The 57,641-nt window shown below is 36.6% G+C and overlaps 2 protein-coding genes and 1 pseudogene across 2 annotated transcripts; 2 read left to right on the forward strand and 1 right to left on the reverse strand.

Moving 5' to 3' along the window:
- Positions 1-6,173: 6,173 nt before the first annotated feature.
- LOC147285919 (protein BREAST CANCER SUSCEPTIBILITY 2 homolog B-like) lies at positions 6,174-14,149 on the forward strand. The gene is made up of 14 exons (XM_086241151.1): positions 6,174-6,564; positions 6,713-7,675; positions 7,749-7,876; positions 7,971-8,119; positions 8,509-8,631; positions 8,724-8,909; positions 8,978-9,059; positions 9,158-9,208; positions 9,308-9,383; positions 9,477-9,588; positions 9,679-9,750; positions 13,329-13,524; positions 13,598-13,780; positions 14,003-14,149. Exons 1-14 carry the CDS (start codon positions 6,372-6,374, stop codon positions 14,147-14,149), a joined length of 2,661 nt encoding a protein of 886 aa, XP_086097277.1. The 5' UTR covers positions 6,174-6,371.
- Positions 14,150-19,974: 5,825 nt separating this feature from the next.
- LOC147285920 (uncharacterized) lies at positions 19,975-21,863 on the reverse strand (annotated as a pseudogene).
- Positions 21,864-48,013: 26,150 nt separating this feature from the next.
- On the forward strand, positions 48,014-54,643 carry MAP3KA (mitogen-activated protein kinase kinase kinase 3). Its single transcript, XM_086240654.1, has 11 exons — positions 48,014-48,663; positions 48,940-49,257; positions 49,521-49,608; positions 49,784-49,846; positions 50,069-50,229; positions 50,525-50,600; positions 51,448-51,507; positions 51,685-51,792; positions 51,900-52,136; positions 53,809-53,912; positions 54,004-54,643. Exons 1-11 carry the CDS (start codon positions 48,221-48,223, stop codon positions 54,260-54,262), a joined length of 1,917 nt encoding a protein of 638 aa, XP_086096780.1. The 5' UTR covers positions 48,014-48,220; the 3' UTR covers positions 54,263-54,643.
- The last annotated feature ends 2,998 nt before the right edge of the window (positions 54,644-57,641 follow it).

The following is a 57,641-nucleotide window of genomic DNA, read 5'->3' on the forward strand; positions in this document are numbered from 1 at the left end:
CATATAAATACAATTGAACAGTATAATTCTATTAACTTTTTCATTGAAACCTTGACATTTCAATAATTGTGAAAACTATAACATGATTTCAACGATCAGACCCGTTCATTTTCTATTTCCCCACTCAAAGATCATCCCTGCAAAAAATCGGCCAAATCGAAATTCATCTACCAATTCGATTATTATTAGAAAAATTACGATCGTTCATTTTAGCGACAAATCATTTAGTTGTCGCGCAAGAATCTTATAGATCACAAACTGACTTGTCACAAGAGAAATCACTTTGTCACCAAAGATTAGTGTATGTCTCGAAAAACCACTAAATTGTCGCAAGAGAATGTGGAGATAAATATTTAGGTTGTCGCGCAAGAAGTCCATACATCACAAACTGACTTGTCACAAGAGAAATCACTTTGTCATCTAAGATTAGCGTATGTCTCGACAAACCAATAAATTGTCCCAAGAGAATGTGACGACAAATATTTTGATTGTCGTGTAAGAAGCCCATGGATCACAAACTAACTTGTCACAAGAAAAATCGCTTTGTCACCTCAGATTACCCGCCAATATGCGCGGTACGCGGGTGCTGGTGTGTTACATTACGCGACAAAAGTTTAAGTTTGTTGCGCGAGACCTTTTCTAGGGACAAAAGTTTTGTCGAGAAAAATGTTTGTCGCAAAATCTAGTTTTTCTTGTAGTGATAACCCGGCCTCAAAATTAGGCCGAAATTATTTCTCTTGCTTAGAATACATGGCCTCACAAATTGCATTTAATCGGGCCAATACACTCTATTTTAATAACAATTCCGATCGAAAAGTCAATTGAAATTTATTTGAACTAAAATTAATCGGAACGAATTGTACCCAATCCGATCGACATTGCAAATCAATTGGAACAAGCTCCATGATACCGGCCAATAATTCTATAAATTGATTGGACTAAAACAAAGTCGATCAATCTTTCATTGGGCCGCTTGTCTCTTTTTAACCATCGATCGAAATAAATCCTATTGAACTAAAATTGGCAAGGTCGATTGAAATGATTTCTTATTGGGCCACTTGTGTTACTTGACATTCTATTTTTATCTCACATTTTGTTCGAGACCCATATATTAGAAAGGCCTCAATTCAGGCCGACGACAAGAGTTGGAAATCACCCGGCCTATAATTGCTTCCACATGTCGAATTAAAATTAATGAATAGGCCTAGTTCAATATATATATATCTATTGCAGCCCCCATCTAGCTTCCATCAATATTAAGTTGCTAGCTAGCTTTAGGAGTTTGTAAGCCACTGTACGTCCATATATACCATAGCTCCTCCATATACACACACATATATATATATATATATACAGGCTTCTTCTGTTGAGGTATACCTCAACTTATTTATGTTGAGGTATGACTTTGTTGGGGCCTACACGAGTCGTTTTGTGTCGATCCGAACCATTCGCAAGGATCATCTTTTTTGATAGATCATCCTTGCAAAAAATTAGTCAAATCGGAAATCATTTGCCTATCTAACTTTGATAAAACAAATGGACGGTTTCATCGAAAATATTTGGTTCGTCCATTTATTTGATGAAAGTTAGATAGGCAAATGATTTCCGATTTGGCTAATTTTTTGCAAGGATGATCTATCTACGGAGATGTAAAAATTGAACGGTTCGGATCGACACAAAACGACTCGTGTGGGCCCCAACAGGGTATACCTCAACATAAATAAGTTGAGGTATACCTCAACAGAAGGAGCCTGTATATATATATATATATATATATATATATATATATATATATATATGCAGCTGCCCAACATCTTTGAAGAAGAAACCAAAGCTGCCCGACAACAAATCTTCAAGCCTCAAAACCACTGTACTTCAACATATCTACTTATATATATATATATATATATATGTCCAAAGTATGCAAATACCTAGCTGCCCGACAACATGCATTTCACTTCTTCATTTCCCTTATATAGTTATATATATCAAGCAGCTGCCCGATGACTAAGAAAGAAGAAAAAGGCCGCCCAACTACTTTCAAAGCAAAACAAATACTGCCCATCCCCACTTTGACAAACAAAGCTAGGTTGTCCAACAATATTGAAGGAGAAGGCTTTATTCAAAAACAAATTGCAAGGTTGCCCGCTTCTCTTCAACATATATATAGGGCATATACATGTGTGCAGCTGTCCGATCACTTTCAAAGAAAAACAAAGGCTGCCCATAACCTCCAAACACCTTATTCTCCATTTCCTCTTCCGCTTCAACTCCCTCTTTGTTTCCAGATCTGCCCGACACCTACCCACTGCACTTCTTTGATTTTTATATCACAAGCCCAGCCATATATATGCTCAAGTGCCTAGCTGCCCTACAACACAAAGAAAGAAAAGCTACTTGCTGCCAGCCTGTCACAAGCCTCTCCCTTTCTGAAAGTTGCACCTTACCCCTTTGCCATTTGGTTTCTGTATGCACAACTTGGGGTGTCTTTGATCACTTGGCATTCAGCCATCCTCATCCAAGCCGCACGAACACCATGTGCTTGATGAAAAGTTCCAGCGCGCCAAGCAAAATGTCTCAAGTCCTGCCCAAATTCTAAGCAGCTCGATCAACCTTGATGTCATTATTTTGGTAGAGATCGAAAAACCACTCCGGTTGGTGACAATTTTAAGCCCAAACACTCTCGTTACAGTTTAGTTTTTATTGATAGTCGGTTACGGGTAGTTGGTCCATTTAGATAGATCATCAAGAACATTTCTAAACCTCGAATTAGAGAACGGTTTTGTGAAAGTCGTGTCAGCATGCAACTGGCTTCTAGTAAATAGATATTGATTCTCTGGTTTGCTTGTGCATATTTTTAACGTTTTACAATGGCTCTATATGTAGTAAATATTTTCGCTACTACTTTAAACCTACTCAAGGTCGCCTAAGGGGAAGCTATAAATGTATTTGATGCTTACCCACTATTATGTGTTTTGAGTGTAAATCACGCTTTGTTTGACGACTTGGATTGAGATATGGAGGTCACGTTGCGCAACCTTGCTTCTTGTCAATTTCCAAGACTCTTATGTGGTTCAGATAATTTTTGTCGAGCATGTCTACATCATTGTTGACTTTTTTTTGCTACATAATGTTATCTTTTGTCATACTCTTAGGATATGAATTGTATATATTTCAGATCTTTGTCATATTTCTTTGGGTTGGTTATGTTTATTTGAACATCTTTTTATGAATGTTCCTTAAGGTTATATCAACCGAACTTATGACTTGAGTGGGTTAGTTCAATTATTTATAAAAAAAGTTATTTTTGCAAAATGTTTTATTTAAACATTTATTTTCTGCTAGCACTAAAACTCTAATCCAACCCGTTTTACTAAAATAAATAAGGCTTAACCTATCTTGGGCATTCTCAAAGTGGGTGTCGTTGTGGTGTACTCAAGTTTTGAGAAGTCACAGATGTCACCCACCTAGTCGCGGGCATGCCGTGACTAAATCTAGATGAGGAGATTGAGGCATGACCATATGAGGAGAAGGAGCGCAATGACGTTACATTGCAAGTGATGCAAGACAACTCATAGGGTCAAAATAGTATTCTATGGCCTTATTAATTTTTATAATAAATTACTTCGAAGTCCAAGTTTTCTAATTACTTTAACTACAAATTCAGTCAATTTAAAACTAAACGAGAAGGACATTCTTTTATACTAATGTGATTCTCTGTCTCTCGCACTCTTTCTCTCTCTCATCTATATCTCATTGTTCTCTCTCTGTCTCTCGCCTCTTTCTTTCATCCTTTGCTCCTTCTTCTCTCCATGTTTCTCTGTTTCTCGCTCTCTCCTTCTTCTCTTTCTCTATTTTTATTTTTATTTTTTTACAATTATAATAATTATAATAATGAGAGTTATATGGATTCTTGTGTGCAAATCTTGCAGATGCAGATACAAAACCAAAGCTTCCTTTGCCAATGCAAATACATGTGCTTTTCAACTTCCTCTTCAGCCCTTTTCTTTGCATTTGTTATTGGGTGATTCTCTAGTTGTAAATTGTAGTTGGCTAAAAATTGTTGCCCAATTTTGAGTGCCCGTGAATTCTTAGATTCTTTGGATGCAAAATTATACGTCGTCAATTGTAAAGAAACCAAGAGCAATGATATTATATAGTGAAATCTGAATGTGGTCATTGATTCTTGATTGCATATGTAGATGCATATGAAAAAAAAAATTATTTTAAAAAAATACATGGTGAACAGTGACATATGAACAATGCTGGTGAACAATAGCGGTCTTTTTTAAATTTGGCCTGGAGCTTAAGTCTTGGGCCAGCTGGGTGTAGGCTTAATAATCTTTCTTATTTTGAGCTCCAATTTAAAGCACCCAAATTTTTAGGATAGTTACATTTTAGTTTTCTTTTTGAGTATTTTTCTTTTCCAATTAGGATTAGATTTGGTTTCCTTTGTTAATTAAGATTTCCATTTTTATGTTTCAATTTTTAAATATCTTATATATGAATTGACGAAAATATCCTTACACTTAACAGAAAATTAGATGAAATGTGATGATATGTGCGACATAATCACTTTTGTGTAAGTCTGGATGGTAATTGGACACAATTTTTTTTAGGATGGTGCTATTAATTCAAAGGGAAAACTTCATTTTAGTACCTCAACTATACCCGGTTTTTCAAGTTAGTACCTCGATTTCAAAAAGTGGGATTTCGATATCTCAATTTCATTTTTGTTGCAATTTCATACCTTCGTTAGTCCTTCCATTAGAAAGACATTTAACAGATGACGTGGATACTGACATGACATCAATTTCTAGGGTTTTCAGATCTATCAATTTCTCCCTCAGATTTTTGACCTTCAATGACTACTGCGATGGAGGTGGTCGAGGAGTTGTTGCAACAATCAAAATCGATGTTGTAATGTCGTCGTAGTTGCTCGCAGATGACCTTTTGGATTCGATTCATTGGGAGTTTGATCTCCTAGATTAGGCTGGGTTAGGAGGGAGTTGGGGGTTGGGTGGGGAGGGAGAAGGGGTTGCTGGGTTTGGAGGGCTTCTTGGTGGTGGGTGGGGAGAGATGCTAATTTGGTAGGTCGGTGGTTTCAGATTTGGAATTAGCAGATCGAAGAGAAAGTGGGAGCGAGAGGAATAGAGAGAAACATAAGGAAAGAGTTATGATGGGTGGTCGGCTGATGTTGCACGGTGTCTGGATATGCTGGCGTCTAGATGGGCTAGTAGTGAGAGATGAAGGGGGAGGGGGGGAGGGAGGGAGGAGGGATTGCTCTGGTTTTGGGGGGTCCTAGGTTTTCTTTTCTTTTTTTTTAATTATTTTTTTTAGGTTCTTTTATTTTTGGATTGTTTCTTTCTTTATTATTTTTTTTATACACATGGCATTATAAATCTACGTGTCTATTTTTAAGAAGTTAAATAGATGCCAATAGTATAATGCTGAGGCCACATCAACATCCACGTCACCAGTTAACAGTCTTTCTAACGGAAGAACTAATAGAGGTATGAACTGGATTGTAAAAAAAATGAAATTGAGGTATCGAAATCCCACTTTTTGAAATTGGGATATTAACTTGAAAAATCGGGTATAATTAAGATACTAAAATGAAGTTTGCTCTAATTCAAAAAACCCTTTTATAAAAATTTGGATAACAAATAGAGTGAGGCTATGCAGACCACTCTCAGCTGCTAAGTTGACTACCCTAACATATTTTGTCCATTTTTTTTTCCTATTTTACCCTTTATTGCAAAAACAAGATGAAATTACCCAGATCCATTCGGTGGTTATCTACCGAAACATCTACCAATGTTCGGCAGATAAGTGCCGAATAAACACAAACATTTTGGCTGATAACTATTGAATACCTTTTTCATTTGCATTTGGTGGTTATCCACTGAATAATCCACCAATGTTCAGCAGATAACTGTTGAATAATTATAAATATTTCGGTAGATAACTGTCGAATAACCCGATGAACAAAATTAAAATTTTTTGTTTTAAGAGTAAAATTAAAATTTTGAAATAGGGTGGTCAACTCAGCAGTTTAGGGTGGTCGGAATAGCACTGACCTAACAAATATTGTAAAATGATGGGTTTTGGACTTTTAGGGCTATCCACCACAATCCCGGTAAACACGTTTCGTGAGACCGAGGAAAGTAAAGCTGATTTGATTTTTATTTGTTTGGCGCCTTTTTGTTTGTAATTTGTCCGCCATTTGCTAATAGCGGCAATCGTATTTCTCTCGAACCAATCTTGGATTAGAAATCTAGAATGATTGATATTGAAATTGAAACAGCGAGCGAGAAGAGTGTGAGTGAGTGAGGGAGACGGAGAAGAGAGTGAGTCTGGTCTGAGACATAATGGAAATGTCGACGTGGCATATGATGTCCGACGAGAGGGGCATGGATTTGCGGTGGCGAATGTCGGGTGGCGAAGGGCAAGGAGGACGAAACCCCAACGCCAACGCCATGGACGACGTTGCTGAGTCTCGGCGGCTGCCTTCCATGGCCGATCTCTTGATACAATATCAAACCCAAAACCGAACCCAAATAGGTACGCCCCATTTATCATTCATCAATACTTACATGCGAGCAAAACCAAAACCAAAATGAATAGATATATATTTGGAAATAAAATTTTACAATTTGGGACAACAAACTAGTGTGATATGAATATGAATGTGGCGTGGTGTGGTGTGCAGGCCAAGTGCAAGCAGCTGCAAATCAGTGTGCTACAAATCAGAGAACTACGAATCAGTGTACTAGTACTAGTAGAGCTACTGCTGCTGCTTTCTCTAATTCCCTTTTCCAGACTGCCTCTGGCAAAATGGTCAATATATCTTCCCACGGTCTTCTCAGGGCCAAGACATTGCTCGGCTTCCAAGACCATGATAATGCTGACTGCAATCTTCCGCCTTTCAAATCAGTTTCACCTTCTCCTCCGCTTACTCACAAGACCCCTCCATTGCAAACTAGATTTAACAGTAATTTACCTCCCAAACCTCCATCAATCAAGTTCCACACAGCCGGAGGAAGATCTATATCTGTTTCCACTGATGCGCTACAACGTGCAAGGACTCTTCTTGGTGACCCTGACTTAGGATCTTTCTTCAATGACGCCAATGCACCTGACTCCGTTTTCTCATTTTCAAAAGCTACAGGACAGCATCAGACCCCCATGCCTAAGAACAAATTTTTAACTAAGAGTTTTGTATCTCCACTGCAATCGACGTCGTCTAATCAATCTCCACTGCAATCGTCGACTAATCAAGTGCACTTGTCTGCAGTCAAGTCAGATAGTATAATCTCGGGCACTAACCTCATCAACAAATTTGATGGTGTTAGCAATGAAAACAGCTGTAGGTCCAACAGAAACACTGAGTTAGCTTGTCAGAGGAAGCCCTTTAGCAGCAAACCCTGTGCCCTCAATACAGTAGAAGACAATTATTTGGCAAATGGTGTTGGTTTAAGGGTTAATCCTGTTCAAAGGTCACTAGCCAAGCCATTGGTTGATATTTCAAATACCGTTGGCACCAATGCTATAAATAATACACAAATGATTGGCGTAAAGAGGAGGCTTGGAAGAAGTTCTATTTCTCCATTCAAGAGACCCCGCAGTTCCAACTCCACCCCATTGCATAAGAATGTTCCATTTGTTCCTAATGGTAAAAATTAGAAATCTCTTTTTATATTCGTTATTAAGCAATATGCTTTTCATTTAATCTGTCTATCCTTTAGGTTTGTCTACCTTGTCCTCCGACCATTCATGCTGCAAAAGAAGGGTTTCTACAAAATTTCCTTTCCGGATTACTAGAATGTATGTGAACAAATATTTTGGCATGCCACCACCATCAGACCAAAACATGGTATGCTGACTAGTAATCGTGTTATTTTCCTTAACAGATTATCTTTGCCTTGGCACAGATACAATTTTATGCATCAAAATAAATTAAGTTGCAGTGCTTGTCAGGCCGGGTGAGAAAAATTACAGCAAATAATGCAGAGAAGTACATGTTTCCTGACGAATCTGGCTTAAACTGCGTAGGAGCAGAAGCTTTTGTCCACATGTTGGCTTGCTCTGGAGCCTCAACACAATATATTTCCAGAGAGTAAATATTTCCGCCCTTAAATATTTTTCTTCAACAATAACTAGACCCCCCTCCCCCCTCCAAAAAAAAGAGGAAAAAATTGGAGTTCATTTCTCTTTAGTTTTTGCATGTGTACAAAATTTGGTGACAGTAATCATCTGTAAAAATAAAAAAATTACTGCAATTGAATGCCGACGTAGAATTCACTTACATTTGAAAATTGTATATACAATTGGCATGTAATATGGATTGCTTGGGTTATAGAGCACCTTGGATGTGTTAAATTTGCATTGTATGGAACTTGTGTGCAGTTCATCAGTAGCATGTATGCCAATGTTCTGTACCATGTGGAGTACTATACCATGTTTTTGACCTTTTGTTGAGCATTCTTATTTTATTCCTCTATCTAGGTGGGCCACAAATCATTACAAGTGGGTTATCTGGAAACTCGCTTGTTATGAGAGATGTTATCCAGCTAAATCTTATGGGAAATTTTTGACCGTGTCCAATGTGCTCGAGGAATTGAAGTATAGGTTTGAATACTTATAACATAGCTATATGTTTACTCTTGTGGCTTGTGGCTTGTGGCACATCAATAATACCAACATGTAATGCATTTGCACAGATATGAACGAGAAGTTAATCATGGTCATCGCTCTGCAATTAAGAAAATTCTGGACGGAGATGCATCACCTTCTTCAATGTTGGTTCTATGCATTTCAGCTATTCGCTCAAATTGTGATCCACATATGGAGACTAGCTCCAGAGCTGAAAATAGCAGCGCCGCAAAAGTTGAGCTTACTGATGGGTGGTAAGAAATTACCTCTGTACGCTTAAACTATATTTGGAGATGGTATGTAAGATTATCTTGTCTCACAGGTATTCAGTGGATGCTGTTCTGGATGCACTCTTGTCAAAGCAGCTTGCCAATGGAAAGTTATTTGTTGGACAGAAACTTAAGGTAATTAATAATGTTGATATATTGTTTTATTGTCTTTTTTCATTGAAGCGTTCTGTTCAGAATTGCTGCTTTCTTACAGTTTATTATGTCTTATGAAGATCTGGGGAGCAGGATTATGTGGCTGGGTTGGGCCTGTTTCACCCCTCGAGGTTCTCACTTTTTTATTTTATTTTCCCCGTAGTTTAAACTTTTTAAAACTTTACCTTCTGCTATTAGAGGGATTTCTCAGGTTTCTGTTTCAACCTCAGGTGTCAAGAACAGTTAGTTTACTGCTGCACATAAATGGCACATATAGAGCTCATTGGGCTGATCGATTGGGATTTTGTAAGAAACATTTGGATCTCATAAAATTTTCTTATATTCTAGTCTTGCACAGATTTAGCTTATTTACAGTTTTATCTTATTGCTGTCTTACAGGTAACGGTGTTGGTGCTCCCTTAGCATTTAAGTGCATCAAGAGCAATGGGGGTCTAGTTCCTTGGACTCTTGTAGGAGTCACACGGATATACCCTGTTCTCTACAAAGAGAGGTAATTTGAAATACTTTATATTCATACTTGATTATGAACTTGTTCACTGTTTCCTTGAATATGAAATTGTTCACTGTTCTTTCCTTCTAGGTTAAGTAATGGAAGATCTATTGTGAGATCAGAGAGGTTGGAGACTAAAATCATGCAATCACACAACCAGAGGTGCCTATTCTGCCAAGAAAGCCAACTATAAGTTACTTTTCTTTTTTAAAGTATTCACAATTCATGTTTCCATTATTCATTCAATATCTATAAAATTTCAGCTTAGCCACCTTAAGTATTCTTCTGTCTAGTGGCTCTTTGAACTTTTTGGTCTCAAGTATGTTTAGGGTGGGAAGGGGGGGGGGGGGGGTGGAGAATAAGATTTTGGAAGGATTTCTGGATATCGGAAGTGCCTTTATGTTCCTTGTTTGTTCGCTTGAGTAGGCTGGCTTTGAATCTAAACTGTATGGTGGCTAATTTGGTGGTTTTTAATTCCTAGGGAGTATGTTGGAATCTTGGATTTAGAAGAAATCTTCGTGAAAGAGAGGTTGAGGATTTTGCTGCTCTTTTGGTAGTTTTGGAGAATGCCCAAGTGGTTGATGGATGTCTAGATAAAACAAGATGGAAATTGGAGGCTTCTGGGTCCTTCTCTTGCAAATCTTTTTTTAAGCATCTATGTGAAAAGGGATTTTCAGCTGTTTTCGAGCCTGCAAAATTCATTTGGAAGTCACAGGCACCTCCTAAAGTCCATGTTCTGGCATGGGTTATTGCTCAGGGGAAGTTAAATACGTGTGATATGCTTCAAAAGAGAAGACCCCGTACCAGTTTGTCTCCTCATTGGTGTGCCCTTTGTAGAAAGGAAGCTGAATCTGGGAACCCTCTGTTTCTGTTTTGTCCTTTTGCTTTGGGCTTATGGGGTTATTTGTTTGAAGCTGCTGGTATCAGCTGGGATAATCCTCAGTCAGTATCCGTGTTGTTGTGTGAAAAAGATGTTGTGTTTGGGAGGAGGGGTAGGAAGGCAAAGGTCCTGTCGTCTTGTGGTGTGATGGCAGTGGTGTGGGTAATTTGGTGGGAGAGAAATAGAAGAATCTTTGAAGATTCTAAGGGGGATAATGTGGAGTGTTCCTGGGACAAAGTGAGATTTTGGGCGTCGTTATGGTCCTCAGTTTCTCCAGCTTTCAGATATCTTTCAGTTTCTTTAATTTTGTTGGATTGGAAAGCTGCAGTTGGATAGGGTGGTTTTGGGGTTGTGTGGGTTTGTTTATGTTGGTGGTAGTGTGCTTTGTGTGTTTTATCTCGTCCTTTCTTTATTTTTAGTAGCTGCTAGTAGGCTAGTGGACATCTTGTTCACTGCTTGGTTTGTTTGTTCTGTTTGTTTTTGTTTAATGAAAGTTTGTTTCTTATCAAAAAAAAAAAAAGTATGCTCAATAATTTTCCTTGCCACAGTTATTTTGATCGTATAAGGTCTATTGTATATGTATTCATGGCATGGTCTTTGTTTTCTTGTAATTACCAAAAAACAACTGAAAATTTCTGTAAAAGAAGAACAATCCTTTAAAGTTCAAATCAGCTTCAGAATATTTGATGGAAGCTACAAGTTGGTCCTCGACAATTTGGGCCTTTTATTAGTTTAGGTGCAATCATTAATTGCTCAGGTACACGATTATTTTGTATGTTATGCTGTTCTAGATGGTGCAGGAATACATGAATGAAAAGCAGGCCCTTACCATGAGCATAGGTGGGAGAACAAGTATGCTGAAATGGATGACTGGCATGCTTAAGAAGCATGGAGTAAACAAGATATGTTTAGAATGAAAAATTAAAAATAACTTTGGGAGCAGGAAATATTATGCATATAAGAATAGTTATAATTTATATTAAACTCATCAAGGGCCTAATTATGCGGAGGGTGATTTCGCTATCAACAAGGACCTTAAATCATTTGTGGCTAAATTATCGAGTGAAAATAAGATTTTGGAAGGATTTCTGGATATCGGAAGTGCCTTTATGTTCCTTGTTTGTTCGCTTGAGTAGGCTGGCTTTGAATCTAAACTGTATGGTGGCTAATTTGGTGGTTTTTAATTCCTAGGGAGTATGTTGGAATCTTGGATTTAGAAGAAATCTTCGTGAAAGAGAGGTTGAGGATTTTGCTGCTCTTTTGGTAGTTTTGGAGAATGCCCAAGTGGTTGATGGATGTCTAGATAAAACAAGATGGAAATTGGAGGCTTCTGGGTCCTTCTCTTGCAAATCTTTTTTTAAGCATCTATGTGAAAAGGGATTTTCAGCTGTTTTCGAGCCTGCAAAATTCATTTGGAAGTCACAGGCACCTCCTAAAGTCCATGTTCTGGCATGGATTATTGCTCAGGGGAAGTTAAATACGTGTGATATGCTTCAAAAGAGAAGACCCCGTACCAGTTTGTCTCCTCATTGGTGTGCCCTTTGTAGAAAGGAAGCTGAATCTGGGAACCATCTGTTTCTGTTTTGTCCTTTTGCTTTGGGCTTATGGGGTTATTTGTTTGAAGCTGCTGGTATCAGCTGGGATAATCCTCAGTCAGTATCCGTGTTGTTGTGTGAAAAAGATGTTGTGTTTGGGAGGAGGGGTAGGAAGGCAAAGGTCCTGTCGTCTTGTGGTGTGATGGCAGTGGTGTGGGTAATTTGGTGGGAGAGAAATAGAAGAATCTTTGAAGATTTTAAGGGGGATAATGTGGAGTGTTCCTGGGACAAAGTGAGATTTTGGGCGTCGTTATGGTCCTCAGTTTCTCCAGCTTTCAGATATCTTTCAGTTTCTTTAATTTTGTTGGATTGGAAAGCTGCAGTTGGATAGGGTGGTTTTGGGGTTGTGTGGGTTTGTTTATGTTGGTGGTAGTGTGCTTTGTGTGTTTTATCTCGTCCTTTCTTTATTTTTAGTAGCTGCTAGTAGGCTAGTGGACATCTTGTTCACTGCTTGGTTTGTTTGTTCTGTTTGTTTTTGTTTAATGAAAGTTTGTTTCTTATCAAAAAAAAAAAAAGTATGCTCAATAATTTTCCTTGCCACAGTTATTTTGATCGTATAAGGTCTATTGTATATGTATTCATGGCATGGTCTTTGTTTTCTTGTAATTACCAAAAAACAACTGAAAATTTCTGTAAAAGAAGAACAATCCTTTAAAGTTCAAATCAGCTTCAGAATATTTGATGGAAGCTACAAGTTGGTCCTCGACAATTTGGGCCTTTTATTAGTTTAGGTGCAATCATTAATTGCTCAGGTACACGATTATTTTGTATGTTATGCTGTTCTAGATGGTGCAGGAATACATGAATGAAAAGCAGGTCCTTACCATGAGCATAGGTGGGAGAACAAGTATGCTGAAATGGATGACTGGCATGCTTAAGAAGCATGGAGTAAACAAGATATGTTTAGAATGAAAAATTAAAAATAACTTTGGGAGCAGGAAATATTATGCATATAAGAATAGTTATAATTTATATTAAACTCATCAAGGGCCTAATTATGCGGAGGGTGATTTCGCTATCAACAAGGACCTTAAATCATTTGTGGCTAAATTATCGAGTGAAAATAAAATGTGATTAGATGTAATATAAGGGCCTGTGATGAGAATGTTAGATGTAATGATTTTCACCTCAAGTTTTCATGTAACATAGAGGCCCTAAGGTGAATCTACTTTTGTCTTTCGTTATTCTCTCTCTTTGTGTGTGTGAGCGTTTTAACTTGCAAAACTATTCCTATATGCTGTGGTTGATATTTCTCTTGGTGGCAGGCGCTCTAATGTTATAGAGGGCGTTATTTCTGAGTTCCAAAGAGGAATAGAACATTCACATATATGTAATGATAGTGATAGTGAAGGAGCAAAACTCTTAAGGATACTAGAGACAGCTGCTGAACCTGAAGTTTTAATGGCAGAGTTGAGTTCAGAACAATTGAATTCTTTTACCAGATATCGAGCAAAACTAGAGGTAGGTTTTGAATGTTTTCCTTTAATGAAAATCTTGTGTAGAAAGATTTTAATCGTGTCAGGTCTGACCGTAGGCAATAAAGCAGTCAGACATGGAGAAATCAATTCTGAAAGCTTTGGAAAATGCCGGATTAGGTGAGAGGGAAGTCACGCCATTTATAAGGGTGAGGGTGGTTGGACTAACGAGTAAAACATATCAACAAAAAGACAGTCCCAGAGAAGGTTTGATAACAATCTGGAACCCATCAGAGAAGCAGGTGAACCCAAGTGTGTTGTTTTGTATGGATACCCTTTTAACATCTGTTTTTCTGATCTCTCTTTCTCTCTCTCTCTCTCTATTACCGCATGTGTGTTCTTGAAACATGAATGACAAGTCTGCTTCCTTGAACATTTATTCTCTGAATGTAACAATGTTACTTGAGAACATTTTTGAGTTTCCTCACAAGTGGTTTTAGTAAAATTACTGTCTAATGCCGCAGATGTCTGAGCTAGTTGAGGGACAAGCATATACCGTTTCCAGGCTTGTATCAACAAGTTCTGATGCCGATATTCTATATTTACAAGCAAGAGGATCCACAACAAAATGGCAGCCTTTATCTCAGCAGGCAATAGAACACTTTAAGTAAGTATTATTATTATTATTTTCTGGTTTTATTTTTTATAAATTGTTTCTCAAAAGGTTAAATCCATCTCAGGCCTTTTTTCAGTCCTCGCAAATCAGTTTTATTGTCAGGTTTTGGTGAAGTCCCTCTTTCCAGGTGAATCCTAGACTAAGCCTACCCTTTCCATATTGATGCTTCTGCTTGTTCCCATAGAAAAGTAATTTTAATTTATTGACTTTTTTTTTTTGGGTTTGGCGGTGTGGGGCTGTTATGCAGTGAATTTGATATTGCTGCATTCGTTGTGTTTGTGGGGGAGGTTTATATAGCTTCCCATCAGAAGAAACAGTGGGTGTTTGTGACAGATAGCTCCATATCTGAATTAAAGTCAGAAGAATTATATGATTCTCTACTTGCCATCTGCTTCAGTTCACCGTACATTGACAATGATTCAGATGCTCCTATCAACTATAACCTTGCAGGTTCAGTGGTATGTAACGTTCCTTCTCAACAGTCAACTTTAGAATGTCGATTATTGAAAGCTGTTTAGTTTGGTATAAACTATTGAGAAATTTTTTCATGTGAGACATCCCCTAGTATCTTGAAATAGAACACTAACGTCGCTTTTATTTTTTTTAAACCTTAAATCTGAAGAGATGAATTTATCTGAAATCCAAATAGACCTTAATGTTTGTGTATGTTTTTTTGCACTTTTTTTTTCTTTTTTATTTGTCTAATCTAAATATAAGTCAGATTTTGGCATCGTTATGGTTTAGTGACTCCAATTTTTAGATCTATCATTTCCTGTTATTTTACGAGATTGGGGAGCTGCAGTAGGTAGTTGTACGATGAATTTTGGCTTTTTTGTTTCAGGGTGTTGGTGGTCTCTTGTCCATATACCCTTTGTATTTTGCACCATTTTTTTTTTGTTTAATAAATTTGTTTCTCATCAGAAAAATCTTCTTTCGGTCAACACACCAGAAACATCTTAAAACCAACTGTTTGACACATTTAACCTTATGAGTCATTTTATATGTTTATATTTTATAAAATAGAAACATAATCTTATCAAAATTGAAAAAGGTATAAACATACATTACAAAGGGCATGGTGTTCACTGAAAGCCAAACATAAAATCTAACCATACAAAAAACAACTCTTCAGACTAAGACTGCCTTTTACATAACAGCAACCCTCCAATCAGCAAAAATAGCAAAAAACAAGATTTCCTTGAACTCTAAAGAGTCCGAAGCCCAAAAAGAAGACCAAAATCGAAATTTGTTCCACAAGAATTCAGAATGGATCAAATCTCCCAAAGTAGGATTCAAACCTATGTCTAAGTCAATTTATTGAATTCATGACTATATTTAAAGCATGTAATGAATAACAAAATTAATTAGATGGTTGAGATAGTTCATTTGCAAGTTGATATCAAAGCTAACGCATGAACACTTGGATGCTTCAAAAGAGTTGCACTTGCCTATAGTTGATGTTTGATTTTGACTTGCAGTGGAGAAAATTATATATTAGCAACTGACATCTTTTGAAGAATCACTGAATTGTAAAATGCTATACATGTGACCATAAAACAAAGGATCATTTAATTTCAGTTCATGGAAGGCTAAGATGCATCTATGATAAATTTTATTGCTAATCACCGTATTGTTTTATGTACTTATTTTCATTTTACGAAAATTTGATTTTCATAAAAAAATTTATATTATTGCTAATGAACCATTGCACATGATAATAAATTTTAAAAGAAAACAATTAGAATTAATGAAACTACATTAGATGAAGATAAGTTTTTTTTTTTTTTTTCCTTAGAAGAAAAACAAATTTCATTAAGGAGAAAACATTACAAACTGTTGACCAGACGATAAGTTGTTCATTACCATAACAGTGAAAAAAATAGAAATAACACTAAGTTGTTCATTACCATAAAATTGTAAATGTAGGGTCACCATTCGAAGACACAAACCACCATACCTATCATATTCACCAGAACTTGTACTAAACCTACCACTACCTATCTGATCAACTTAATAAAAAACCCAAATAACAATACCTCCTGGAATAAACATTCACATTTCACATAATGTTTGTATCACCATCTGTCTGCTGCCACCACAGATGGCGATAAACATAACACAGATCAATCTACACAGAAACCCAAACAGTGCAAGTTGATTAACACAAAGATTCACAAGCCTGACTAAATTATCAAATCAACAGAGTATGTAAAACAATAGTTGTGAATGTAACTAACACTAGACCTTGAAGTCTTGTGAAATTCACAAACAAACCTCTAGAATGTTATCTTCCTGAGCCGCTCATTACTCTTTGTGATACTTGAGGATTTTAGCTATAATTCAAATTGAAAGATACAAAACTATAAGAAATAAATCACAATAGAAAGAAGAAACAAACAGAAATAAATGCAGATTAGACCACAAACGGCACAAAAGATTAATTTTAAAATATGTTATATAAGAATCTCTCTAAATTGTCAGAAGCCCATAACTATATGCACATAGAAACTTCCATTGAATTCTCTTACATTTGTAACATACAATTGGAGTATGTTACAAATTAACATTCGCAGGGGGTCAAAAGGCTTTGAATTGCTAATGTCAATTTCTTATCTCATAACGTATTCCAAAAATTTAAAAACCTACAATTGGGCCTCAGATTGCTTTGTTCACATCAGGTTGGAGTTTACTTTTAGATTTTTTGTATGCTTGAGTTTCTGCTTTCTTATTGATTTCTGAAATTGCTAAGGTGGTTAAGTTAAGTTTTCTGCAGTACCCCAATTCTTCACTGAATCGAATGCACTTCAGAATATTCTTAGAAATTTATTTTGGACTATCAACCCGTTAATATCTTTAACCTTTCCCCTATGAGCAAACAGAACCGAAATACACTATGTACATTGTGAAAACCCTTTGCATTTCCTAAGTCCATAAGAATGCACAAGAGCACCATATCACCCAAAAAAGTCCAACCCATATAAAACTTCAATAGATTGTACCCTACTGCAATAAATTAAACCCTACAAATTGGGGTTTCAAACTCAGAAATTGAGGAAAGAAGGATTCATTTTTACACTGGAAATCATTTAATTGAAGTTACAAATTTCACATACTTTTTTTTTTGTTATGCAAAGGAAACAGAGTTTTATTAAATAGAAAAAAAAAAAAAAAATCAACACAGGTCTACTTTTGGCAGAAAAAATGTGAGAAAAGATAGATATATTGAGTGGGAGAGGCAGATTCAGAGAATTTCCAAAACAAAGGGAAAAGAGATTGAGAATACAGTGGGAGAGGAGTCAGGAGTGAGGGGATATTGTGAGGTTGTGTGGTTGTAAGTTTATTAAATCTTGGATGGAAATTTTAGAATAAGATGTTACAAACATGGTCATACATTTTCATTAAGGTAAGAGCTAATAAAATTAACTTGTTAAATTAAGATAAAAATAACTTAAAATAGTAAATAAGTTAAGGAAAAACACCAATTCAATGTATCTGAAATTATGAATAACTTAAAATAACCCAAAAAGAAAATAAAAAATAAGCTATTTTAAGACCTATCCCAAATAAAGAAAGCCTTTAATTGTATTTGTCTCTATTATTTAAAGTGTTCTGTCACCACTTTGAGGCATCACAGAGAGACAACGTTGATGGTGCGCTTTTGTTTAAATTGAGGGAATCATTTGCAAACATCGCTAGGAAGTTGTATAACTCATTACTTATGGTTGCAGAACTTTAAGACAAGCACAAGTGCTAAGTGAATGCTATGCCTCCTAATTCCATACTTGGACAGTAACTAGGCAGAAAGCATTTGATTCCACAGCTATACTTGAGTATATGGTCAACAACTAATCAAAAAACAAGCCCTCCTTAGAAGAAATCCCTTACCCAGGACATGGAGGTTTATGAAGTATGTAAAACTTGTTGCTTTTTGTTGACTAACTTGCTTTACAAAAGTTGGATTAATTTCCTACTCAAATTGCTATTACCACCTTAATTTGTTTCTCACTCCCTACCATTTTTCCCAAATGATACCATCCTACCTCATAAAGCAGATAAGTACTCTTCTTTTTATTTTTATGTTTCTTCTTTGCAGGTTGGGTTTTGTAATCTCATCAAGAGAGCAAAGGACCAAATGAATCATCTTTGGGTAGCTGAAGCTACAGAAAATTCAGCTTACTTTTTAAGTTTTGACACCCCACATTGTTCTCATCTCAAAGATTCTGCTGCCTCTGCTGAAAGATGGGGAAGGATCTCTAGCTTGGTCTGGATTTTGAAACTTCAACTGCAGTTAATTGTGTTATCTCTGTTGTTCTCTGTTGATGCTTTTCTTTTGTTCTGTATGCAGAGTATGAAAAGGCTTAGGGAGAGAGTCGTATTTATTATTGGTGATTCTAAAGAATAGATGGTGAAAGGACCAGATTTCAATTATATGTAAGTCTCTTCATATACCTTTCTGTTCTTTGACATCAATAAGAGGCTATTGATCGCTTGTATATTGTCACATAGATGGTCTTTTGTTTACTGTATGCACGCTGGTCTTGATTCTTAATGCTTTATTGATGCCTCATTTCCTTTTCCACAGATTTTCGTCACCAACACCCAATTGGTAGAAGTTTTGTCTAGGAAGTAAGCATGCATGCTGGCAAGAAAGTAGCAAAAGCTTTCTTAGTTTACACCCCCGGTTGCCATTTTGTACTGGTATTCATATGGTGACCAGTTATAGTTATCAAGGCATTACAAATTAATTATTTATCTAGCAACTCACTACTAAGTAATTTTTGTGCATTCGCTGATAGCCATTTGGTATAGTGGCACTTCTGGCCCCTTCCCTGTTTGATAAGTCTAGATTACAAGATACATTACTTATCAGATAATGTTAGAAATCAAATGTTTAGAGTTTAGAGTTTCAGAAATGTTCATCTTCCTAAATCCTCATATGTAAATCAAACGGCTCTTGTATAAATAGACCACACGAGATCAATGAAAGGATCAAATTAGTTTATTATTCTTTACGTGATATTAGAGTAGCAATCCATGTGTAAGGCCTAATGGTCATACTCGCTCCACTTCAGCTAATGTAAGTTGTGAACAGGTGTTTGACTCAAATCACACTACACAAAAAGGGACATGTTGAAAGTATCTATTGCATTGGAAAAGTTAAGTCTTGTATTATAATATAAAAAAAATGTCATGAGTCTCCACTCAGCATTTGATTTTGATTTGGATGTTGATTGTCACAATCCAACCTCATCTTTTTTTCTTTTTATTTTTTTTTAATTTAGAGGAATCGAACCCTTGATCAATCATATTCCTAATCCTTTACTCACTCACCTTCACCGCTTGGGCTAATCCCAAAGCCAACCTCACCTTCTTTCTCTCAAATACGATTCACCAAACAGCTTTCTAGTGCCACCAGAACTATTTTCCTTATGGCTTTGACAAATCTGATTCCTCTATTGCTTTTCATGCCTTTCCCTCTTCTGGAGCTTCTCTATGTGCTCCAAACATTAGCCACCTTGTAGTGTCAAGTTTCCAATTATAAACTCTTGTGTCAACAGATATGCCCTTCCTTGGTTAGATTTTCTGCAATTTTCTCGATGGCTCTTTTCGATCTCCACTAACATTTCTTCCTTCTCAACCCCATGTCGTTAACCCAATCATTATTGCTTGGTATCACACAAACCAAACTATGCACCTAGTCAGAGGGGACATACTAAGCGTTACCCCTCAAAATGCATATCTATACAAAAACATAGACGAGAAAAAAAAAAAACCACAATAAGAAAACAATGAAACCTGCAATGCAAATACAAAATAAGTCTATGAAAATTGAATCCTGCGCTTCTTCACAACATATAAATCTTTAATTACTGAATCTATATCTATACTATCAGAAAGTTCTCTTTCAATGTTAAGAATCATACAATCATCAAGAAACCCCTTCTCTATCTTGTTTTAAAGCAAAGTTTTAATAATCTTCAAAGATAAAAATGATCGTTCCGTTGTTGCAGTAGAAACATGAAGAGTCAACGCTAGACAAATCAATCTATAAACCATGGGGACGTATGCAAACTTTTTTGTTACAACTAATTGCTGACATAAATCAGAAACAAAAGATGTATTATGGAATTTGGGATCAGAACATATGTCTATCTCATAAAATGCACATTTCATTCTTAAACCAAGTAACTCAACTGGAGTGAAATCTTGAGGGTAGAACTTCGTAGCAAGATCACATATATGATCATTATTAAATGATCTAAAATTATCACGAGGATCCAATGATGAGCTAAGAGTAAGAAGTTCCACTGTAAGAGGTGTAAATCTAGTATCTAACTCCACCAACTGAAAATCTATAACAGCATAAAATACATTTACACGATAATAGTGCTCAACTATTATAGAATTCATTTGTTGGTAAGAACGACCTATACCCACCCTATAAGAAGCACCCAAATTAGGCATAACAATGTCATGTAGTTCACAAAATGATTCCACACTTTTTTAAAAAGTATCTCATCCATTTTCTCTCAACTATTGGAGAAATACTTTTGTTGTTGAAACAAAATTCAAAGCATTTATGATGTTTTGAGATTTGTTCTAGAATGCTTAAGAAAGAAAGTTAGTGATTTTCATAACCTTATTCAAGAAAAGCAAGTTAAACACAAAACCAAAAGAGGTCATCCTATTAAGAAGACTATTGGCTTCCCCACACATATCTTCGTTGATTCCACTTATAAGCATTCTTTGAAGCATTGTACTATTGGAAGAAAATAACTCAATCAACCTTCTACTAGAATGAAAATGAGACCCCCGAGTAGCCCCGGCTCTTGACAAAGCACACATTTGATTTTTCACTGTACTTATCTCAATCAACCAACATCTAACAAATCTTGAATTTCATTTTGCCGAATAGCTTGTAATTCACAATGACGCTTGGCAGAAAAATCAACGAAATTTACAATGAAAGTTAGCATAGAATAAAAATATCAAACATCACGCACACCTTTAGCTGCAGCATTTAAAATTAGTTGAAGACGATGAGCAAAACAATGTAAATAATAAGCATATGGACAATTTTGAAAAATAATGCTTGTAACCCGTTCCATGCCCCATGCATATTGTTAGCACCATCATATCCTTGGCCACACATATTTTGCACTTGAAGATTGTAACTAGCAAGAACCTTGAATATCTCTTTTTTAAGAATTATGGATGTAGTGTTGGGAACACTCACAATGACAAAAAATCGTTATTGAATAAGGCCATCACCATCAACAAACTTTAAAATAATAGTCATTTGTTTCTTACTAGATACATCAACCGATTCATCAACAAGAATACAATATGGTTTATCCCCAATTTCATCACGAATTTTCTTCCTCACATTGTTAGCCATAATTTGTAAGATTTCCTTTTGAATTCCAGATGCAATATATATACATAGCATTTTGGGGAGCATTCTCTAAGACAACATTTGCAATATTAGTATTCAATTTTGCAAAAATTTTAACAAGTTCAATGAAGTTGCCTCAAATGGATGAGCTACTAGCTTCATTATCACCTTTAAAAGAACATCATTGATTTGCTAGATGCCTACAAGCCTCTATTGTGGTCCTAAGTCGCAACCGGTTTCGCTCCACTTGTTGCAATGATTCTTTATTCATTTTTACATCAATATGTGCAGAGGGGTTTCTCAAGAGATCCATTTCTGCATATTTCTATGATAAGTTGAGTCTACAACCCCTAAATGCTTAAGGACACCACATCTACTCCTGTCGTTAACCCACTTTCAATTTTGAAACCCCTCCATAGTAAATGTTGGATGAGAAGGTGGATTAGCATAAAAAAGGAAGCAAGGAAATCAAAATGCCTTGTCACTATTAATTGAATATTCAAGCCAAGGCCACTGAGAATATCAATAAGCTTGAAATCGACGCATTTGTCGTCCATCAAAAGAGGAAGAGTATTCTTTTAATTTCGGTTGCCATGGTCCTAAGTGCATATAGGCTCTTCGAATATTATCATGTTCATTAATAGAATACTTCCATATTGCTTTATGTAATTCTAGATCACGTTCAAGAGCACTTGTAGTAATCTCAATATTTGGATCCAACTCGATTTTTTGAGTCTCAACTCCTTCACTTTGAGACTCATAATCACAATCAACTCCTTCACTTTGAGACTCATAATCACAAATTGGTGCAGATGAAAAAAAGTCGTTTGTCTTCTTAAAAAGTAGAACATATAACTAGAAGGACTGTTTCAATAGTGGTATCCAAAATGCCAAACCTTCTTGCACCAGCTCTTTAAAGACAAAACATTGTCTTAGTGTATGTCCCACGACTTGTGGAACCACAGTGGGCATGATTTCATTCTTGTAACGGGAGTGAGTGCACCGCAAGACCATACATAATAAGAAAAAATATTTTTGGATGATTTGACATTATAAACTAGAACCTATGGTAATATATTATAAACATGACATATAAGGATATTCTACAAACAAAATCACACAATATCAACCTATTTTTCTAGCAATATGCAACTAGATTTTAATATTGAAATTTAGAGTTTACTTGGTTTCCAAACTTGCACTTTCAATAATTGAGATTGAAATTAAAAGCGATCCTACATCAACAAGTTACACGAGTTTTCCTTGAGTTCCTGAATAACTTGGATAATCAAATATTAATTCTCATTTAATTTTACAAACATTTAAGAGTAAATTAGAAATACCACAACTATTGCATAAAAATTGAATCCCTAAATGGCTAAGAGAATAAAATATATATAAGAGATTAAATAGATATATTAGTATTACCTTAGAGAGAGAGAATGACCACTTACCAGTGATTGATGAAGAGAGGAAGAGCACTGAGTGGCTGCGTGAGACTAGGAGTAGAGAGCACTGCTCTTTTTTTGTTTTGTCAAAGCAAAATAGAGAGGAAACGACAAGGGGAGTTGGGGACAAACTACCAAGTGTTGTAAATACATTATTAAGTGTGGCTATTCCTGTAATTAGTTGTAGAGGCATACTAGTAAATGTACAAAACCCTAGTAAACCCTACCTCTATATAAGAATATTTATAAGATGAATGAAATAGATAGATCATATTCTCTCTGCCACTCTTTTCCACAAACCTTATTTCCACATACTTTTACAACACATTATCAGCACGAAAAGCTCTAAGGATTATGGATTGCCAAACAAAAGAAGATCATCATTCAATCTGTTCTTCAACCAAATAAGTTTTATAAAACAATTTTATATTCATGGTTATTTAACCTCGATTGCTTAAAAATCTCCATGAAGCATGAACCCTAAATCTATATGATTAATTTATTTGAGATTATATATTGAGCAAATTATACGTAGGTACCTCAAGTTTACCCTATATTTCAACTTAGTACCTTAAGTTCAAAAAGTTGCAAATTGGTACCTCAACTTTCATTTCGTTGCAACTGCATACCTCCATTAGGTTTTTCGTCTGAGAGCACGTTAACCACCTATATGGAACTGATACAGGCCACGCGGACTACAAAGCTGGTGCCGATGTGGCATCCCAAGATTGGTTCCCGCCCATTTGTGATGAGTCAACACTTTCCCTCTCAAACCATACTGCCAGGTCACCTGCCATATCATTTAAAATAATATTTAAAAATGTTAAAAGTTAAAAATTGATTTGAAAAAAGCATGTTGTTGCTGGTGGCTTGGAAAAATGTGACATTGAAGACCCTTCAACATCAAAAGAGCAGATCTAGAAGACTTACCCTTCTTCTTCTAGATCTAGGGCTTCATCTCTCTCTAAGTTATTTTTTATTTGGGTTTCATCCCCGATGGATTGTGTGTCTTGCATGTGCGGCAGAAGAGCTTTACTCTTTACTGCCTGGACTGATCTAAATCCAGCGAGGAGATTTCTTCGATGTTCCAGATACGGGGTATGTTGAGTTGGGTATTCAATATAGAAAAAAGGTAATGTTTTTTTGGTGTACAATGAGTCTTTTTCATTTTGATGCTCAATGTGCAGCAAGGAGGTTGTCAATTCTGGAATTGGGAGGATCCCCCGATGTGCGAACGAGCAAGGATTATAATACCTAGATTACTGAGGAAGTCTTCGATTGATAAGCCGAAATTAATCAGCTTCGAAGGAAGAACAAAATAGTTTGGGCGTTGGTGGTGTTTTCATATCTGATGCCGTTGTGGTTGTATGCCAGAACTTAAGAGTTTATGGGGTTTTATGGGTATAGTTAATTTTGGGCAGAGCTTAAGGGGTTGTTTTGTGGTTTGTAAGGGTATGGTATTTTTGGGTGGTATTGGTTGTTTTGGAAGTTTGTAAGGTTATGCAACCCTTGATTGTTTTCACCCCTTACAGTTATTATGCCTTTATGCCTATGTAATAGTGGTTTGGAGAAATGAATTGACAAAGCTGTGCTTTTATTCTGATGCTTGGAAAGTTTACGAGTATGCACCATTTTATTTGATAATAGAATGAAATAATTGTCAAATGATTTGGGTGATTATAACAATTGTAAAATGAAATAATAAAGACAATTGGAATACAATTGAACACCATTGATAATAAACAAAGGGATTTGGTTTCCCAAATATTCATTTTGTTGGCTAATATGAATTACATAAATTGTTCAACCAACTTCACAAAAATGTCACTACCATAACTTCACAAAAGATTTTTGAAATATTTCCTAACTTCACAAATTGCTGTCCAAAATATTTCCAAAATATTTCCCTACTTCACAAATTGTTGTCCTAATTGCAACAACTTCATCCAAAAACCAAAGTATGTCCAAAAATACAAAGTGGTACCAAAATCCAAAGTTTTAAAACCAAAGTACATCCAACATTTCTCAAAATACCAAAATATCTTTTGGCTGGACCCTTAACGATTCACTGACCCTCTTGGGTTGCCGGTGGTGCACTTCCACTAGTGGCTTGAGATGACTGTGGTTCTTGAGCTGCATGTGAAGCTCTAGTTCTATTTGTTGGCCTAGTTGCTTGGGGATTTGTTCTCCCCCTAGATGATCCCCTTGTCCTCAAGACTGGTTGTGCAGATGTGCCTGGCTCACCATCTGCTCTTGCCTGCATTGAAAAAAAAAATGTGTTGGTCTCTGATGGAATAACACAGTAGATCCCTAAACCCAAATAAAATGTATAACCCAACACAAGACACATACCTGAGAGTTTCCTCCCCTCCTGACCCTTGTTGCTGGTCCTGTTCTCTATGGCAAATGTCTGTGGCAAGTCCTGGCATTATGTCCATGCCACTTGCAATTGCTATACTTCAATGATGTCTGCTCTTGTCTACCTAGGTTATTCATGTCAGCCAAGGGTTGTGTAGGCTCATTAGCAGACTTCTTTCTCTTCAATCTTGGCCTTCCTGGTTGCCTATTGTATTGGGGAGGATTTATTTGAACACCTTTAGTTGGGGGCCACATGCTCATACCATTCACTGGATTGATCAAACAAGTGTAAGCCTCCAAGTATTTGTCTTTGGTATAGTATGGGGCCACGTAGTCAAAATGTTTCATCCTCATTTGATTCATAACTGCCACTGCATGCAAGAAAGGGATCTCAGTCAGCTGAAATTTTCCACAAGCACAACTATGATTGTCCAAATCCACAACAAAAATATTCCCTCTGCCAGCATCCACTTGATAACTACTTCCTCCATTCCAAGTGATCACACATCCAGCACATGCTACATTGTTGTCCTCCACTTTCTTTATAACCTTAGGACATATAGGTTTGTTAAAAGTCAACATCTTGTCTCTCCTTACTTGGATCCTTTTCATGAGCATTGTTCTAATCATCTCAAACATAGTAAGGATGGGCTTACTCGTAGCCTTTAAAATAATCGAGTTGAATGATTCACATATATTGTTTAAAAGCATATCACATTTGGGCAAAGTTTTAAAATGTGACTTTCTCCAATGCTCAACAGGTCTCTCTTTCAACCAACTATGGGCAGAGTCAGAGGGCTTCCTAAGTTCCTCCATTGCAACTTTGAAATGTGGTACATTTGTTGCCCTAGCACATTTCCAGAGTGCATCCTTTAGAGCCTGACCCTTGTGCTCTTTGTTAAAGTTTGTGTACAGATGTCTAATACAAAATCTGTGTTCACTATTGGGCAGTACTTCCTGTAATGCTGGCAATAAACCCTTTTATTGGTCGGTTATGAAAGTCCAACCATGGGAATTGACAATGTCCAAATCCTCAGCCAACAACTCAATAAACCATCCCCATGAGTCCTTGTTTTCTATTTCCACCACAGCGTAGTCTATGACCTATGTCTCCTCATTTGCATCAACACCCACAGCTACTAGTAATTGTCCACCAAATGGCCCTTTCAGGTGACAGCCATCAAGACCAATTAATGGTCTGCAACTTCTCTTAAAGCCCTCCTTACATGCATTTAGACACATATAACACCTTAGAAAATTGCCTTCATCCAGCTCAACCTTTGTGGTACTCCCAGGATTTGTCCTTCTAATCTCTGCACAGTAGTCCAACAATCTCCTGTATTGTTCTGCATGACTGCCTTCAATGATTGTTAGTGCCCTCTTCAGTGCCCTATAAGCTCGCATCCTTGATATTGACATATTCCACTCTGCCTGAATAATATGCATGAACGATTCAGTGTCCTATGTTGGGTTATTCTTAATCCTTTCCACATACTTTTCAGTTATCCAATCGCTAAACAGATTCCTATTGTCGTGAACTCTCTGACACTGATGGTACTTGTATATCTTCTTGATCTGCAAGGTATTCCCTCTAAACATATTCCCAACATGAATCTTCCAAGGACAGTCTTTAACACACCTCCATTAAGCTTGTATAACTCATTTCTAGTGAAATGAATACTACCAAGACCATTTCTGATTAAATACTCCCTAATTGCTGCCCTGAACAAGGTGGCATCTCTGAATGTCAAACCACAAATAAAGTTAGGGTTTGCTAGGTCAATGTCAGGGTTGAAACAAGGATATCTTCTGCGAGGTTGACCCTCATCATCTGAACCATTTACCATTTCCAACTCCTCTGTGTTGTACCCCTCCTCAATATCTTCCATGTCCCCCACATCCAAATCCACATATGGAGAATAAATCTGAATTGTCTGTAAATAAAACACAACAAAAAAAAACCCAATCAATTTGTGACATTTACACATTATTTTAAGGCATACGGGAGACAAGTAGGACCCCAATATTTTAAGCAACTGTTATTGCTCACTGCCACCTACCAGTCAACACAACTCATATGGTGTTTGACCATTAACCTATCCAAACAGCCTTTTATGACTCAACACACAAAAAAAAAGCAATTCACAGTAAAATAATACACTACCAGACAAGGCACGCGACCACACCCCCATACCCAGACAATAAAGTGCACAGAGTCCAAACACTACATATCCACAGAAACCCTAAAAGCAAAAAGACAACAGTCCGCACTCTAAAGTCTATATAAAGCCCACAAAAATTGTTCAAATCACAGAAAAATGGCCGCACTCTAAAGTCTATATAAAGCCCACAAAATGTGTTCAAACCACAGAAAAATAGAGATTTACAGAGAGAATCATAGTGCAGCTTACCGTATATGGGCATGTCATAGACGTTTGGCTTGCGAAACTTCCAACCCATCCTGTCGTCCCCAAGTCTTGATCTTTGTCCTCACCTAGTCAAGTTCTTCTCTTCTTCGTCTGCAATTTGGGCCTTTTTGGTTCCGTGATTTCAAAAGGAGACGAGAGGTCAGAGATCGCAGGTGAGGGGAAGAAGTTCAGAGATCGAAGGTGAGGGTGGCGGTTAGGTGCGTCTGTTTGATTTCTTTGTTTAACAATTAAATGGTTTCATTTAATTGTTAAATGTTTTAAATGTTTATTATTAATTAGTTTTAATTGTAATTTTAATGACCTAGCAGTATGGTTTGAGAGAGAAAGTGCTGACTCATCACAAATGGGCGGGAACCAATCTCGGGATGCCACATTGGCGCCAACTTTGTAGTCCGCGTGGCCTGTGTTAGTTCCACGTAGGCGGTTAACGTGCTCTCAGACGGAAAACCTAACGGAGGTATGCAGTTGCAAAGAAATGAAAGTTAAGGTACCAACTTGCAACTTTTTGAACTTGAGGTACTAAGTTGAAATATAGGGTAAACTTGAGGTACCTACGTGTAATTTGCTCTTATATATTTGTGTACATGTGTTTTGGATTGAATGATTAAAAAAAAAGGAAATAATTTTTGGGTGATTGAAAAACCACATGCGCAGCCAGCAGCCGCCGACAGACCACCCCACACAGCCAACAGCCGCCGGCCTCTGCGCGGCCAACAGCCCAGGCTCAAGGCCTAACCTGCCCGGCCAACAGCCAAGGCCCAAGCGCCACTCCCACGCTAATATGTGGCGAGCCTCATAAAATTATGTAAAAAGAGACTTTAATTCTTTGCCATTCTTGGGGTTTGAACTTTGGACCTCTTGTGCATCACCTTGCACCTTGAACCACTGTGCTGCTGATGAGTTCTTGTTAGTATTCATCCAATTTAATATATATACTCTAAATACCAGAAACCTTTATTCAAACAATTTTGTGATATTTTTCTGTTCTATTTGGGTATATGAATATTTTACTTGTTTAAATTTTTGCACTAGAGTTTATGTGTAGAAATTGCAGGTAATTAATGAACCAGTAGTTCATACATAATATTGAACTTGTAGCTTCAATGATGCCATATAAGGAACCTTAAGTTTCCTTCATAAATTCACCATACATGATAAAACCAGTAGATTTTATATGTCTATACCATGTTATAGAATTTGAAGTTTTTATTTTTTGCTTTGGAAGTTTCCGGAAGAAACTATCTAAAGTGGACTCAAGATGTTAAGCTTCATTTGACTGCCAAGAAGATGAGGTCGACAATCAATGCTGACAATGTTGTCGCAGAGTCTCTTAAGGAAAGTGTCATGATCTTCATTAGGAAACATATGGAGAAAGCACTCCAAGTTGAGTACCTCACTGAAGAGGATCCACGAGCTCTTTGGGTCGCTCTGGAAGAGCGGTTTAACCATCAGAAGACCATTTTCTTGCCTGAAGCAATACATGACTGGCAGAACATCGATTTCCAAAATTTAAAATGAGTATAATTAGGAGATCTGCCGGATCCGGTCACTCCTTAAATTTTGTGGGAGGAACTCACCGAAGTTGACCTATTGGAGAAGACTTTCGCCACCTTCCCTATCTCATGTTTGGTCCTGCAGCAACAATACAGGGAGATAAATTTTACCAAGTTCACGGCATTGATCACTACTCTGTTGCTCGCTGAAAAGAACAACAACTTATTAATGAGAAATGATCAATTCCGACCTGTCCGTACTAAAGCAGCACCATTGCCTGAAGCAAACGTTGTTGCTCATCGCGATTCAAACCGCGAAGGAGGATATTGAGGTCATGGAAAAGGCGCAAAGTCCGGCCGCTCGTGATATGGAAGGAAAGGTTCTTAAAGGAATGGCCCGTATGATCGAGGCCAAGGCGGCCAAGGCCCATGCGGTCATGGCCCACAAAACTTGAATTCTCGTGGCCAAGGCCCACGTGGTAGGAACCACGGTCCATCCGCCCCAAGAACTTGAAATGAGAGGAACACTGGTCCGACCCGTCGCCACCAGAATCAGAATCAGAATGATCTCTGTTACCGATGTGGAGGAACTGATCACTGTTCCCGCACCTGCCGTGCATCAGCGCAAGCTGTAGATGAGTATCACGCCAGTTGCGGGACTCGATAGACCAACCTCGTTGAGAGATCATTTTCCATGGATACCACCTTAGTGGTCACTGATTTCCAAGCTGTTACTGAACACTTCGAGGACTAGAAACTTGATGACATGGATATGATCGGCATTTGTGCTGTATTTATTTTTTGAATAATGTTTATTATTCGTATTATTTTGGTGATTTATGACTTGGATTATTTGTTTTGAAAATTTGGTTATACTCAAATATGATTTAATTCAATAATGTTATTCATACATGTGATCCATTAAATTAAATTTTTGAATAGACATGTTTAGTAGGGAAGTTTGTTGTCTGGTTGACAGTGCTACTACGCACACCATACTCCAAGATCGGAAGTATTTTTCAGACTTATTGCCTACTCATACATCTGTGATAACCATATCAGGCCAATCCAACCTGACAGAGGGCCATGACAAAGTTCATTTTATGTTGTCCAAGGGTACTGAATTTATCATTAATGAGGCCTTATATTCTCCATGTTCCAGAAGAACGTTGTTAAGTTTTAAGGATATTCGAGCCAACGATTATCATGTTGAAACCATTAAGGAAAATGAAGTAGAATATCTTTGCATAATCTTCAATTTGTATGGCCAGAAACGTACATTGGAGAAATTGAAATGCCAGCGGTCTGTACATGACCACCATTAGATCGATTGAGGCAAATCACATAGTTAACCAAAAGTTAACCAATTCGAGCAATTTCTTGCTATGGCATGACCGGTTGGGACACCCAGGTCAAAGTATGTTGCGCTATATCCTCAATTCATCACATGGGTATCCCCTTACTAATAAGGATCTTGTGTTTAATGACACACTATGGCAAGTTTGCTCGTTCGGAAAGTTGAATACTAGACCATCACATGCAAAGACTAGTAAAGACTCCACTCTTTTCCTGCAAAGGATACAAGGGGACATTTGTGCACCTATCTAACCACCATGCGGACCATTTAAATATTTCATGGTTTTGGTTGATGCATCGACAAGGTGGTCACATGTTACACTATTGTCCATAAGAAACGCTGCTTTTGCTAAACTCCTCGCACAAATCATTAAATTTAGAGCTCACCACTCGGATTATCCCATAAAGTCCATAAGACTTGATAATGCCGGAGAGTTTGCATCGAAAACTTTCGATGATTATTGCATGTCCCTTGGGATTGATGTTGAACATCCAGTTCCCCAGTGTCACACCCATAATGGTCTCGCAGAAGCGTTCATTAAAAGATTACAAATGATCGCACGAACCTTAATTATGCCCACCAAGCTTCCAATTTTTGCGTACCAAGCTTCCAATTTTTGCGTGGGGCTATGCAATCTCGTATGTAGCCATGTTGGTCCGGTTGAGGCCCACTGCTACCCAACCTTACTCCGAGTTACAGTTGATGACTAGGTACGAACCTGACGTTTCGTACTTATGCATATTTGGGTGTGCAGTTTACTTGCCAGTTGCGCCGCCACATCGTACCAAAATGGGTCCTCAACGAAGAATGGGCATATATGCCAATTATGAATCCCCATCTATTATATGCTTTTTAGAGCCCTTGACAGGTGGTCTCTTTACCGCCAGATTTGCGGATTGTCACTTTGATGAGACAGTTTTCCCGCTGTTAGGGGGAGATAAGAACGTCACCATTTCTGAAGAACGACGCGAATTGACGTGGAATGTCCCCACTATGTCTCATCTCAATCCCCGAACCACACATTGTGATAGCAAGTGCGGAGAATTCTAGATCTACAGAGTGTAGCTCATAATATGTCAGACGCTTTCTCTAATCTAGCTAAAGTGACGAGATCACATATACTTGCTGCAAACGTGCCTGCAAGGATATCCGTTCTCGAAGGATGTGTCGTCCCAGATAGACGAGGTACGACTATAGCGGCTAACCAGTCATATGTCCCTGCCTAGAAGCAAGGTAGACCACTAGGTTCGAAGGACTTTTATCCTAGGAAGAGGATAAATTTGGCACAAACGAGTCCTCTTGACATCACGATCTTAACCGATCCATCTCATGAAATAGTTCCGGATTATGGGTCTGTCCTGGAAGAGACGATGTTAGGGCATAATCCAACATCTGAACCTACTCCCGAGAACAGAGAGATCTCTATAAATTATGGATGCTTAACTGAGCTCTAGATCTAGCGGTACTGTTCATCATCTTCAACCTCCATCCAGTTTTTCCTTATTTTTTTTCCAACTTTGGCTCGTTGTTTACCCTATCAAACCTTCACCAAACTGAGCAAACTTATACTCGTTTTAAAGCTCTGCAACTCCTTTTTACAGTCATATAAAGAACACTCAAAACGGAGCTGTACAACTCAAATTATATGGCCTCAAAGGAGGCTACCCGAAACTACCAAAAATTGCAGACAAATGGCAGATTTTCCAAAATTCAACCAATTTCATTTTTCTTCGATTCTCACCATCCAATTCGGTTCCTAAAGCTAAAATGATAAATTATAACTTATACTTCAACCAAAATCAAAGGAAACACAACCAAATGGATTTAAAATTCAAAAACTCAAAACTGAAAAATTGTTCTCACCCAATCCGAAAACTCCTTTACTTCTCCTTCAAACTCTTGATTGTTTGTGATCCTATTAACTCTTTTTAATCACTAATTAAACCTCACCAAAACAGAAATCAGAACCAAAATCAAAATCCAAGAAAAACAGAGCATCCAAGGAAAAAAAAAATGAAAAATTACCTTATCTTCATTTCCTTGCTTTCTCTTCTTCTCCTCTCCTCTTTCCCTCTCATTTTCTCTTATTCCTTTCTCTCTCTCAGGTTAGCTGGGTTCTACTCTCTCTCTCTCTCTCTTTGTTTTTCCTGCTGGGTTTGGTTAACAAACCTAACTTATAACACACACACACACACACACACCACCACCACACTCACAAGCACACACTTCACATATAACCCAGCCACTCAAAAAACTAACACATACACACCAAAACATACCCACACAATTCACTAGAAGCTGCTGGACGTAAGTCTAGCTAATTTTTTTAATAAATATAAATATAAATATAAAATAAATAATATTAATATATATAAACATAAATGTAAATAAAAGTATAAATATATTTAATAAAAAATAATTAAACATAATTTTTATTTAAAAAAATCAGGTTATTACAATCTAACCCCCTTAAAGAAATTTCGTCCTTGAAATTTAGCACTTACCAAAAAGTTAAGAAAATAACTCGGAGTACTTCTGGCGTATTTCAGCTTTTACTTCCCACGTCATTTCCTCAATATTCTCATTTCTTCACAATACCTTAACTAATGGCATTGTCTTTGTACAGAGAACTTGTTCTTTTAGATCAAAATCTGAACAGGTCTAATCTTGAATGATAATTGTTCATCCAATTCAAGTTCCCTCCAATCAAGCACATGTGTAGGATCTGCCTCATACTTCCGTAACATCGAGACATGGAAAGTATTGTAAATCCTTGAAAGTTGAGGTGGTAATGCTAACCTGTACGCCACTTCTCCGATTCGCTCTAAGATTTTGAAAGGACCAATAAACCTTCGAGCTAACTTTCCTGACTTTCCAAATCTTTTGATTCCTCTTTGTGGAGAAACCTTTAGAAAAACATGATCACCAACATCAAACTTCAACGGTCTTCTTCTGCAGTATGCATAATTCTTTTGTTGACTCTGAGCTGTAAGTAGGCGTTGTTTGATGAGCTTTATCTTTTCCGTTGTTTCTTGTACTAACACAGGTCCAATGAATATCGCATCACCAACTTCGATCCAACATAAAGGTGATCGACATGGTCGTCCATAAAGTGCCTCAAATGGTGCCATTCCGATACTTGACTAAAAACTATTGTTATTCGCGAATTCAGATAAAGGTAGATGATCTTTCCAACTTGCTTGAAAATCTAAAACACAAGCTCTTAACATATCCTCCAAGATCTGAATAGTTCTCTCGGATTGTCCATCGGTTTGAGGAAGAAAGGCACTACTAAGAGTTATTTGTGTTCCCAATGCTCGTTGTAAACTATTCCAAAACTTAGAAGTAAACTTTTGATCCTTATCAGACACAATTGAAATAGGAATTCCATGCAATCTTATAATTTCCTTTACATATAACCTTCCAAGCATTTATGTAGTGTCAGTCGTTTTCACAAGTAGAAAATGTGCAGATTTAGTCAATCTATCAACAATAACCCAAACTGCATCATTACCGTGTGCTGTGCAAGGTAGTCCCGTTACAAAGTCCATTGTGATGTGATCTCACTTCCATTTAGCTACAGGTAATGGTTGAAGTGGTCCTACCGGTTTCTGATGTTCTGCCTTGACCTGTTGACAAGTGAGACACTTTGACACAAAAGTTGCTACATCTTTCTTCATTTCATTCCACCAAAATTGACGACGTAGATCTCGATGCATTTTTGTACCACCCAGATGAATTGTAAACTTTGAATGAAGAGCTTCATGGAGTACTTCGTTTCTTAGTTCCGGAATTTCAGGCACATACAATCTACCTAAAAATCTTAATCCTTTATCGTTACCAATAGTCCATTCCTTTATCATCTCTTCTCTGGTATCTAATTCCTTAATCATCTTTGCTTGTACATCTTCTTGTTGTGCTTCAATGAATTTTCTTATCAACGTTGGATGAGTACCCAAATTACAAAGATAAGGGCGATCTCCATGTGACCCGATGTATAATTGATAATCATAAATAGATTCAATCATCTTCCTCTTTTGAATCTGCAGATTTGCTATAGTTTCTTGTGACTTTCTACTCAGAGCATCAGCTATAGAGGTCGCCTTTCCAGGATGATAGTGTAACTCGAAATCGTAATCTTCTAGATACTTCATCCATCGTCATTGTCTCAAGTTAAATTCCTTTTGAGCAAACAAATACTTTAAACTCTTATGATCCGAATAGAGTTCAAAATGCTCACCATATAAGTAATGTCTCCAAGTCTTTAGAGCATGAACAATTGCAGCTAGTTCCAGATCATGTGTTGGATAATTTCATTCATGTGTCTTAAGTTGGCGAGAAGCATAGGCTACCACTCAATCAGATTGCATCAACACACATCCTAATCCACGTAGTGATGCATCAATGTAAACCACATAACATTTCCTTCTTTCCGGAATAATCAATACTGGAGCAGTTGTCAATTGAATCTTTAATTCCTTGAAAGATTTCTCACATCTGTCATTCCAAATAAACTTCACACCTTTATGTGTTAACTTAATCATCAGTGCCGCTAACCGAGAAAAATTCTTAATAAATCTTCTGTAATAATCGGTCAATCCCAAAAAACTCCTTATCACCGAAACATTCTTGGGTTGACTCCAATTCATCACTGCTTTTACCTTAGATGGATCAACAGTAATACCTTTTTGAGAAATCACATGATCTAAAAATTTCAGTTCAGTGAGCCAGAATTCACACTTACTGAATTTGGCAAATAACTTATGTTCTCGCAATGTCTGCAATACTATCACCAAATGTCGTGCATGTTCATCTTCAGTAGTTGAGTAGATAAGAATATCATCAATAAAGACAATCACAAATTGATCGAGATATGGTCGAAATACTCGATTCATTAGATCCATAAATGCGGCTGATCCATTTGTTAATCCAAAAGGCATAACTAGATACTCGTAATGTCCATAACGAGTTCTAAAAGCTGTCTTAGGAACATCTTCTGATTTAACTCGAAGTTGATGATATCCAAAACGAAGATCAATCTTTGAAAAATACTTGGAACCACTTAGTTGATCAAGCAAATCATCAATCCTAGGGAGTTGATACTTATTCTTCATAGTTACTCAATTCAGTTGACGATAATCAATACACATCCTAAGTGTTCTATCCTTTTTCTTTACAAATAAGGCTGGTGCACCCTAAGATGGCGTATTAGGGCGAATAAACTCCTTCTCTTGTAAATCTTTAAGTTGTTCATTAAGTTCTTTTAACTTTGCAGGTGCCATTCTATGTGGAGGTATAGAAATAGGGGTTGTATCTGAATACACTTTGACCGCAAATTGTACTTCTCGTTCTGGTGGTAATCCAAATAAATCTTCTGGAAATACATCACTAAAATCTTTAACCACAGGAATTTGTTCCATCTGAGAGTTATTCATGTCCTCAGATGTAAAAGCTGCTAGTATTCGTGGAAAATCACAATCTTTCACACTTAAGAAACGTTGGGGTTTGAAAATATCCTTATTTCCACAAAAACTAAAGGTTTCACCTTCCACTGTGGTTATAGTTATTGAATTTCTACCAAAATCAAGAATAGCTTGGTGTCTCTTAAGCCAATCTACCCCCAAAATAACATCATACCCCGAAATATCCATTATCAACAAATCAAATACAAGTTTATGACTTGAAAGTTCTACCATACAAAATTTACACACTCTATCAACCTTTACTTTAACACCCAAAGGAGAGCATATAAATTTTGGTGGGTTCAAAACTTCTTATTCTAATTCAAGGGTAGATGCAAACGATGCAGATAAGAATGAAATTGTTGCACCAATATCAAAAATTACTCTAGCCCAAGAATTGAAGATTGGAAACATACCTTCCACTGCTTGGTAATCTCCTTGATCTCTCTCAGCACCAGATTACTGGCCCTCTCCAGTGTAATTATACTGCTCTTCCATAGCATAAAGATATTGCTCCTCACCCAGAAATTCACTTTGCTGGTCGGGTATAGGATCACTTTGATTTTCAATTACAAGATCAGCATGATATTCCACTATCGGATCAGCTTGACTCTCTGCTTGTTGAAGTGCAAACACCCTTCCTTGAGTAAACTGTTCTAGTCTTGTTGCTCCTCCCGGGTCTAGGTCTGACAGCTCTAGATCGTCCCCCTGGACGCGGTGGTTGTTGATTAGTGGTTGGTCTAGCCCAATTCTGTTGAGGCTAAAAAGGTGCTCGTACTTGAAATGGTTGTGGAGCACGATACTGTGGTGTAGGTGGAGCTCTATACTGAATTTGAGGAGCTTGATACGAAAATTGCGGTCCCTGATACGGTGGTAGTTGGGTGTTTGGCATCTTTTTTGCTAACAATAGGCAATAACTTTGAAAATGTCCTGCTTGTCCATAGTGATGGCAACATCTTCCTTCAAAGTACAACCTTGGTTGTTGATAATGGGAAGGACCTAAATTTGGATGCTTACTACTTTGGCCTCTACTTGTATTTTTAGCATCTCACATCCTTCTAGTATCCAGCATTGCTTGTTCAATGATTAAAGCACGATCAACAATATCGGCATACCTTTCTAACTTCAAGATAGAAACTTTTTCCCTAATCGTTGGCTTAAGACCTTCTTGGAATCTTTTGTCCTTCTTACTTTCACTTGGCACCAACTCCAATGCGAAACGCATTAGTTCTTCAAATTTTGCTTGGTAGTTTGCCACCGATAAATCCCGTTGAGATAGATTGACAAATTCTCTTGCCTTCATATCTTTGACTGTATCAGGGAAATACTTCTCCAGAAAAAGTCTCTCGAATCCTACCCAGTTCATAACCTCCTGCTCTCGAATACTCATAATTGATTCTCACAAATAATATGTTTGTTCTTCCAGGTAAGAACAAGCAACAATCACTTTGAATTCTTCTGGAATCCTTTGTTCTTGTAACTTTCTCTTCATCTGGCGAAGCCACTCTTCAGCTATCATATAATCAGGTTCACCTATAAACACTGGTGGTTTTGACTTTTCAGAATTCCCCTTAAATACCCATCCTTCTGTCGATTCTCTTGAGTTATAGTTTCCCGAATAGCACTTGTCATCTCTCGTATGGCTGCAACCATGTCTTGATTACCGTTCACATTCACGTTCTCTTTCGGAACTCCTTATCTTTCCTCCATCTTTTAAGAGGATTAAATCGATAACTAATCTTAAACTTTAAATAAAGATTTTCTAAACAAATATATCTTTAAATTACTTGAAAATAAAATTCATCAAATAAATAACATAAATAAAATTAATAATAAAGGGATGAGGAAATTATAGATTTGGTCCACTTATTTTATACCTAATTCAATTTTTGTCCACGATCGTTTTTAAGTTCTGTTTTGGTCCACTAATTGTTCCATTTGTTCAATAAAAGTCCATATTTATTTTCTCAAATTTGTCTCACCTTTTACTCTATCAAATCTCAACCAAATTCAGCAAACATATATTTATTTTAAAGCTATGCATCTATTTTTTACAACCATATAAAGATCATTCAAATCAGAGTTCTAAAACTCAAGATAATTGGCCCCAAAGTAGGGTATCCGAAACTATCAATTTTTCCTAGAAAATTTTCAGATTTTTCAAACTTCACCAAACTTTAATTCTTTTTTATTATAATACTTCAAATTGGTTCCTATGACTAAGAAATGATGAAATATAACTTATACTTCAATTATAATTGAAAAAAAAACTAAACCAAAAGGATTTAAAATCATAACTTAAAAAAGATCGTCGACCAAAATTGAACCAAGTATAAAATAAGTAGACCAAAATTGAACTTAAAAAAAAATCGTGGACCAAAATTGAATTAGGTATAAAATAAGTTGACCAAATTTGTAATTTCCTCTAAAGAGATAAACAACAAAACATACATATTATATATCACAAAGCGATTCAAAATAATTTACACAACATAGTAAACTTTTACAAAAATACAAACAACATTCAACTAACTTCACCATCCTAAGATCTGATACTTATTTCCTACTACCAGAGCTTCCAGTTCTTCCACCTAACCTAGTAGAAATCGCATCAGCCTCAGTATCATTCGAAGCTCTAGGTCCTACTTTCGAACCTCGAGATTTAGCTTCTCCTGAGTAACCTACAGAAACAGATTCAAACTCTACTGGTTGTTTTGAATCTTCACTAGGGTCTTCTTCCTCTGTAGATGCTCTCTGGCCTGAAACTAGAGGTAACTGTATTCCAGCAGGTGGCCACTCTAGCCAGTGATCTCCCTCTTGTTCTACTAGATGCTGGACTCGTTCCTCATAAAGATTAGGATTATTATATCGTCTCAATGTCTCCTTAAAAATGTCGTCTTTATTTCGAATAGAGTGGTTTACGATTCACTCGAATAGAATCGTTTACGATTTTCTACATCTCTGATTTCCCTCTTTAGGTTAAGATTTGCTTGTCGACCAATTTCGTAATCACAATTCTGTAGATCCAGAGAATTTATACCTTGTCATCCCAATGGTATCCTCCTCAAGTATCATCAGTATCAAATAAGTTCATATATCATACCTATATTAATTTCAAAAGAACAACATTATAACCAAACTCCAAAAGACAGTAATAACTTAACCAAAATGTCTCCAATCAAAACACTTCAAATTTCAAATCTTAATAATATTCTAACCCCAACAACAAACTAAACTCCAAACTTTTCTCTTAACACACAATATATTCAAGCCTAGGATTCTTTTAAACCTTGTGCTCTAATATCAACTTGTCATGCCCCAATCCGTGATTAAGAACTAATTACGAATTAAAGTGTGAATCACACTCTAATTATAGAATTAATTTCTATAACTAGAATATGACAAAAAATAATAAAATAAAAGAAGAAAACTGCATACTAATAACATTCCAAACTGAATTCAACCTTAGTTTACAACATACAACATGTCTCAGTAACTTAAATTTAACATAACTTTCAAGACAAAACGAAACTAAACTTCAAAGTATGTTCACACTTATTTACACAAACTTCTTCTTGCTACCTCTTCTAAGGGTTCTGATCTTCAGTGTTTGAACCTGCAAAGTCTATAAGGGGGTGAGCTCTAACCAACGGCTCAGTAGGGACATTCAACCTTAACATTGCAAAGTTAATTATATAGAAGTTTTTTGAAACATACAACATGATAGCAGATAATATATATATAATAATATTATAGATGCATGAAGGTTATGCTACACTTCCTTAATAATACCTTGAAAATTAAATTGCAACACTTCTTCACTTTAATCCACAATTAAAGAATAAGACATCCTAACTTCGATACGCAATCGAAGGTCCCAATGCGCCTTAGAAAAATAGATCGTTTTATTCATACGTAACGGAAGGGGCTTCACTCCTTTTAAAGCTTTGCAACCCCTCTTTACAACCATACAAAGAACACTCAAAACGGAGCTCTACAACTCAAGTTATGTGGCCTCAAAGGAGGCTACCGAAACTGTAAAAAATTGCAGAAAAATGGCAGATTTTCCAAAATTCAACTAACTTCATTTTTCTTCGATTCTCACCGTTTAATTCGGTTCTTAAGGCTAAGAAATGATAAATTATAACTTATACTTCAACTAAAATAAAAGAAAACACAACCAAATGGATTAAAAATTCAAAAACTCAAAATTGAAAAATTGAAAAATTGCTCTCCACACCCAATCCGAAAACTCATTTACTTCTCCTTCAAACTCTTGATTGTTTGTGATCCTATAAAAGAAAAGAAAAATTACCTTCTCTTCCTTTCCTTGCTTTCTATTCTTCTCCTCTACTCTTTCCCTCTTAGTTTCTCTTCTCTCTCTCTCTCTCTCTCTCTCTCTCTCTCTCTCTCTCTCTCTCTCGATTTCTCTTTGTTTTTCCTGCTGGGTTTGTTTAACAAACTAACAAACCTAACCTATAACACACCACCGCCACACTCACAAGCACACACCTCACTTATAACCTAGCCACTCACAAAACTAACACACACACACCAAAACACACCCACACAATTCACTAGAAGCTACTAGACGTAAGTCCAGCTAATTTTTTTTAATAAATATAAATAGAGGAAATTACAGATTTGGTCCACTTATTTTATACCCAGTTCAATTTTGGTCCCCAATCTTTTTTAAGTTCTGTTTTGGTCCACTAATTGTTTCATTTGTTCAATAAAGGTCCATATTTGTGACTTTAAATCCTTTGGGTTGTGTTTTCTTCAATTATAATTGAAGTATAAGTTATATTTCATCATTTCTTAGTCATAAAAACAAATTTGGAGTCTTAGAATCTAAGAGAATTGAGATTGGGTGAAGTTTGAAAAATTGGTAGTTTCTGGTACCCTACTTTGGGGTCAATTATCTTGAGTTTTAGAACTTCAATTTGAATGATCTTTATATGGTTGTAAAGAAGAAATGCATAGTTTTAAAACACGTATATCTGTTTGCTGAATTTGAGTGAGATTTGATAGGGTAAAAGGCAGGCCAAATTTGAGAAAACAAATCTGGACCTTTATTGAACAAGTGGAACAATTAGTAGACCAAAACAGAACTTAAAAAAGATTGTGGACCAAAATTAAACTAGGTATAAAATAACTAGACTAAATCTGTAATTTTCTCATATAAATATAAATATAAAATAAATAATATTGAAAAATATATATAAACATAAATGTAAATAAAAGTATAAACATATTTAATAAAAACTAATTAAACATAATTTTTATTTAATAAAAATCAAGTTATAACAATTTTCTAACAGAATCATGGACGGAGCTAACAGAACTTGCCTTATGGGAGCGATTTGTAAAAATTGGGGGGCAATTATTGGAAAGATTCAACTTTAAGGTGCCAAAGTGAGAATGAAAGTTAGTTTCGGGGGGTATTTGTGCGAATTCGCCTTTTTAATATGAAATTAATATTATTTTTATTGAAAGACCATCTTACCCAACCCAAATCTAATAGTCTTAATTTGTTATTTTCTCCATATTCAAAATCTGCAACCCACATTCAAATCACACGAAAAATAATTTACAACACACGTTTTCCAATAGAAATTTTGGATGTTCTCCAACTCCAAGTCTCCAACTTTCGAATTTTCTCACAAAGACTCTAGCATCTGCTTCTTCTCTTCAAGAATATTCCAACGCTTACTTCTTCTCTAAATATTTTTTTCTTTTCTCATTGATTTCGTAGGTATTATTTGAATTAGGAAAGAGTTTATGCATTTTCAGAGGTTCTCATTTCATTTCTTTAATTTGATCTTAATACCACTTTCTTATATCTTGATTTAGCCCATTAGAAACAAAAGAACTTTTTTTTATTTAAATTGGGTTTAGTGTATAATATTCTTGTTATGATTTTCTGACAATTCTTTTGGGTTTTTATTTCGTTTGTGAATAAAAGAGAATTGAATGTATCTGCAGACTCCCTTAGAATTGTTATTTGAGATAAGAACTCTCTAATTTGGGTAGTAATTTTTCTTTGTCAACAAGATAAAGGTCCCTTTACTTTCTCCTTCTCTTTTAATTTCACTCATAAATAAATCTTCCAATTGCCTTTTAAATATTTTTTTCCAACTCAGAAACCACAGTAATTCCTTGTTTTTGGAACTGTTTGTGGTTTTCTACATATGTTCCACATCACTTTAAAGATTTGGGGAGGATTGAATGTGGGCCTTGGACATGCAAGTGGGTTTGGGGTTAATGGCTGATAGAGAGCAAGAAAGAAAGAGAGACCATGTGCTTGTAGCTTGGTTTTCTTAATTTGGTCATGAAATATTTTTAAATATTTTTTCCTTTTGTAATTTAATTTAAGTATGTTCTGTAAAGTCTTAAAAGAGATAAATGAGTCTATCTTTTTAAAAATTTATGTGGCAAATGTTTTATTAGATGTATTTAACAATATTAAATAATATAATTGACATGGAAACTCCATGTCATTAGGGCAGCAATAATTAGGGCACCCTAGCACAACTTGTGCAACTTGAAGAAACATATGCCACATCTCTCTCTCTCTCTCTCTCTCTCTCTCTCTCTCTCTCTCACTTTTTGGATTCAGCAAAACCCGAAGTTTCATTTTTTTTTATTTTTCTTGAATCCAACGATTTGAGATGTTGTTGTTAAACACACATCATTTGTGGGGGTTCAGTGCAAAACCACCAATTTGGAGATAAAATTGATTTGGGGGTTGAGTGTACAACCCCCCAACTTGGAGATTGAACTCAGTGTAGATCCCCCAAATTGGAGATAAAACTAATTGAAGGGGTTCAGAAAGAACCCCCGGCCAATTTGAAAGGAAAAGTCTGCCATAGGTCAATACCTTGAACTTGAACAACAATATCTTCCTTCAGCCTCTCGGTGCTTATCTCCCTCTGATTGAATTTTATCAACCCATTCTACTCTCTTTATAGGCACTATGGGAGGCTAAGAGATGAGATTAGATGAAGATAAGATAATTTTCACTATTTAAAATTAAACTCATCTCATAAAAGATAACCAAGCTAGCTTCCAAATAAATCCACATTATCTCCTTTTCCAACCTGTTTTCATTTGAATGTGGCTTTTGGTCTCCATATGTTTTTAAACTCTTTTTCCTTTGATTGTCCCAACGTTGAGATCCTATCTCACCCTCATTTTTATTTTTTTGAATTTTTTTTATGGTTCAACATCACCCAAGACTAAATCATTAATTATTTGGAGGATAATTAATCTTATTATATAAGATAAATGATTAATTAGTTAAATCATTAGTCCTAACTCAAACACTATATTTATATGTACATTAAAGTATTAATCACATGATTTAAGTGTTGGGATGACATTATGGTCAAATGACTTTTGACTTTCGATCACATGAGGATAAGTCATGTAATAGTAAAGAGCTTGGGGTAGTAGTGCAAATATGAGTTTTGTTCATTAAAGATGAATGGGCAAGATTGAAAGATGGGAAAAAGAAGAGAATGGATGACTTGGATTTAACAAGCCATCCTATTTATGTAAACACTAGGGTGGCCGAACCCAAAGAGCAATTCAACCCCTTGCCTCCTTGTCTCACATCTTCTCTCCTCTCTCTTCCTCCATGAAACTTTGAGAAAAAATTAAGGTTTAGTGAAACCTAACTTCCATGTTCAAACCCTTGATGCCTTATCTAGAAATGAACAAGATCTCTATAATCTATTCATCTTTCTTTCTCCCACACTTGATATGGACTATTCTTTATAGAGATCACATGTTAGAACTTGAGCCTCATTTTCTTGATAAGAGTTCCATTAAAAAAAAAATTTGTTCATCCTCTTATTGGTGCCGAAAATTTGAAGATATAATGATCGAAGGCATTCTCATAGATGTGTGCAACCTTAGATTCATCCTAAGGAGGTCTTCAAGGGTAATCTCTCATCTTTAGCTATTTTCATTTTTCATGGAATATGTAAGGGAAATGTTTTGTAATATGTAATTTTCACCATGCTTACACATTTAGATAAATGTATCTAGTTGTAAACTTTCCTTTCAAAAAATTAAACACGATATCGAATGCCAAACTGAAAATACGAACTCGAGATGTGAAATTAAATATGCTCACTAACCAAAACAATTAAAACCTGAAGAAAGGGAAAAATTGTAAATGATAAGGTCTAATAAAATGTCAGCGGGCAACCGGATAAGGTGGCTAACCTGATTGTTAAAATGTGACCTTATTAATTACATTTTCAAAAAAAGTGTATTAGAGGGTATATATATGGTTAGTTGTAATGCATCCTAGAGTAATTATTTCTTTATTTTATTATGTTGATGTGATATCATTTTAATAAGAAAAAATAAAGTTTTTAAGAAAAAGTGATATTATTTACACACCCTTTTTTCCTCTCACTACACACCCCTTTCTCACCTCACACCCCTTTTTTCTTTTTAATTTATTTAATTTCTTAACACATACCCCTAAAATTTAAAAAATACCCTTAATAAAAAAAAAACACAAACAAATCCCAACCCCGACCACTTAGCGTGCCCAGTCAACCCCTTCTCTCTCTCTCTCTCTCTCTCTCTCTCTCTCTCTCTCTCTCTCTCTCTCTCTCCTCTCCCCCTTTCTCTCTCGCTCTCTCATCTGCCACTTTCTCTCCAGCCGACGACCTTACCTTGCCGGAGAAAATGTGGTAGAGGAGAGAGCGTGTCATACCCCGAACCCCGAATATGCGATAGAGGCACCTTTCCTGAGAACCTCGAGAGATCAATGTTAGACCACCGACGTTAATCCCCCAAGACGCCCAAGAAAGGATGAGCATTTTGAAATTTAAATGGATCATGTTGGATCAAAGTACTTAATACACAACAGAATCTTTAAGGAAATAATAAGATTAGAATAATAGTAATCAAAATAAAGATTAACCAACCTGCTATGGTGAAATAGTTAAATCAACACCCCAAAAGGGAATTACCAAAGTATAAGTAAAACTCACATAAGTTCTCAAAATGAGTAAATCAAAATAACATTGTTTCAAAATAGGTTCCTAATAGGAAAGCAAGAACCACAACAATATCAAAAGATATGACAACAGAGACCTTGAGACACCCGACAAGAGAATCTAAGTTGCGCACCCCTTCAGTCAAGACCTCCTCCAAGAAGCAAATCTGTAAAAGCAATAGTGTAGAAACAAAACAAACAGAGAAAGTAGGGGGTAAGTATCTCATACGATCATAGCTTCCCTCATGGGACCCTGCTATGTTTGAAAACCTTTAAAAACATTTCTCTCTGAAAGATTGATTTATGAAATCCCAAAACATTTCTACAAAATCAATTTAACACCTCAGTTGCAACATCATATGGTAAACATGCATAAAAACTCATAAATAACAATAACAATACGGTCGATACACTTTAGGTACGACTATGGCCAGTTATAATTAGAGAAATAACATCCATAGCAAGAGTGCCACAGTAAGCATAAATAAGAACTCGCAATTGAGAAACCGTATTTACTGCCACCTGATCAATCATGGGTCCTCGTTTCGCACAAACACACGTATCCACGTGTAAACCTGGCTAGACTCCCCATAATATACAAATCAATTCTTCTAGAAGGTTTAGGGATTTGAACCCAAGGTCACGTACTACACTACCCATACTCTCAGACCAATCACAATAATAATAGTATGTTATCACAATTTAAAAACTACATATACACACACAAAGTTCATAGTCATGAATGTAGGATAAATCTCTCTACCTGGAATTCAATGCACTTCAAGTATTCTCTTCCACAAGCCTTCCACGTTCGTGCACAGTCCTATTTTGGCAATTTCGTCATAACTAGACAAATACGGCAACCTTAACCTCTCAATAACTCGGCAACTAGGTAACTGGGTAATCCGATAGAAACAAACATGACAAGAGAAAACAAACTCTAAGTTAGGGACGAATCAGAATAAGGGAAGACGATATGACATTTCCTTTAGTCACACGTCACTCGTTTCTAGTCCTAATCGGACTAAACTCTTCTCTTTAGAGTTTACTTAAGGGTTCACTAGTTTCAAGTTTTATCTTAAAGTCAAACTAATTGACTAGTTGATTTTACTCAAAGCAAAACCTTAAAATAATTTAGATTAATCCAATTTAATCTCTACAATTGAAACTTGTTAATCCTAGCATGTTAATTACTCTTACATAAATAAATAAGTCTCCAAAAACAAGGCTAGGTATGCTTAATTAATAAATAAATCCTACTTAATTAATCTAAATATACATCCTAAAATTAAAGCCTAAAAATAAATAAATAAGGATGAAAATAAATAAAATATTTACTTGGTTGAAGACCTCCAAAGCTAGACTCCACTCCTAGGGTCTTCTCCTTGCACTCCCAAAATTTTAAACTATGAGAAATTTATTCCCTTTTGATATGTCTCTTCTTCGAGAGACTCACAAATAACCAAGGAGTGAGTAACTCTAACTTCACTTGGTGGTGCAAGTGAAAATGAGGAATAATGGTCTTTATTTATAGGCACTAGAGGGTTGGAACAAATTGTAAATCTCCAATGTGGGACAAAGTGTACTAAAAATGCTCAAAATAAGGCTAAAAGTTGAACTAGGTTAAGAAAACCCAACTAAAAACCCGTTTGTAGACATAGCAAACTCGTGAGTAGACTCGAAAGCCAGCACGCGGGTTAGCCCAACCCAGAGCTACAGTGGCCGGTCTTTCAGCCCAATCAACGTCCAAGATCAAGTCTTCTTAAATGAAGGTGGACGTCTGAGATTAAAACAGAGAGAGAGAGAGAGAGATCCGGTGGAACGCGCGTACGGGAGCTCAGCATGAGCTCGTCCGCCTGGCGCCAGCTGTTGCAGCGTCAGCGCGTATGGACGAATGGCATCGCGCCACTTGGCGCCGCGTCAACTTTTTTTCCATTTTTTTGTTTTTCTATTTTCCTATTTTTTCAAACTTTGTTAAATCACCAAAATTAGTTCGAGACTCCAAAAAATCCTACGGACTCGCAGTGATTAATCCTAATTTCCTGTAAACTCAAAACAATAAATTGATCTCCATAAAAAATTAAGCAAAATTCAACACCAATGACTTTAATTCTCAAAAATATAATCCAACTTGATAATCACCAATATTACACTAAAGGGTTCTAGAGCTCCACTTTAAATCTCTATTGGTACAAGTTAGTTACTCAAAACAAAGGAAACTTCATTCCCTTTAAGAAGATCTTAAGTTTCTAAGAACAAAAGAAATTCGAAAACACATGTCGAAACACGATTGGACTGCAAAAATCCAGGCTGTTACAAAGCGAGAGAGAAAAATGGGGAGAGGAGGGAGAGAAAGAGAGAGAGGGAAGGATGAACGTCGGCGATAGCGACGGCGACGGCACGCAATGTGTTAGATCAAAGGTGGGGTCAGGACTTAGTGTGGCCGAATGGGTGAATTATCATTTGTGGTCATTTGTATTAAGGTTAAAATTGTAATTCAATAAATAAATTAGAGGAGATTTGTAACGAGAGGAAAAATAGTGTGTAAATAGCAATACTTATAAGAAACTAACGGTCGCATATTTGACGGAAATTTGTTTTACCCAATAGAGCCGGGATTGTATAGGCAAACCCGACCCGGCCCACTTCGTTTGTATTAGTGAATTCATGTAGACACGGTTGACGGTACACAGTACACACCCTCTCCTCTCTAGTCTCTAGGAAAATGCTATGTCATTTCTCCCGCTTTATCCAACTACCGGCTGCCGTCCCCAACTCTCTGTTTTGTCGTAGGCTCTTCGCTGAGCTGTTCCTCACTGTTGCCTCTGGCCCACACACACACACACACACACACACACACACACACACACACATAGACACTCTCTCTCTTCTCTCTCTCTCTCTCTCTCAAAAAGTCTCCGCTTCTTCTTATTCTTCTTCTTCCATATAAATCGACTCAGAAACCCAATTCGAAACCCTTGATTTTATCTGTCCCAAATTCCTGAATTCTCTCTCTAACCCTTTTATATTTCTCAATTACATTAAATTATAGATTTTGGGCTGCCAGTTTTTCAGAGCTGAAGTTGATATTGGATCAGCTAAAAATGCCTGCTTGGTGGGGAAAAAAACCAAGCAAGAACAAACAGGAGCAAGAGAAGGAACATAAAAACCCGTATAGCAGCCACAACAACAGCAACAACTTGATCAAATCTTCGATCAAGAACATCGATAAGAAGAGAGACAAAGACAAGTCCAAGAGCTTTGACGACGTATCGCGTGGTTCACCGAGACCCAGCAAGGACTTTGCTGCTGTGGCTGTGGGTGGCTCTTCTTCTGCCTTTTCGGGTTTTGACTCCGATGGCGCCTTCGAGAGGCAGAGGCAGGGCCATCCCCTGCCTCGTCCATCGCTCTCATCCATGCACGGCTTGGCAAATGATCAAGGGCTTGCCTTGGGATCTGGGTCCATCTCTGGTTCAAGCATCAGCTCCTCTGGCTCATCGGAGGACCAACCAATTGCGCACGACCGTGCTCAATTTGCCGCTTTCAGGTTGCTTTTTTTACAAAACCCCTGCTTTTCGATTCGCGCTTTTGCCCTTTTTGCTCAATTGAATGAATCAATTGTCAATTTATTGGATTGGTAGTTGATAAATCCTTAGACTACGTGATGATTAGAATAGTGAAGTTCAACCTTTGAATAATTTATCATAAACTAAAATTGTAACACAGTCAGTCTTATATATGAGATATTAGGAGCACTGACATGAAAAACTAATTTTGCATTTCTATACTGCTAAATGTTACCATTGTCATATATTATTCCCAGAGTTAATGGTGATCCCAAGTTCAACATGACGCCGAGAAGCCCAGGTCCTGGGTCGAGGGGACTAACTAGCCCGACATCTCCTCTTCACCCACATTTGTGTGCCATGATTTCGGAGTCTCCAACAGGGAAGCAAGACGATGGGAAGGGCGTATGTCATCCACTTCCTCTCCCTCCAGGTTCTCCTACTAGCCCTTCTGCCTTGCCCAATAGTAGAACTAGTGGTGTCACTGAAAACTCAACTTGTGCACTATCAAAATGGAAGAAGGGAAAGCTTTTAGGAAGGGGGACTTTTGGCCATGTTTATGTCGGATTTAACAGGTAACTTTGATTTTCTATGTGGATTACCTGGTGCTTGATTGATAAACAAAGTGAACTGAATTTTTTGTTGGTCTGGGGAACTAACTTGAATTTTTCGGCAAGAAAAACAAAACATTAAGGCATGAAAATGGATTGCAAATTGAGGGTATCATAGTATCTGTCTTTACAATAACTGGACTTCAGACAAGTCTTCTTTATTTTTTTTTTTTTTTACTTTCTATTTCAATTTCCTTACCCTAAATTTGCATTTGCGACTTTGACAGTGAAAGTGGACAAATGTGTGCAATAAAAGAAGTCAGGCTTGTTTCTGATGACCAGACATCAAAAGAATGTCTTAAGCAACTGAACCAGGTAATTCTTTTGTTCAATTATCTCTGGATATATCATGCTTTGCTCCCCACCAAGTTTTGCAGTTTTTCTTTTGAGTTTTTAATGAACATTTACTATGCATTTACATGGTTAGGAGTTCTTCATCTGATTGTATGGTCGTTGACTGATATGTATCTAAATTTTTTGTTGTCAACAGGAGATAAATTTGCTTAGTCAACTCTCACATCCAAACATTGTTCGATATCATGGAAGTGAATTGGTAAGAGTGGTACTGCTTTAAAGGCTGATGTATGTGCAACCGCAAACACTTGCTCATTCACTTTTTACTGACCTGCATGCATATTTTTATGTGTGTGTGTGTGTGTGGGGAGAGAGAGAGAGAGAGAGAGAGAGAGAGAGAGAGGTTTATGTTCAATTAAATGGGTTAGTTGTGAATATTAGAAACTGTTTTAACAGTAACTCTGGATTGTTATGTTTTCAGGGTGAAGATGCACTCTCAGTTTATCTGGAATATGTGTCTGGTGGCTCAATTCATAAATTACTTCAAGAATATGGTCCTTTTAAGGAACCTGTGATTCAAAATTATACTAGACAGATTATATCTGGTCTTGCCTACTTACATGGAAGAAATACTGTTCATAGGTATGTGGATCTTCTACCGACAATATCATCATCATCATCCTTGCCTTTTTCCAATCATTTGGGGGTCGGCCATATGAATTCGCGGTTCCCCTTTTTTGTTATGTGTAATATCTCATATTAATTTTAATTTTGAAATCCTTTTGTATTACTTCTTCCCATGTTAGTTCTGGTCGGATCTTGGTGTTTTACCTTCTACATTAATACTGATAACTTTTTATTAAAATGTTTGTAATTAAAATTGTACGCTCTTTAATCTCTTTATAAATTTTTCCTAGTAATGTGTTTTTCCTTGCAGGGACATTAAGGGGGCAAATATATTAGTGGATCCTAATGGTGAAATTAAGTTGGCAGACTTTGGCATGGCTAAACATGTAATTTATCTGATCTTCTGCCCAATAAGTTCTTAGTAAAGTAATGAAGGCGTAGACTTGCTAATTCATCTCAAGCATAAATGTGTCTAGGAAGAGTAGGAATGAAAAGTGTTACCTATATTCCATTTTATAATTCAAGAACACACAGGAGAGAGGAATATAATTTATCTTTATAACAACTATTTGGATCCCAACGAGGAAAATGTCCATGTTCTCTTTTCTTACTTTTTTTTTTTTTATCGGAAGAAAAAAGTCTACTTTTTCTCTTTAGAGCAAATATTTGGACCCCAAAGAGAAAGAGGAAAAGTCTGCATGTTTTCTTCCTGAGAAACATAAGGTGTTTCGTAGAGCTTACAAGGGTGAGGTTTTATGGAATTGTGGGGTGTTGGCTTTTTCGGGTGGTTTGGTTGGAGAGAAACATGAGGAATTTTTATTTCACTTTGGGCTTCGGTTTCTCTTGAGTTTCAGGAATTATTGTTTTCTGTTATTCTTGCAGATTGGAGGGCTGTACTTAAATAAGGGTCATCATTGTTTTTTGTACTGTTAGCTGGGTGATAGGAAATTATAGGATTATTGTATTATATACTATGGACAACTTGTCTGCAACTTTGTATTTTTATAAGTTATTAATAAAGTTTATTTCTTATCAAAAAAGAAAAAAGTCTTTGCAACAAACTTGTTAACATGGATATATATGCAATCTAACAGTTTTATTTGACTTTTCAAAACGAAAATTCAGTTGCATTTGGTTAATGAGGTCTAAGAATAGTATGTAATTGTTATTATTCCTTGTTATTGCTCTTAAATGAAATTTTGAGACATCTGATGATTTTCTGTTTTGAAATAGATTACAAATTGCACTTCAATGTTGTCATTCAAGGGAAGTCCTTACTGGATGGCCCCAGAGGTACTCTCTCTCTCTCTCTCACTCACTCAATCACTCACTCTCTCTCACACACACACACACACAAAATTCGCCCTCTCTCCTGTCAGCATCATCTTTGATCATTTGTTTTTTATCACCACAAGTATCCAGTTCAACCAAGGTGTGATTTTCTCATGTTCATGAAATCTTAAACGTCAGGTTGTAATGAATACAAATGGCTATAGTCTCGCAGTGGATTTATGGAGTTTGGGATGTACGATTCTTGAAATGGCAACTTCAAAACCTCCTTGGAGCCAGTATGAAGGGGTGCGATATAAACTTCAGGACCTTTTGCTTTACAAGTTTTCTTTCTTATCAACGGCTACAAAGTGTTTGTTGGACCAAAAATTGTTTTCTTATGTTGGATTCAACAGGTGGCTGCAATTTTTAAAATTGGAAACAGCAAAGATATTCCAGATATTCCTGATCATCTTTCCAATGATGCAAAGAGTTTCGTGAGGCTATGCTTGCAACGGAACCCATCAGAGCGTCCTACAGCGTCTCACCTGCTAGACCACCCTTTCATTAGAGAGCAAATGACAACAAGGATTTCTAACATCAAATTAACCAAGGATGCGTTCCCGTATGCTTTTGATGGAAGCAGGACGCCGGTAAAGCCTTTTAGATCTCTTTGACTACATGTTTTAAAATATATTAAAATGAGGACCGAATCATGAATTGCCTAGTACTAATTAGATCATAATATTGCATTAACAATTAACATTTTTCAGGCAACATAGTGTTTTTATATTATATGAGGCTTTGCTTGCTTGAATTCTTTCTAGTATACGGTGACCTTATATATTGTTGAAATCATTAGAACAAAGTGCATGAAGTGTAAAGGAAGGGGTGAAAGTTCAGATCATTGGTGTCTTCACTGTCCTATAGTATTAAGTTGTGGTTTGGGCTTTTCAGTTGTGGTCCGGGCTTTTTAGTTGTGGTTTAGATCATTTGTTTTTTCATTGTCCAGTTGCATCCCCATTGTGGTCGTAACTGTTTAAGAAGACTGATCTTAGTTGGGAAATCCCAGCCTCTGGTGCTGCTCTTCTGTCCAAGAGGTATCAGTTTTTTGGAGGGTAGAGAAGTAGGGGTGTGGTATTGGGGAAGTGTGCTGTGATGGCTGTACTTTGGGTAGTTTGGATGGAGAGAAGTAGAAGGATATTTGCGGATGTTAAGGGGGGAAAGAGCCCGATCGGTGGTTGATGTTCTGTTTAGTTGTTCTTTACTGTAAATTTTTAGCTTCTGCAATAGTAAATAGCTTGTCAACTATGATGTGCATTTTGTTTTCTATTAATAAAAGTATGTTTCTTATCAAAAAAAAAAGAGGTAAATTTGGGTTGGGTAATACCAGTGTGTTTTTCCCTTTTTCTGTGAGAGGCACAAGGTGTTTGATGGGGTAAGAAGGTAAAAACTAAAAAGTTGTATGGATTGGTTGTGTGCTAGCAGTGTTTCGGGTAATGGGGGGACAGGAATAAGAAGGTTTTTGAGAATCACTGTCGGGAAGGGGAGGAGTTAGATCTTGGTCTTCACCTTTGGCTTCTATGTCTTCTGAGTTTTGGGATATTTCGTTTTCTTCTATTTGGGCAGATTGGAAAGCGGCTGTTCTTTTAGAGTCTTTTTTGTATTTTGAATTCTGTCTGGTGATAGAAAGTGTGTTCATTGATAGGTTGTTTATTTATCATTGAGGTATTACTGTTGTGGACAACTTGTTCACAGTAATTTGTCCTTAAGTTTTGTTTTCAATAATAAAATTCTGTGTCCTATAAAAGTAAATAACAAATAAAAAATGTGAAACCCATCTAGGGGCATTAATATATCCAACAAGGTTATTTTGTTCATGGTTAGCATTTGATAATTATAAGTGAATGAAGAACATTTTCTGAAGTGGAAATCTCAACCTGTGGTTTCAATAGAGTTTGATATACTTCATGTGTTAAAAACATGTTAGACCTGCGTGTCCTTTGGAAACCACATTATAATATGTCATACATGTAATGTTCTTCATAATCATATCTTCCTGTATGCTTCTTTTAATGTACATTGAATTTGTCAACATCTTTTTGCTTTTGACATGAGACTTGAGAGATTTTTCAGATCATACCTTGAAACAGAAGTATTTTTGAAAGGAAAAAAAAATATTTACTAAAATTGTTCTACAAGTTATTGGCATTTTGTCATCAATGCCGACTTCTGGAAATGATAAACTATTATTTCTTAAAAAGTTTCTATCAAAATCAGGTTCATGCCCAACCTGATTTATTTGTCATTTCTCTTTTTGAGCAGCCAATATTAGAGCTACATTCCAACAGAACAAGCATCACATCGAGTGATGCAGATCACGCAACAAAACCCACAGTCACAACTTCAAGAGCTGTACGGAGCCCCAGGTAATAACATTCTCCCCCTCATATCCCCATCTCTGTTGTCTGTAGTATGTTTTATAATGTAAACAAAAATTTGATCATTTCTTATATGCAGGGAGAATATAAGGATGACATCTTTGCCTGTATCTCCTTGTTCAAGCCCTTTACGACAATATGGACCGGCACACAAGAGCTGTTTTCTCTCTCCTCCTCACGCAACTTATGCCATGATGGGACAGGGTAATTACAATTTGAGTGATTTCTCATCATATACAATAAGACCAAACACATCATACACACTTGATCCTTGGCGGGAAGCACCTCTACTTAAACCCCAAACACCCAGTGGATCACCAAGAACAAGAACCATTTAAATGTAAATACCATGAATACAAAGATTTTCCATTGTCTCCCCGCAATGCTTGATGAACTGGAGTCATGCTACTTTAGAAGGAAATTTCGTTCATGCTCCCATTTAGTGATTTTGGTTGTTTATGTTGCTTTCCCTTGGAGCGACTTGTATAAAGAGGGAGACATTTCGGACACAAACTTTAAAATGCATGGGGGAGACGCTGGACTTCTTGATCCTGTAACGATATATATCATCCTCATTGTTGTAAATGGAAGCTGGTCCCGTTTGTAACATTTATGTTTTATTCTGCTGTTCATGGCAAGAGATCATTCTTATAACAGCACTTAATTGCTAGATAAATAAGTCTTATGCTCCAAGCTACTGCACTTTTTTAATCTTTCTTAATATAGGTGTCACTTTGATACTCACATAAAGCAAGATGAAATCGGTCATTGTACCCATGGATGATAATATTTACGATATTGCCGATATATTCGTTGTAGAATTGTATTTATCGAAATTAATATATCCGTCGATGTAACCATAAATTTAAGTATCAATATTTACGGAATTTCTAATATTTTCGTCCTTGATTGTACCATTATCACAGTCAAGTGTATTTGTGAAGCCATTGCTATGCTATAGTAAAGAAGTTTTGCGCAGTAGTGAGGAAAACTTGCAGGAAAATATTAGAGATATTGATTGGTATTAGTTTTATTCTAATTACCGGCAATTAAGCTCATTGAGTGATTAGGATTATAATAACTTAATTAGGCTATTATTTGAACTTACTTCCTACTTTTGCACATTTACTCTTGTATGAATTCCTCCAAGATGGAGAAGAATAGCAATTGAATATAGAATGATTCTCCTAAACAAAAATTGACCACTACTTCCTTGCCCTTTCGTCTTGGCTTGGTTTGGACAAAAATTGTTGGCTAAGGTTTGGTCTCGATAGAAGTCAACCATCACTGATTGAAAAGAAGAATATGGCTATTTGATCTTTAATTCGGCACTTGTATAGTTGGCCATTTATTTATGCCCCAGTTTGAGGGGGTGTTGGAAAATTTGACCAATTATAAATTTATAATTTATTTTCGATTATGGGAATATGAGTATTATGTAATATGAATGAATTAAACCTTTGATTATGCAACTAAGAGTTGATTAAGTAATTAAGCATAAAAACGTTTAAGTAATTCGGTAATTCCTCTCTCATTTTCTAACAAGGGAGTGGTTTACATGCAATTTCTTACGTCTCATCACTACCGTGAAGAACTAATGCCATTGAAGGAAGAACTCGTACTATTGAAAGAACTACATCATTATGACTGCTGCAAAGGAAGAAAGCCAAGTTGTTTTGACACAAAAATGGGCCTATGCCACGTGGCAAGAGGAGTGCGGGTGTGCCACCGCCAGAGGTAGAAACACAGCAAGTCCAGCCAAGATCTTGAAGATACGGTCGTAGAAGTGATCAGGCGATTGTGGGCCGAGATAATCTTGTTTTCTTGGCCGAAATTCTTTTCTTGCCTAGTGCTGGCTAGGACTTCACCTTGTTGTGGTTACGGTTACCCTATGACTGAACTCGAAGGTAGTTACTATGGGGGTAAGTGTTTCATGTACTAAGTAAAAGAAAAATACCTTAAATCGAAAAGTAAATACAATATACTGGGGATAGGGTTGGTAGTTGATGGTGGTTCTTACCACAAATATGACCATGTTTCAATCCCCAGTCGTATCATGTTTGTGTGACCATAAAGGAAAAGATTTTAGAAGTTCTAAATAACAAATAAAGTAAAGTGTAAGTAAAGTAAATGGATTTGAAAAGGTGGATTTAACAAGCGTGCAATACCCAGAAAATAAAGGAAAGCTTTAACTATTTAAAAGAATAAAAGAAATAAAGACAAAATACTACATATCTTAACAATAAACCATATTCAACTCACATCAAAACCATCAAGAACAATAACTCTTTCTCACTGTTCATAAAAAGGTTTACACTTTTAAGGAAAGATGAAATAAAGACAAATAGCAAGGCAACAAAAAAAATGCAACAAGACTTGGTAATGACTACCTAAAAGCCAAAACAGTGAAAAAAATGGATTGACAAGACAAAGAAAGACTTTGAATATTCAAATAGCAGCTGCTTTGAGATTTGGGTTTTGTGTGTAGGTTTGATGATGCCTTCATTCCTTCTGTAGCTTGGCTTTTATATTTCTTTCCGGATTAGGGTTTCAAGTTACCTTCTAAGGGATGCCTTACACGTGTAGGGCCCACTTTGATTCTCTTTTGCCCACCTAATCTTTGTACCATCGCCAACTTTATGCATGCCACATTTGTCCTTTTGCCAGCTATTGTGCAAATCCCTTTTTCAGGTCTTGTTCCCTTCATGAAATCACTATATTCTCTATGTCTGCTGATTCACTCCGGCCCAAGTTATTGAGTAGCCCGCTACAGCCGGAGTGATCACTTGGGCCGAGATAGTGTGTTCTCGGCCAAGAAGTCATGATTCCCTTTTGACTGGTTTTGACTTTGTTGTAGCTTTCTTCCACGTGGCAAGGCTAGGGTAGTGACACATGGCAACTTAGGACTAGTACTAGTTCTAACACGTGTTGTTATTCGTGTTAGATCTTTGTCATGGTTTGTGGTGGAAGATCAGACACAAGCTCTTCCATCCAGTTCTAGCCATTGTCTCCTCTCCCACACCTTGTTGAGCCTTCACCATTGGAACCTAACCTTCAACAAAAGTCGTCGCAACTCTCCCACGCCGTAGATCACTAACGATTGTCATTGGGTTGGTAATGATCATTGTCATGGTCACTCCTTGTTTGCATCATAATTTTCAGCATCCTAGGATGGCTGGTGACGCAATGTTTAGCTCTCAAACGACACATTTCTGGTGCTTCTACTCTCATGGCCAATCCTCGAGTTAAGCTGAATAATCGAGTTCACACCTATGCAATTAGGATTTGTTGGAAAATCTTCTATGAGATTGATCATAATATCAACATATTATAGAAAATGCAGCAGAAAGTAACAATTAAATTTTTTCTTATCAAACTCATAACCAAGATACGATCATATACAAATATGAAATTCAATACATGTTTAAGGATAAAGAAATACCTTTTTTTGTTCATTAATGGAGCTATGCTTGTCCATGGCGGTTTCCTTCTACCTTTGGATTCACCTTTAGCACCACAAGTATCATGCCTCTGAGAATAGTCCACAAGAATGTGATCCAAGCAAGGTAGATGAGAGAGATGATCAAGAGTGCTAGATCACAATCAAAACTCTTCTTTCTATGTATAGCCAACTGCCTATGTGAGTGGTTTGACTTTCTTTTCTACTATTTCACAAACTCTTAGGAAAGAGAAAGAACGTACTTGAAAGTCAGAACA

This window comes from Dryas octopetala, chromosome 4, assembly GCF_963921425.1.
Source record: "Dryas octopetala chromosome 4, drDryOcto1.1, whole genome shotgun sequence".
NCBI classification, from domain to species: Eukaryota; Viridiplantae; Streptophyta; class Magnoliopsida; order Rosales; family Rosaceae; genus Dryas; species Dryas octopetala.

Excerpts from the sequence above, each read along its gene's own strand:
- LOC147285919 (XM_086241151.1), top strand. The coding sequence starts at position 6,372 with ATGGAAATGTCGACGTGGCATATGATGTCCGACGAGAGGGGCATGGAT. Across the intron at positions 6,565-6,712 it reads CCAAAACCGAACCCAAATAG|GCCAAGTGCAAGCAGCTGCA; the intron begins GTACGCCCCATT and ends TGTGGTGTGCAG. Across the intron at positions 9,751-13,328 it reads ATGCAATCACACAACCAGAG|GCGCTCTAATGTTATAGAGG; the intron begins GTGCCTATTCTG and ends TCTTGGTGGCAG.
- MAP3KA (XM_086240654.1), top strand. The coding sequence starts at position 48,221 with ATGCCTGCTTGGTGGGGAAAAAAACCAAGCAAGAACAAACAGGAGCAA. Across the intron at positions 49,609-49,783 it reads GTCTTAAGCAACTGAACCAG|GAGATAAATTTGCTTAGTCA; the intron begins GTAATTCTTTTG and ends TGTTGTCAACAG. Across the intron at positions 50,230-50,524 it reads GGAAGAAATACTGTTCATAG|GGACATTAAGGGGGCAAATA; the intron begins GTATGTGGATCT and ends TTTTCCTTGCAG.